This window comes from Benincasa hispida, chromosome 1, assembly GCF_009727055.1.
Source record: "Benincasa hispida cultivar B227 chromosome 1, ASM972705v1, whole genome shotgun sequence".
NCBI lineage: Eukaryota > Viridiplantae > Streptophyta > Magnoliopsida > Cucurbitales > Cucurbitaceae > Benincasa > Benincasa hispida.
In genome coordinates, this window is record NC_052349.1 from 66,687,321 (window position 1) to 66,759,409 (window position 72,089).

General features: G+C 32.9%; 3 protein-coding genes across 8 annotated transcripts; 1 reads left to right on the forward strand and 2 right to left on the reverse strand.

Moving 5' to 3' along the window:
* The first annotated feature begins 19,902 nt into the window (after window positions 1–19,902).
* LOC120087890 (protein farnesyltransferase/geranylgeranyltransferase type-1 subunit alpha) lies at window positions 19,903–28,050 on the forward strand. The gene is made up of 5 exons (XM_039044898.1): window positions 19,903–20,324; window positions 24,168–24,277; window positions 25,199–25,319; window positions 25,405–25,500; window positions 27,288–28,050. The coding sequence occupies exons 1-5, from the start codon at window positions 20,100–20,102 to the stop codon at window positions 27,711–27,713; spliced, it is 978 nt and encodes a 325-aa protein (XP_038900826.1). The 5' UTR covers window positions 19,903–20,099; the 3' UTR covers window positions 27,714–28,050.
* A 1,994-nt stretch (window positions 28,051–30,044) lies between these two features.
* Window positions 30,045–38,908, reverse strand: LOC120070330 (endonuclease III homolog 2, chloroplastic-like). 4 transcript variants are annotated; one of them, XM_039022259.1, is made up of 11 exons: window positions 38,625–38,908; window positions 38,303–38,514; window positions 37,941–38,004; window positions 36,340–36,423; window positions 36,020–36,138; window positions 35,398–35,464; window positions 33,942–34,033; window positions 33,604–33,741; window positions 33,407–33,511; window positions 31,568–31,651; window positions 30,045–30,463 (listed from the first exon to the last, which is right to left on the reverse strand). In XM_039022259.1, the coding sequence occupies exons 1-11, from the start codon at window positions 38,755–38,757 to the stop codon at window positions 30,320–30,322; spliced, it is 1,242 nt and encodes a 413-aa protein (XP_038878187.1). In that variant the 5' UTR covers window positions 38,758–38,908; the 3' UTR covers window positions 30,045–30,319. The 4 variants fall into 4 exon arrangements, with proteins under 4 accessions (XP_038878187.1, XP_038878189.1, XP_038878185.1 ...); XM_039022261.1 differs by having other exon boundaries at window positions 38,393–38,514; window positions 38,625–38,907; XM_039022257.1 differs by having other exon boundaries at window positions 38,303–38,523; window positions 38,625–38,907.
* Window positions 38,909–40,218: 1,310 nt separating this feature from the next.
* On the reverse strand, window positions 40,219–48,131 carry LOC120085336 (histidine protein methyltransferase 1 homolog). Of its 3 annotated transcripts, none has more exons than XM_039041274.1 (8): window positions 47,922–48,131; window positions 44,480–44,639; window positions 44,235–44,297; window positions 43,940–44,006; window positions 43,708–43,808; window positions 42,540–42,584; window positions 40,786–41,256; window positions 40,219–40,697 (listed from the first exon to the last, which is right to left on the reverse strand). In XM_039041274.1, the coding sequence occupies exons 2-8, from the start codon at window positions 44,612–44,614 to the stop codon at window positions 40,527–40,529; spliced, it is 1,053 nt and encodes a 350-aa protein (XP_038897202.1). In that variant the 5' UTR covers window positions 44,615–44,639; window positions 47,922–48,131; the 3' UTR covers window positions 40,219–40,526. The 3 variants fall into 3 exon arrangements, with proteins under 3 accessions (XP_038897202.1, XP_038897217.1, XP_038897211.1); XM_039041289.1 differs by lacking the exon at window positions 47,922–48,131 and adding an exon at window positions 47,706–47,829; XM_039041283.1 differs by lacking the exon at window positions 47,922–48,131 and adding an exon at window positions 47,674–47,708.
* Between the last annotated feature and the right edge of the window lie 23,958 nt (window positions 48,132–72,089).

Sequence of the window (72,089 nt, forward strand, 5' to 3'; positions counted from 1 at the left end):
TATGATAGACTTAGTAATTTCTTGCTTGAGAATGGATTTAAAATGGGTAAAATTGATACTACGCTTTTTATTAAGACTAAAGAAAATGATATGCTTTTAGTACAAATATATGTGGATGATATTGTTTTTTGTTCTACTAATCCATCTTTGTGTGAAGAATTTTCTAAGTGTATGCATAGTGAATTTGAGATGAGTATGATGGGAGAACTTAGCTCTTCCTTGGACTCCAAATCAAACAACTCAAGGATGGTATTTTCATAAGTCAAGAAAAATACACAAGGGATTTGCTCAAAAGGTTCAAATTCAATGAAGGTAAAATTGCAAAAACTCCTATGAGCACATCCACTAAGCTTGACAAGGATGAAAAAGGTAAGTGTGTGATATAAAAACTTATAAAGGATGATTGGATCTTTACTTTATTTAACCGCTAGTAGACCCGATATTATGTTTAGTGTATGTCTTTGTGCTAGCTTTCAATCTTGTCCTACGGAATCACATTTACATGCCGTTAAAAGAATTTTTAAATATTTGCTTGGTACTATTGATTTAGGCTTATGGTATCCTAGAAATGTTGAATTTAATTTGGTAGGATATTCCGATGTGGATTTTGCGGGTAGTTTACTTGACCGTAAGAGTACTAGTGGGACTTGTCAATTTTCTTGGTAGTTCCTTAGTTTCTTGGTTTAGTTAAAAGAAAAATTCGGTGTCTTATCACTACCGAAGCAGAATATATTTGTAGTTGCTAGTTGTTGTGCTCAAATTCTTTGGATGAAACAAATTCTTTGTGATTTTGGATTAAAGTTTGATAATGTGCCTATATTTTGTGATAATACTAGTGCTATTAATTTGACTAAAAATCCTATACATCATTCTAGGACGAAGCATATTAATATTAGGCATCACTTTATTAGAGAGCATGTGCAAAATGATAATATTACTCTTGAATTTGTAAGCTCTAATAATCAATTAGCAGATATTTTTACCAAGCCTTTGAATGAAGAAAACTTTTGCAAAAAATAGGTTTGAACTCGGTATTATTCGTTGTGATGCCTTTTGATTTTATAATTTTACTTGTTAAATATTTTAGAAGGCATTTTGATAGGGGAAGATATGGAAAGCATATGTTAATATTCTTAGGGGGAATTGTGCTAAATTTATGTTCATGTTTTTAAGGGAAACAATTATGTAGTTCTAAATTTTCCTTAATTATTCTTTTTGATGATTCCAAAGGAGGAGAAGTTTAAGAAAAATATGTTGTATATTTGTTATGATTTTGATTGTATTAATTCGGGGGAGAATTTATTTTTTTGAGTGAATTTCAAGAATGAACTTATGGTGATATGTTGAATTTATTATGTGCTACATATGGTTTACATGTATTTCAAGCTATTTTTCTTGAATGGTTTGTCATCATAAAAAAGGGAAGATTGTTGGCTTTTTGGCCCTTAATCTCAAATTAATTAATTTTAATTAATTAATTAATCAATATTTTGATGATAACAAGCTCAATTTTTAATTACTGAAAATCTTAGTGTTTTAATATGTCCTTAGCGTAGAGCTCGGAGCAACGATTCCATCACCTCTTGAATCACTCAAATCAAAGCTAAAACGAAGACGATATGACCGAAACAAGTCTATAGAGAAAATACCGTGGTGGATGACGTGACATAACCAAACCATTTGCATGTAAACATGTGGTAGCATATGGGTTGAATAGTGGATCATTAAGAGATTAACATATGATGGACTTTTGATTTTTGGATTGATTTAAAATTAAAAAAAAAAATTGAAATTTAAAAGAAATTTAAAAGGAAAATAAATTTAATATTATTTTATGTTTGTGTCTAACGGCTAGTTTTTTATACATAGTATGTTTTTTTTTTTTTGGATTGACTTTAAATAGAATGAATTTAAAAAGAAAATGAATTAAAAGGAAAATGAATTTAATATTAGTTTATGTTTGTATCTAACGGCTAATTTTTTACACATGGTATGTTTTTTTTATTTTTTGGATTAATTTTAAAAAGAAAATAAATTTCAAAAGAAAAGGAATTTAATAATATATTTTGTTTGTATCTAACGACTAGTTTAGTTTAAAATCTCCATCGTTGATTTTTCTTTTCCAAAATCCAATGGTCCAAACTGATTGTGTGGTTTCTAAAAAATTTCCATCTCCATATAAACCATCTTCCTCTCCAAATTTTAAACAAACAAATTTTACATTTAATAATCCTCAAAAACTCAAAAGTTTCATTGTTGCTCTCTCTAAGTTCCCAATTTTTTCTTTTCATCTTATTCTTGAGAGAGTGTTATTATATTGTGAGGATAAACTTGTTGAGTGCTTAAACTTGTAAATCCACTAGAGTCGTATTGTGTTCTTCAAAAACTTCAACATTTGTAACGGTTTGATCCTAAACCGTGGAAAGGATCGGGTTTGCTCTTGAACCCGTAAAAGGAGCGGTGGTGTAACGGTTAGGCTCTAATCCGTGGAAAGAGTCGGAAAGATTTTATTCAAATTCCCAATAGGCGCTTGGGGAGTGGAGTAGGTCAAGTTTGACCGAACCACTATAAAAATTACGGTGTCTTCTCTAACTCTTTCCTTTTTATTTTTGCAATTAATTTAAACAATTTATTATATGTTTTAGTTTGTTCTTATTTATTTGTTAAAATTTGATAGAATTAAATTATCACATTTTTTGTTATCTTATTTGTTGCATAATTTGAATTTTTCTTATTATTTATAAAAAGTGTATTAATTAGTTTAATTGAGTTAATTTAGAAAAAAAAAGTTTAATTAAACCCTATTCATCCCTCTAGGTTGCCATATCGATCCAACAGAACTACCCTCTCGTTTAAGGGGATGTTAAGGATGCCAACATAGACAGCCAAGTCACCAAAGGAAAGGCCACTCAGCAACCCAGCAAGGAAAGTTCTCATAATTACAGCCTTACCAATTAACAGAAAGAATATTTTTAGTTATAGAAGGACCAATCGGGTTACAATACATATATCATTATTATTCCATTCATTTATCACTAAATCCTAAAATTAGGGATTCCCCTATCGTATAAAGCATACAACCTAGGGAAATATATCAGAAAAGCTGAAACCTTTCATCTTCCGCTGACCCTTCGTCTTCCTCATTAACCAGCTGCTGTCTCTTCGATTTCTATTCCTAACTATGACCTGTATTTTTTTATGATTGGGTTGTCAAATAAGTTAGTCATACTAAAAAATTTAAAGTTTCAATTTTGAATTAGGTGGTAAAGTGATTTACTATAGGAGATCTCAAAAGTAATTTTGAATCCAAGATTTTGGTCGTTCTTTATTTTAACACGTTGGTTGTTGATATTTTACTTTTATGTTCATATTACTCAACCCATACTATATTCAATTTCATCCTTAAGCATATTTCATTCTTAAAATATTAACATGATATTTTTTAAAAGTTTCGAGATTAAAACGGACGTTTTTAAAAGTTTATGGATCAAAATAAAACAAAATTTAAAATCTAGGGACCAAAATAAAACAAAGTTAAAATCTAGGGATCAAAATAAGATTTAAACCTTTTATTAAATAATATCTTATTTTTAGAGTTTTGTGGAAAAAAATATTATAAAGTTTTAAGGCTAAAATTGATTTAGTAAATGGCTGTTTTCTATAATTTTAATTCGTGTAAATTAATGATTCTTCTTTAAAAAATAAATTGAAAATTTATTAAATATTTGGACAGATAACTAATTTTTTATTAGAAAATTTAAGTTTATAAATATTAGGAATTTGAATATAGATCAAATTAGTGTTTATTTAAGAAGGATGAAAACAAAGAAAAGCATGATTTTCTAAAATGAAAACTGTATTTGAAAATATATTTGGGTGATTTTTCTCAAAAATTAAAAACAAAAAACAACTAAACGAACTCAATTTAAAAAAATAAATAAATAAATAAATGGTATTTAAAAAAATGGTTGAGATAGTAGGTAATTAATAAAAACTCAGTGTATTATTTTTGAAATTTGGTTAAGAGACTCCCATTCTAATTTCTTAGAAAAAAAACATGGGCTTTCCAAAAAAAAAAAAAACACAAAGCTTTTGTTTGTGATAATATTTTTATTTTTATTTTCTACTTTTCAAAAGTTATGCATAAGTTTTCACAATTATTTTGGTAAGTTCTCAAAAACAAAATCGAGTATTTGAAAACATTTTTTTAGAAAGTAGGTAATACTTAGATCAACATGAAAAATACTTAGATGCAATCTACTCGATTGTCCAACCACACAATTTGCTACCGGTCAAACCTTTTTTTTTTTTTTTTTTGAATTGCAGTTTATTTTTGGTGGAGATGAATATATTTCACAAAGGTGATTGGAAAAGTATAGCAAATGAAGTGGCTAGTCATGCTCAAAAGTACTTTAATCGTCAACTGTTACCAAAAGAAATACGAAAGAGGCCGAATATTCATGATATCAATATTGTCGATCCCGTATTGTTGATACAGGTGTGTGCCCGTCTCGACAATTGCATTCCATAGACCATGAAATATCACGTTGATGTGAACTACCACTAAAAACTTTCAGTTTTTTATTGTCTAATCCTATTCTACAATTTTGTCACCTATTTCAAACATACTTTTATACTTAATTTACTATATTATTTCTGATTTTTTCATTTAAATGTTTCGAAAATACTTTTGAAAAAAAATGTTTAAAATTTTAGACAAACGTTGAGATACTAAATCTTTTGAAATTCTAATAAGCGTTCATATTTAAGGATAGTCTGGAAAGAATAAATTTGATTTGAAAAATACATTTAAAAATAAATTTATCCGTTTCATATATGTTTAATATAAAAAAGCAATATTAAAGAATAAATTTGTGTTCTGTGAAAAATAGTTCATATATATAGAGTGGAAAAAATTTATAGGTTCAAGGTTAAAAGTGTCTATAAATATTTTTTAAAAAAATAGAAAATTACGAAATTAGGTTCCTATAGATATGTTGAAATGTTCATTGTTTATATTATATTTACATTAATGACATTGTCGTTTTATTTTTTTCGTGTTTCATGATTTTTTTATGATATATAATAGAATTATCGATTTATTCTTTATGTCGATGTTGAATCCATAAAAATGTGAAAATCTTGATAGAAATGTTGAGATATCAATAGAAATTTAATACCATGGATGAAATTCAATCTCAGACATTTTCAGTTTGAAAGAATGCTTATATTTATTCACAGATGACTAAATCTAATTACTTCAAATGTAAAAATCAAAATTACAACATCTAATTTGTCACAAGCCTTGTCAGAGGAAAAATTAACCCACTATACTGAGGTAATTTTTATATATATTAAAGGAAGAGACACACAATATTAACCAAATTTTCAAAATAAAAACTTTTTATAAGAGCTGCTTTTTAGTTTTCAAAAATTAGGTTTATTTTCTCTCAATTTTTTAAAATGATTCATATTTTTCTTAAATACATAAGTTGAATTCTTAACCAAAGTAAAAATAATTTTTTAAAAACTATTTTTTAGTTCTTAAAATTAAGTTTATTTTTTCTCAATTTCCTACGATGATTTGCATTTTTCTTAAAAACAAAAATTGAATTCTAAACTAAAATAAATAAATAAATAAAACAATATTTTTTTGTTCCGTTTAGTAAAACATTTTTTTTTTAAATTAAATCTATTTCTTCTCTATTTCTTGAAATGATTTGTATAAAGTAGGTAATAAAATAAAAAAATTTGGAGGTATAAATAGTGTTTATAGACTTAATTTTCAAAAACCAAAAGTCAAATGATTAATAAAGGATGTCTTAATTTTTAAAATATTTATAAAAGTTAAATAATAAATTAAGAAATTTAGTGGCAATAGTGCTTGTAAGTTTAATTTTTAAAATAGTTACAGGTTTAGAGATTTGGTTAGAGATTTTTTTCAATATACATAATTCATAATTGTAAGATTTTGGTCATCTGATTTAGTCCAGAAATAATATGATTTTGATTAATATATCAGTTTGGCCCTTTACTTTGTGTTTCATTTTAGTCTCTCTATTTTCGACTTTTATTTTTCTTGTTTTGATCAATTTAATAATTGTAGGGTGGAGATCTTATAAATCTATAATTTATCTAAGATTTATATTAAATATATAAGAACTAAATTTAGACGGATGAACTTCTTTTAAAAAAAAAAATAAAAAAATAGATATCTAAAAATTCATAGACTAAAATGGGAATGAAAGTATCTCAGCCTACAAGTTTTTTATACGGTAATGCTACCAAACTTCATCTAATTAATTTAAATATATTTTTAAAAAATTGCCCACGTGAGAAATAATAACAAAAATATAATAATAAACTTTAAAAAAAAAACACAATTCACTCGGGATTTAACAAAAAAAAAAAAAATTTAAAAAGTAAAATTCTCTCATAACTCCTAAATTAATTTGAACAAAAAATAAGCTTCGCACAAAATTAAGTGTGATTATTATACACGAGGCAAAAAACTTAAAAGATTATACAAATCAGAGAGAAGCGCATAATCCACCCGTAGGAAATGGTCTTCAAATGACATAGTCAAATAACGAAATTTTGGAGTATAGTTAATTAAATTATGTGCAACGAAGTTACATCTACGATTAGAAGGTTTTATTTTGATTCATTGATGTCGTTGTTGAGACACATAGGACGTGCACGTGCTTCCACCTGCGACACAAATTGGGGTTCAACAGTAGTAATATCATGAATACTTGGTCTCTTCCACTTATGTTTTGGGAAAGTTTGACGATGAAAGAACTTTTGGGCATGACTAGCTACTTGCTTGTGTGTCTTTGTAAGCACGACTTCATTTGCAATTTTTTTCCATGCACCCTTGTCAAAAAGCTGCATCCCCGCTAGAAATAACCTGCAATAATATATATGTACTAACATTTAGCCACTAGCTAATAACTTCATACAACCATTCAAATGCAAGAAAAATTGCGTATTATTTGTGTTCTTATATGTGTACCTGTGCTCCTCTATGCTCCAAGCTTTGGAGTTATTCTTTTTGTTCTTCAATGAGTTGTGCGACGCTGGAGGTAGTGGCGGTAGCGATGGCAATGACGATGACGCTTTTATTTTTGTGGAGCCGAAATTGATGACATCAGAAAGCAAACCAGTATATTCAATAGAATCAACGGATAAGCCATTGTTAGTAGTTGTTGAAATAGTGGGAGGAGAACAAATCTGTGTTGTTTCAGGATCATACGAATTGGAATCAAGATTATCCCAGTTTTTAAATGACATGGAATTCAAGTTTTCCGATGTTGTTTTAGTAGAGTTGAAATTGACGACATCGGAGAGCAAACCGGTATATCCAATGGGACTATTAGATAAGTCATTATTAGGAGTCGTTGGAAGAGGGGAAGGAAAACAAAATTGTATCCCTTCAGAATCAGGAAAAAGAAAAGGATCATACATGTTGTAGTTGTTATTGGGAGTGAATTGAGTGGAAAAGGGATAACAATCCTGTGTTGTTTCAAAATTAGAAAAAGAATTGTATTGGTTTCCTAATAATGAATTATGATTCACATCGTTATCTCTAATCACCATTGCCAAACCACTGTCTATATTCGCCGGTGACTGCTCCAACGCCACATTATTTGTTCGATCATCTGAAAAAAATGAAGAAATCAACTGTGGCGTCTCATGGTCTATACTCGACACCAATGTCGGTGCTGGATTTTGATCGGAATATACAGTCATCGGAGTCAGAGTTGGAATAACAGAAGAAGAAAGAATAGGAAAAGACAAGTTGCTCTTATTTTCTTCCATTATGAAAACACCTTTAGAGTGAGTTTGAGATCATTTTTCACTTAAGTGCTATATAAAACGAACGTACCCTTAACTTCCTTTTATATAAGGAATTACAAAACCTAATTTGTTGAAGGATTTGGAAATCCCAGGAAAAGTAGGAAGCTAGGAGTGAAACCTTGTGGCGGCAGATTTATAATAACGTTTCCTTTTCAATTTCCTAACAATATATATACTTTCAAATAGTTATTATTTAAAATTTAATATTATATTACAAAAGTATACTATTTTTATTTATGTGAAAAAATAAAAGGAAATACTTCTCACGAAATTAGACACTGAACTTTATTTTAATTTCAAAATACTGCAATTTACTTGTATTATAGAATAAATTAAATTATTGTTCTTTATCATTGAAGTTTAGATTAAAATTGTATTTTGTCTCGAGGTTTAAATTAATAACCGTTAGAAACAACCATTTTACCAAATTAATAACGATCAAGTTATTAAAAAAAAAAAAAAAAAAAGCCTTACACATCATCAAATTAAATTTCCAAGACTTTTCCCTCGCAAGGAAAATAATTCTCCAAGTATTTTGCTAATCATTTAAAATTGTGATTCTTGTTTTAAAAAAATGTATATGTATAAATTTCTCGGGCTAGAAAATTAAAAAAAAATTAAAACTAGGGAAAAAAAACATTTTTTTGTAGCTAATTTGTTTTTTCCTTTTAAAATTGATCCCTAAGTTTTAAAAAATAACGTTTTTACCTTGAATTTTGAGTTTTGTTTCAATTTAATCTATAGGCCTTCAAGTTTATTCTTTTAATCTCGATATTCATTAGTACTCACTATCAATCATTGGTGTAAATTTTTATTAATTAATTTAAATGAATTAAATCGATTATAATCAAATCAGGTTTTCACTCATTTTCAATCACTATTAAAATTGATAATTATTTTTTTTTAATATCATAAATATAACTATTATATTTACTAAAGTAATGTCATGCCCAATGCATAGTTTATTTTTTATTAAACAATATAAAAATTACATTATTACTAACAAAAATAATTCACATGCTATCATACAATATAACAATTATATTCTAGTATGATGCATGACCATGCTTAATTAATCATGCAGCCATATAATATAACAATTATATTAAATATGATGCATGAGACATGTTTATCCTAAGGTGAGATTTTAATTTGTATGACATACAATATGCAACATGTATTATTTAACCATACATCACATGCATAAATTAAATAAACAACAAAAATGAACTAAATTTTGGTATTCTAAAAATTAATTAAATCAATATAATCATATTATATTAATTTAATTAATTAAAATAACAAAAAAACATATAATTCAAAAATAGAAAAAAAAATGTTGCAAAAACTACCCAAAGACTCGATCCACGACATCCAACCGCCTGAAATACGTGCGTCTAGGGCTCAGAGCGCTGCGACGCTAATGGAGAGTGTCATGGCGCTTGGGTCGTAGCGTAACAACGCTATCCTACTCCCACTGTCGCGACGTTGGGCTTCAGTGTTGTAGCATAAAACCTAGCACCGCAACGCTCCCGCTTTACGTTATTGCACTGAATGCAGTTATGTACTTCGTTCTTTGTCCATTTTTACTTTGTTTTCCATCGATCTTCTCAACAACTCTTGCTCTTTGATTGGCACAGACTTATTAGGCTTGATAGCATAAAATAAAATGCCCAAAACAACTTGCACTGACAACTTTAATCAAAATTAAAGCAGTAAATCTAAGTGCCAAGACCTGGAATTATCCATTTTTGCAAAGCAACTTTCAAAATGCAGAACACCCACCTTTTCTATGATTTTCTTTTCAAGGTTGAAAATCTAATGCACAATATGGCTCTGATATCAATTGAATGAATGGAATTCTTTGTAGAAGTGCGTGAACGTCGTGTAATCGAAATTTAATTTGAAACACACTAAATGTAGAGAAATAAACATGTAGAAAAACAAAGGATGAACATGGTTACTAAACGCGCGTTCTATAGAGGAAGGAAAGAGGAAATTGCTTACCCTTGAAGAAATTCCCTCTTCTTCAATTCCTCTCCAAGAGTCATAAACAACACGAACTATTTTGCACGAACCCCATAAAAACAACCCAATGAATAGGAAACCACCATTTGGAGCCTCTACTTCTCAGGCAAAGAATATGATGTGTGGTCTCTTTTATGGTTTTTGGGAGAAGGGAGAGGCAAGAGGATTGAGAAAGAGTGAAAGTTCTTGGGAGAGAACTCTTCTTTCAATTTTCAAGTCATGATCACCACTTCTTTTGATTTTTAATTCAAACAATATACCAAAAAGGGAAGAGTTGGAAGTTATTGTAACTCCCATCAACATGATGAAAGTAACTCCCCCTGAAGTTAGGAGTTTTTTTATTAATATTATATTCTTAATATAATATTAAATAATACAATATTAATCATAATATATGGTTGATTAATTAAGCATTAATCAATGAACCATATATTGTGCACCTTAACCATATCAAAATGCAACTCTCCCTTATAACCTATAGTTTTAATATCAATCTTATTCATATTAATTTTTACCTATACTATTTATATGAATCTTATTCATATAAATAATATTTGAATCTTATTCAAATATATCTTTCTTACATTTTATATAGTTTTAATTATAAATCATATTTATAATCAACTATATACTATAATGTATCAACATACATTATACTTTATATTAATTACATTAATATAATTAATATCTTTAATTTCCTTGAACAATTTGAATAATTCAAATCATTCCAAAAACAATTATCCCTTAGTTTATCCTTAATGAGCTAGTAAAAGGACCTTATGGATCTACAGATTAGAAGCTCCAATGGTACGAGATTAATTAATTAAACTCTTTAATTAAATTAATCAACGTTCATTAACTACTGATCACCCCACTAAAAATCAGCAACTGCACTATTTATACTATAGATATATTTATGTGTCAATGAACATAACCAATTTGATCATTCACAAATTGCTCGTAACTACTACTGGGTCAAATTACCATTTTACCCTTGTAGTTACATCTAGCTCCTTAAATATCACTGATCCATATAATGAAAAATTAGTTATTGTTAGATTGTATGTCCTAAAACTCGCAGTTTGTAAATCTTTTAAACATATTCTCTTTACAATCAAAATTGTTATTGAACATGTAAATTGCACCTGTAATAGTCTAAATCCAATAAACTAATGAACCCATGACTATAGTATGAATACTTGAACTTTATGTAGAGATATAAAAGTGGATCAAGTTTGGTATATAGTCAAAACGATCAATAAGGATAAAGATAGGGTTGGGTACCTTATCCTGGAGACACTATGGATGTGGCCTACTTTATATATGATACAAGCGACGTGATCTCAAAGTCCTTCATGTAGAGACATGCGAGTGGGGGCATCCTATGTAAAAGATGTTTAGGATCAGACCACGAAATAGTCAATTTTCTTTATAACACCGTTTACTATTAAAACTAATTATTTCAAATTCTATGACTTAAGGTTACTCAATCTTAATCCTGAGTTAACTATTAACTTTTGTTTATTTGGGATTGTCCTTTAATCTGCATAGGTGAGAGTGACTCAATAGCACTAACTTGATAAGTGATAGTTCTAAAAAAAGAGCTATAATTCCTAGCTTAATTTAGGATTGTTAATAGATTTTACATGTTAATTATCCTATTTTATAGGTATCGAACAACCAAGAGGTAGATTGACCATTTGACGAGAAACAAGGTTAACTTGAAGTAAATAGGAGGTATTTGAGTATTCGAACTTCAAGGGAGAGGAAATGACCAAAATGCCCCTGATCAGAACGTTGCAACCCTCGCTCAATTCTCTATCGTAATGCTGTAAGGTAGTAGGATCATATACAGGGCAATGTCGCAACGTTACCCTTAGGTTGCAACGTTGTAAAGAATAACAGAACACCCACGCATCCGCACGCGCGCTCGTCGCAAGCAAGCATCACAACAGCGTTGCAATGCCATTCCAACGCTCAAGGGTTGGATCGAAAATAACGTTGTGACACTCTTCCTAGCGTTGCAACGCTATAATTATTTTATAAATATTTTCTTTCTGAATTAGGTAAAAGGGGATAAAAGAGTTAGGTCGTCCTAAAGAGTATATTGCTCAGTTTTGGCTATTCTGGGCCAAAACTCATTAGATTTCCTTTCATTTGAGTTGTATTTGTAAATCTCGGCATCGTGAGTCAGATTCGACGAACAAATGAAGGCCACGACGTTGGTTTTTGAGGTTTGTATGGATTTTCTTGAACTATTTGAGATATCTTATGGATTTTTTATTCGATGTTTTTGTTTCTTTATGATTTCCACTCTTTGATTCAATTTCTAGTACAAGTATATAAGATTGATGAACCGACGACTCGATTTCTTGTATGTTTATCTTTACTGTGTGTGTGTGTATTTTATGTCCGTAATTGCATTGAAAGCATGCTTAATTCAATAGCAATATGTTTTATTTGATTTATGACATGATGTCTAAGCTATCTAGGATCACCTAATTGGTAACAAAACCTAAAAATTGGAAATGCATTAGGATAAAATTGGTCATTATTGCTTAATGTCTTAGTCAATCCAAGAACATAATGTAATTAACCAAGTAAATTTTCTTTGCAACGAGCTTAGATAATTTAGGGATTAACAACATGTTGATTCTCATTAGGGAGTTTGTATGGGTTGTCCCTACATTTGATTGGGCTCAATAATTAGTCAATTTAAGCATGTTTTCATAATTAGTCGATTAGTTGATTCATAGAAAACCCTACGATCTCTAAACCGACAAAGGTATCTTGTGTTTGATCTTTCTCTTTCTCAATCTATCTTACTTTTCCACATTTTTATTTCTGCATTTAGTTTTTTTGTAGACCAAACAAACCTAAAACCCCGTTTTTACTGTTTTCCACAGTCAAATTTAGCTTAAGGGAGATTTAATTCTTGGCCTTTATATAGTACATGTTGGGGATGATGCCCTAAACTCTCGTTGGGTCTGTAGTTTGTAAACACTGTATTGAACAAACGTTTGTGATGTGATAATATATGATATTTTCTTCACTATTGTCTATGAAACATGTGATGTTTTAATTGCTTTACCATAAACCAATAAACTAAGATCTCTGATTGTCATTATAACTTAAGCATATATGTGGAGACATATAGGTGGATCATGTCTTAAGTGATAACCAAAACGGTCTGTAGTACATGGATAAAGGAGGGAAACCTTATTCTGGTGACACTATGGATGTGGCCTGCTTTGTGGAGAGTTACAAATGTTGTGACTTACTACAGATGGTCTGGATCCTTATCATTCATGTGGAGACATGCGAGCGAGGGTGTCCTATACAAAGGAGTTTGTATAAGACGGGACCACAGAGTGTTATAGTCTCGTTATATAACGTCATTCATGACAAAGACTTCACTTCACTAGGATGATCATATGTAGCATGATCTTAATCCTGAGTGAGTTAGGAACTTCTGCCTTTGAGGGTGGTCCTTCGATTTGCATGGGTGCGAGTGGTCAGATTGTCGACTCAAACCTACCACTTTGGGGATTCGTCTAATTTGGGAGTTGGGAACTCAGTTACACAAGATGGAATTCACCCCTTCCCCGAAGCAAGGGTAAGTAGATAGATTGCTCCCTTAAGGGCTGATTCTGAGGCTTGAACGATGTGGTGCCACACATCTTCTCATGGCTCGAGAGGTGTCCACTCATAGTAGGACTACGAGATATTATTCATTAGAGGGATCAATGGTATTTAAGGAGTTAGATGTAACTATAGGGGCAAAACGGTAAATTGGTCAAACTATACTTACAAGAATCTGTGAAGGGTTATCGTACTGTTGATTGGTTATATCCGATAGACACATAAATATATCTGTGGTGAGAAGAGTACAACTGTCGGTCTTTAGTGGAATGTCTGGCAGTTAACGGATGGTGGATCTCGTGACTAAAGAGTTTAGTCAGCTATTCACATACCGTTGGAGCTTCAAGCCACAGGTCCATAAGGTCCCCTTGGTAGCTCAATGAAATCAAGTTGATAATCAGTTTTTGGATCAGTTTGAAGTGTTCAAATTGATAAGAGGGAGTTTGATTATATATGATATGATTAAACTGGTCAATTATATATGATATAGTTGACATGACGTATGAGATACATTAATCGGAGGAAAATGGATATAAATATAATTTATATCAAGTAAAAGAGAAAATGACTATGGTTTAAATATTGCATGTGATGTGATATGAAAACTATAGGTTATAAATATAATATGATAAGTTAGTTATTATATTTATTTATAATTAAACAATTATGAGATAATTGTTGGTGGTTTTCTTCATAACTGTACGTGAAAGTGGGAGGTTGCATTCAGTTTTCATAACTGAAGGATAAAATGAAAATAGTTTTCATTTTGCTAAGGGATCAGATAATCGCTTCTTGGTTGTACAATGTCTATCGTTTAGCTAACGAGAGCCTACATGACACTCAAGCTTTTCTAAACGATCATGTACATGCACATCTACCTAAACGAACGTGTAGCTTTTACTAAACGATCGCGTGCGAGAGTGAGATTCACTATACGATCATCTAAACGATCAAATCTGTTTCCTAAACAATCATGCACCTTTTTCTAAATGATCAAGTACCAGTCTATACAATAGACTCAAAACCTCTCCCACTTGCTTGGTCGTTGTATACGATCGTGTTTTCCTCCTTCCCTCTACCAAATCCAACAAAGCTCATACCTCTTGGTTTCTCACTCCAAGAATACCAAGGTCACTGAGTGGTGGTGTCCAAGTTATTGCTTGTTCATGTAGAAAACCGTTTGTTTGCTGAGTGACAATGAGATTTGGTAGACGATTGGCTTGGTGTTCATAGCGAAAGTGAGAGGTGTTGTTCCAAGTGAGAGTGAGAGATAAAGATAAGAAAAGTTTTGCAAATGTGAGTCTCTTTGTCCTTTGTATTAATTTGTTCTTAGCATGCCGTAATTTATTCTGAAATGTATAATTACTGTGTATGTTTGTGAATGCTTGTTTTTCTGTCACAATGAATTTGGAACAATCTTGCTTCCGCTCATAGGTACTCTTTGATAAGAGTTCCTCTAGTTCAACCCCGTACTTGCTGCTTATGTTACTTATTAGTATAAGAAGTAGGTTTCGGTGATATAAAAATATTTTTTGTTTCGGTTTGGAGTCGAAACAATGACATCGATTTTCAAATCGCAAACAATAAATCTCCCATTTTAGGGGTAAGAGTGGGTAGGTAGCTGGGGACACAGTCCTGCAAGATGGTTTACTCCTACCTGGTTTTAGAGATAGTAGATAGGTTGTTCTCTTAAGTACTGACCCATAGTCCTGAACAAAGGGGCCCCCGCCTTCTCTATGACTAAGAATGACTTGATTTATTGGTAGAACCATAAACTAATGGATTAGTTGAGACATAACGAGCAAGATGCATTACAGGGGTAAAACGGTAATTTTGATCTGACTGTAAATACAAACAACATGTGAAGGATTGACTTACTGATTATGGTTAAATCAAGTGGATAGAAATATATCTACAGTGAGGAGAGTGCAATTACTGGGCTTTAGTAGAGTGACCCAGTAATTAACGAATATTGATTAATTCGGTTAAAGGAGTTTAGACAATTAATCTTATATCGTTGGAGCTCATGATCTGTAGGTTCATTAGGTTCCTCTACTAGCATGTAGATGAATCAAACATTAGAATTGTGTGTTAAGAGAATTTTGAAATGTTCAAATTTTGGATTAGGTTTTAGATTGTTATATTTGATATAATTAATGTTTAATTATCGAATTAAACAAAATTGGAGAGTTCAAATATTTAAATTTTATTTAAATGTTATAAATATGAATATAGATTCATATTTGGACTAGACATTTTATTAATTTAATACTGATATTAAACTAAATTAAATTATTTATTTATTTTAAAATTAATTTTATAAAATTTTGAATTTTTTGAAATTCAAAATTTACATCTAAAATTAATTAAGTTAAATTGATTTAATCTTTTAAAATTGATTTAATATTTAAAATAGATAAAATTAGAATTGGTAGTGGATTTTAAAATCCACTACCAATTCCTCCTAAACCATTTTCATAATGTTCTTTTAGGTATCATGTTGTGGTTAATTTAATTTGCATGGATAAAATCTATAAAAGATAGTTTTTAATTGGATTAAATTCNTTCATGCAAATTAAAAAAAAAAAAAAAAAAAAACTATGAAGAAAAAGTGTTTTCCTCTCTATTTCTCTCCAAACTCAAAATCTTCTCAAAATTTCCCTCAAGTTGGATTCCACCACCCAATTCTAAGGTCAAGAGCATAGTTGATAAACTCTTGTGGTAGTCTTAACGAGCTTAAGAGTAGATTTCATCAAAAGATTGGAGCAATCAAGGAATTCTTCAAAGGTTGTGCCCTAAATCCTAATTAGGTTTAATTTGATCTCGCATGCTTATTCCATAAAATTAGTGAAATTAGAGTGTTTTTTATCCAATTAGCTTCCGCTATCATGTTCTATCTCTTACCGTTATAGTCTAACTATAAGCTAGACCCCTCCCTGAACTATTGGCTTTTTTACTCTTAATTTCAAAATATCTAATTTTAATTAATTAATTAATTAATATTTTTATGATAACAAACTTGCTTTTATTTATTAACAATTTGAGTGTTTTGAAGTGTCCATTGCGTAGAGCTCGCAATAACAGTTCCAACGCAATTTGAATCACCTAAATCATACCTCAAAAGAAGAAGATATGACCGAAACAATCTTTTAAAAAAATCTCGAGCTGATGACGTGACATAATTTTTCTCATCAAAGTGGACCAATTGAAATATGTCTCTTGAAGCAATAGAGGAGTGACACATGATGAACTTTTGATTTTTAGATTGGTTTTAAAACGAAAATAAATTTGATATCATTTTATGCTTGAGTCTAACGGCTAGTTTTGGATACATGGTGAATTTTTGTTTATTTGTTGAATTTAAAAAAAATAGTAATTTAAAAATAAAAAGCATTTAATATTATTTTTTGTTTGTATTTACTGACTAATTTAATTTAAAGTCTCCACCATTGGTTTTTCTTTTCCAAGATCCAATGATCTAAATTAAATATGGTTTTCAACAAATTTTCCTCTATTTAAACTCATATTCTTCTCCAAATCACAACAACAATTTTTATTATTTTCAATCATCCATAACTCATTAAGCCACCATTGTTGTTCTCTCCAAGCTTCAATTTTCTTCTTTTCATCTTCTTCTCGAGAGATATATTTTATATTGTGAGGATTGATTGGTTGAGTGCTAAAATTTGTAAATCCACTATTATAGAGAGTTCATCAAGTGTGCTGTTTATTTTTCCAAACTATTGTAAAGGTTGCTCTTGATCCTGAAAAATGAGTCGTTATAACGGTTTGATCCTCAACCGTGGAAATGATCGAGTTTATTTTTGCACCCAGAAAAAGAACGTTGTACGATTCGACTCTTCTAAGTTGTGGAAAGAGTTAAGTTCATAGTGAAGTATAAAAGAGGAGCTTGAGAAGTGGACGTAGGCCGGTTGTATCAAACCACTATAAAATTTTCAGTGTTAATTTCTCTATTCCTCTCCTTAACTTTGCAATTAATTTGTTGTTATATTTTATTGCATGAAATTAATTACAATATTTGTTCCTTAAATTAATTGCTTAATGTTTATTAGGGTGGGTTGAATTGATCTTTACATATCTCATACCAATCTTATTAAAATCAAATTGGGTGCTTAAAAGTGTTATTTTTAATTATTGGTCTATTTCGGGTTCAAATTATCTGCATGAATTTATTGTTTAAATTATTTGTTAGCAAAAAGTTTGTTAATTTGTTTAATTGGGCCCACATTAGTAGAAAGTTTTAAATTAGTTTGATTAAGTCCTATTCACCCCTCAAGGTGCCATACCGATCCTACATGGCCAGTGAGAGGATGGAGAACCTCATTGTTCAAGACCCGGTATCAACTCTCAAAGGAGTAATTCATCTACTTTCACTTAAGACGGAATGAGCAAATTTCATCTTATATAGCTGTGTTCCCAGCCCCCACTTAGACAAACCCTCAAAATGGTAGGCTTATTGAGTCGGCGAAACTGACCACTCTCACCTATACAGATCGATTTTAGACTTCACAACTCACTCAGACTTAAGGTCAAAATTACTTGTGGTCATCCTAGTGAAATGTAAGTCTCTTCAAATAACGGTGTTATAAAGAGAGATTAGTCATTTTGTGGTTTGGTATTATAAAAACTCTTTGTATAGAATACCTCCATTCACATGTCTCCACGTGAATGATTAGGATCGTATCATTTTTAACACTTTACAACTATCGTAACAATTAAAAATGAGTTATATTTGTAGTGTTACTAGGATAAGGTATCTAACCTTATCCATATACTACGGACCGTCAAGGTTATTACTTAAACATGATCAACTTACATGTCAACTACATACATATTTAAGTTACATAAAATAATCTTGGATCTTAGTTTATTAGATGAAGTCAATGCAAACTATATGTCGAAATAAAATAACTCTTTACTTTATTGAATAAATAATTTGTGAACAAATAATTTATGAATTATGAAATCCACGAGATTTAAGGCATCTACCCCAACAATTACACTATACTTCAATAATATCCTTACGATTATCCATTAGTTTATAACTAACTTAATATAATTTAAACTTATATAACATATTTGTTTCTAATAGTTTGAATTTGTTTTTAAATTAAAATATAATTTTAATATGTTATTTTTTTCAAGAAAATAATATATATAATTTAAAATTTTTTAAAAAATAAATATTCATTTAAATTTAAAATTGATTATCTTTCTAAAAAAATAAAAACAATTACTATAGCTAAAAAAGTGATATTGGTTGCAAGGATTTATTTTAAATTATAAAATGTACATAAAGAAGAGTGGTATAGTGTGCATAAAACGGGAAAAAAAGAAGGATAAAAAAGTACAGAGGGATGCCCTCATCAAGTCATCATGGGAATCTAGGAAATAGAACATCCAAAATTCTCGAGATATCTTCTGTAAGGACATCTATAGATACTCAAAAATATTCAAATATCAGGGCATCTTACATCACTGTAAAACAAATGCAGTAATCATACTTCATGTGAATCTTAGACTCTCATGTAACAAACGACCTCTCTCTAACATTTGAAAATTATCAGGCATCATTGGATGCCCTTAGAGACATTTGGAGAGTTTTAGATTGCCATACTAAAACATGAGTTTTGTGTATTCTCAAATTGAGGACATCCTCTTTTTACTTTTTACTCTTTTTGTTTTTTATCATTCTTCTTTATATACATTTTATTAGTAAAATGAATATTGTCATTTATATATATCATATTTTTTTTGTGTGTGTGTGTTATATCGTAGTTTTATTCTTCTAGAATAAAATTCAAATTCAAATTAATATTTATTTTATAAAAAATAAATTAATATATATTATTCTATTAAGAAAAATAACATATAAGAATGATATAAATTATATTAATTTATAAAAAGAAATTTAAATTAATAAAAAAAAAGTTATATATAAGTTCAAACTATATTAAATCCATATAAATTAATAAATGATGTAATTTTAAAACATTTCCAACTTCCAACTAGAAATCATACCAAACAAACACAATTATACAAATATTTTCAAACACTTGCAAAAATATTTTTACAAAGCAGTATCATTATTTAAAGATGTCAAACATAGTAATTTCAAATATATGTAATTTCAAACATCTAAAGATTTCGAAGTTTTCAAAAAAGTAACAATCCTTAAAATTATATTAATATATTTATGTTCGATAAAATTAATAGAGGTACACATAAGTTGTAGATTGACGGAGAACCCAGTTAAATAGTTGATTTATTTTTTATTTTTTTAAATAAAGTACAAAGTGTTGGGTGTTTTTTTTTTTAATTTAACCAAATGAAAATCATCGAGAATCTCTGGCCTTCGTTACTTTGTACTATACGCTATACTGTTCTATACGGCCTCGAAGTCTCGAACTAGGAACTACAGTGGGAAGTGGAAGCAGAATCCCACTCATGGAGCTGTTCAAGATCCCTAGTTACCCCTCACTCCCATTCTGACCTTTCATCCTTTCTCACTTTTCTGGTTCCGATTGCGTGTTTTGGGAGCAATAGCGATGGATTCCGACAACAGTCTCCCGCTGAGCGAGCGACCGGAGTGGTCGGACGTAACTCCGCTTCCGCAGGACGATGGTCCGAATCCGATTGTGGCGATCGCCTACAAAGAAGACTTTTCGGAGCTCATGAATTACTTCCGAGCTGTTTATCGATCAAACGAGCGTTCTCCTCGCGCTCTCCGCCTCACTGCCGAAGCCATTGCCATGAATCCTGGCAATTACACTGTAATTCCTTTCACTCTCTTTTTGTTTGTTTTCTATTTTTTTTTTTTACTTTTCGTATTTGATGGCTGTTTAGATTTATATTTTGACAAGGACTGGAGTTGATGAGTGACTGGTGATCGGCTTCGTTTGGGGCAATTTCTAAAATTGCAATTAGATTTGTTAGCCTAGGTAGAACCCCATGTTTGTGATGTTTCTTTGATTTGAACTAATCATGGCAATATTTACACGGAAAAGGGAATGTGTTTAATATTTATTTATTTTGATAAGAAATAATTTCATTGATTGAATGATATATTCAAGGATATACAAAAGGGTCCCCTTCAAAGGGAATGCAAAAAAAGTGCATAGTTATTCAATATTGATCATGTACACCGCAAAAAATGTGTGTTCTTCTCATGTTCTTAATCCTTGAAGCCTTGGTTGGAGTTTTTATATTTATTTTTTTTATTTTTTTACTTCTTTGCCTTCAGTGTCCAGAGAGAATTTCCTAGGAGAATCAAAGATTGTATATTTTGGGCTTTTATGTGTGGTTACTTGTTTATTCCAATGGATTTTGTACTATTGTTTGGCTAGTTTAGATTAAAAGGATATGCCAAACAATGATCTAGAAAGAAAGATTCAAACAGGCGAAGCATCCCAACTTTCTTGCCATTTCCCATAGCCATATGGTTTCCTTCAACTTCAAATAACTTCAACCCTGATGCCACTTCAAAAGTTTTAATTAGTTTTGTTTCTTGTTCTGAAAAAAGAGGGGACTCCTTGTCTTAAAGCTTTTTTGGCCACCCATTCTTTTTCTAGTCGTCTTGATCTTCCATTTAAGAGTATGAAAACATTGTCTTCCGCATATACACCCAATGATTCAATTAATGCATTGATTTTGAAACCCTTATCTCTCTAAATTTCCAATTGACTCTAACATGTGCTTTCTTTATATCTAGTTTAAAGATCTGGCTTTGCTTCCGCTCATGCGTACTCTTTGATTCTAGTCGTCTTGATTTTCCTTTTTCCGTGTATGGCATAAGAAATCTTCATGTATGCCTGAGTTTAGATGCCCATTTGAACGATATTCCTACAAAACATAAAGTCAATTCCTAAACTCTTAAATGAACTCATTTTTATACCCATCTACTGCCTATAATTTACCCTCAGATTTTTATGTTATGCAACAAATTCCTCCTGTTCCCCAAATTTTCTTTTTTAACGAAAGTCTGATCAACTATAGAGAGTGGTTTCCTATGAAATTCTCCTCTTGCCATTTTTGACATGACTGCTGTAGAAACTCCTTGTTTTGCAACTGCCCATTGTCATATGGAATGGAGGAAAAAAACAAGCGAGTCAGTGTTCATCCTTCTTCATGCCTTTAAAGTTTTGGATCCATAACATCATTTATTATTAGCAATAGAATTCCAATGGCAATGCAGATGGAACTTTTATTATTATTATTATTGTTGTTGAGGTTTTATTATTATTATTATTGTTGTTGTTGTTTTATAATTTTAATATGAAACTGATATTTAAATAAGGAGATAAAACATCCCAAAGCCGAAGGATGCTTACAGAAAATCTTCCAATTAGCCAAAAGACCATTTAAGCTAGAATTTGTTAAAGGAGAGAACAAACATTTGCACCAAGTTAAAGCTTGAACAAAAACCAACTCATAGATCCTCTCAAAAGAGGGGATTTGGAGAGGGATTTGTTGTTGGATATCTGCTTGTCCCCTTCCGTCCACAGGGAGTATAAAAGCTCTAACAAGCTGTAACTAGAGAAACTCCATCTCATCACGTTGAAATTGTAACGATCCGACTTTCTACCATGCTACCAGGATGCCACTACATGCATGCATAAGCTTGGCAATGTATATTTCAAAAAAGAAAATTTTAAATAAAGGAACGAGACTTTTATTTAAAATTTAATAATATCATTAAATTGTTCGAGGTACCCCTGATTTTGATATAGAACAAATTAAATAAATCAATAAATGAGGTAATGAATAAACAAAATACCAAAAGTTTTAAATGCCAGACACCTAACCATAATCATGCTAAAAATAAAATAAAATAAAATATAAGTGCGGAAGCATCGTCATGTTCCAATGATTGGGTCATAGATCCCTCTTGTCATTCATCGGTCTATCTTTACCTTTACTTGAAAAACATGAAGAGAAAAGAATGAGTATGCAAATATACCTAGTAAGTAACCCACTATAGGGTCCACTGAGTGAGCTATTAGCATTCCTATTGGGACAGTGCACGTTTCACATCGTAGGCATAGGCATAAGCATAAGCATAAGTGGCGAACCTAAAGGCACACTTTCATAAGTAGTGACCTTGGAAGGACACAATCATAGGCATAAGGCGTGAGCCCGAAGGCTAATCACATACGATGTGCATGACCCAATAGAAATACTAACCGTCACTATCAGTCCAGTATAGTCTTAAGCATACAATCATAGTCTTTAATCATGCCTGAAAGGGGTCAAACAATCTCAACATACGTCCATCATTCAGATACTACAACATTCACATACAACAAAATTTTCATTGCTGCATAAGCATAAGCCTTCGTAACCCCGTCCCCCTCCCCCAACCGTCAAACACAACTAGTCACATAGTGTAACTCATAAAAGTGCAAACCAACATACAAAATCATGCTTATAGTACAATCTCATACTTAACAACAACTTGGGTTTGATGGCGAACTGGTAGCGAAGCGCTTACCTCAGATTTAGGCCTAAGCAAAATAACAATCAAACAGAATCATGCTTACAGTACAATCTCATACTTAACAACAACTTGGGTTTGAGGGCGAACTGGTAGCGAAGCGCTTACCTCAGATTTAGGCCTAAGCAAAATAACAATCAATCAGCTGAACTTTCCTCTTAAATTAGCAAAGGCTTGAATCAAAGTCCCTAACACCAACCATAAATACACCGTTCAACTTGTGGGGCCAATTCCCAAAACCTACACAATTTAAACCAACAATCCCCACATAACTTACCTTAAAACTTGCCAAAATTAAACCAATGAAGAATCGGGCAGCCGCTAAAATGCCTTAGAATCTCAACTTCAACCTCCTAAATTCAAGATCGAACAAATCGTCGGACCAAAATCACACTAAATAGCCAAGATCTTTTAAGAAACCCAAGAAACTGACAAAAAACAACCAAATTCTTACCCAACAGTGTGCGAACAGAGGGCCACGCGAGAAGACCCGAAGCTGTTTGAATGAAATAAGGGACTTAGTTGATTGTTTATAGTCCCAGGAGTATTATAGTTATTTACTTTACCCTACTTTTCTTTCCTTGTTTGTATTTAGGCTTGTTGGAGTCTATAAATAAGAATCCTCTTGTATCTCTCACATTATGTAAAAATTAATAAAACGGAGACTCTCTATCGTGGTTTTTTCTCCATGTTCTAGGGTTTTTCACGTAAACCTCGTGTCTCATCTTTCTCACTTTTCTCTTTTAACAGTTACAAAAAAATATTTCTCCAGTTGGATATGAGAATATTAAGGCTATAGTTGCAAAAATGTGAAGAGATTTTACGCCAATAAAAATCCATAAAAATGGATATATCTAATAATTCCTCCAGGCTTCTTTCTTTGTCTTGGAAAATTCTTTGACGTGAAAGAATTATTACGTATTAGTAGTGCAGCACTTGTCAATTCAGCCTTACAAACTACATTAAACTCCAATTAATTTCATTGAAGGCTTGTAGATTTCTTAACTCAACCTAAATACAGATCATTCTAAAACCTACTCTTGTTGTAATGAGCATGTATATAAGGTTGGTTGTTTAATTTTACCTTTAGAAGTAGGTTAATGAAGTTTTTTCTTCTTTGTAGGTCTGGCATTTCAGGCGTTTGATTCTCGAGACTCTTAATGTTGATTTACATGATGAACTGAATTTCCTTGACGATATTGCTGAGTCTAACACCAAAAACTATCAGATATGGTCAGCCCAATGTTTGAATTAATGAGCTTGAAGTTTTTCTTTTCTTTTCAAAATTTTAATCTTTTGCTTGATATTAGAGCTGCGTTTAAGATAAAGACCATGCTACTTTTTTATTTATTCAAACTTAATTTATGAAAGCATTGTAGTCTTTTCTTTTTGTTATCAGTTTACCATCAAAATACATGTAATATTTCATCTTTCTTTCAAGAGCCGGAAGTGGCATTATCCTTCCTGGTAATTAGGCCGCCTCACAATCTGTGTTTTTGTTTTTCAGAGGTGGAGGTTATTGCAGTAAATAAAAATCTTTTTGTAGTTCAATTAGGTTGTTTTGAGAAATGGTTGTTTGTGGCAGACTGGGGGTTGTGCTATTATGTGGGGTTTGTGGGGGTGAGGTGAAAGAAAGAATAGAATCTTTAGGGGAGAGAGATTTCATCCCGTGAGGTTTGTTTCCTTATTAGATTCTTTATTTTCCTTTGGGCATCAGTGTTTAGACCTTTTTGTAGTTATACACTAGGTGTCAACGTCTTTTTATTTGACTGAAGCCCCAACTTATGGGCTTCTCATTTTTTGTATGGCTGTATTCTTTTTTTTTTTTTTTTTTTTTTTTTTTCTCATTGAAAATTCGGTTTTCTCATTTAAAAAAACACGTTTCTTCTTTTAAAAGAAAAACTGAGTGTCAGGAAAATTGGCAATGAACAGTAACGAGGGGGAGGGACTATTTAAAAAAACACGTTTCTTCTTTATGGAAAGCCAGAAGTTAAGTTAGACTGCTAAGAAAATGCTCAGAAAGGTTTTACCTTCATGTAGAGTGGTTGAGATTGTCGAATGCTGTCCAACAGTACATTTTTTACCTACTTGTTCTTTTCATCCTATCTTCCTCCAGAATAGGCCTGCATAAATCTAAGTGAAATATCTTTGCAGGCATCATAGGAGATGGGTCGCTCAGAAACTGGGAACTGATGCTTCAAGCAAAGAGCTTGAATTCACCAAAAAAATTCTCTCCCTTGATTCCAAAAATTATCATGCCTGGTCTCATAGACAGGTTTGATCCCAATCTACTACAGTGTACTATTTTATTTTAATCTATGCAATGCAATTTTGACATAGTTTATTTAATTTTAATGCAGTGGGTTCTTCAGGCACTGGGTGGATGGGAAGATGAACTTAACTATTGTCACGAGCTCCTAGAGGAAGATGTTTTTAATAATTCTGCATGGAATCAGGTTAGCAACATGCTTTATATCTGCTTCTTGATTCTTGAATTTAATCCAAATCACTGGAAAAGGAAGCATTTGTAGATGTAGAGGCATTCATTAGGAATATGTGTAGTGTTGGGTAGTTAAAAATATCGTGTTTTCGGCATAAGAAATTAAGCTTTCATTGGGCAAAATAAAAGAATATACGTGGACATAAAAAAAAAAAATAATAATAATAAAAAATAAAAAGCACAGCAAAAGGGAGACCCAAAACACATCCTACAAGAAGGGACTCTAGTCCAATAAAATCAAATCGAGATCGTAATTACAGAAAGGCCTAGTGAACGATGCTCACAAGGAGGCATTAAACCTCAGAACCTCCCAAACCTCCTTGTGACACGAACTCTCCATCCTTCTAAAGATTCTACTGTTTCTCTTTTGTCAAACACCTCACAAAATAGTGAAAAAATTAAGATGCCAAAAAGCTTCGTCTTTCTCCTGAAAAAACAAAGTCAGGAGCACCTCTTGAATCATAGCATATTGGTCCCGATTCCACACAAAACATAAATCAAACAAGTTTGCCACCGAGACCAGAGAGTTTGAACAAATTGGAAAGTGATGCAAATCCTTTGATTGGCGCCTACAAAGGATACACCATGGCAGGAGCAACACAAAGGAAGAATGCCTCTAAACTCAGTCCATGTGTTGACTCTCCCATGTAAAATCTGCCACACTAAGAATTTTACTTTCCTAGAGAATTTTGCCTTGGAGTGAGGAGAAAGCAAAGGTGGTCTGGGGCAAGGGACAGACAATAAAAGAAAGAAAGAACTGCAAGGGAAGCCCCAAGAAGAATCTGAGGTTTAAAACCTAATTTCCCTTCTTCCTTGCAACATGCACTACTGATCATGGAGGACCGCAGCTAATGTCTCTATCAGAAAAACGCATTTGAAACTCAAGGACAATGAAGAGGAGGAATCCGAGGATGATAAAATCTATGTATGCAAAAGGTCCTATCATGAGTAATTACAAAAATCTAGGCCAATGTTTAATGAGAATATATAAAAGGCATTTGCTTTCGCCAAGATGATGCCAAAATAGATTCAATAAAAAGATGTCAATTCATGCTTCACATTATTGAAGACTGAAGAGGCGACCGTTTTTTTCAATCCTCTTAAAAAAGCGACGAAAGCATCTTTCAAGAATTTTTCCGGAGCAACAGAGGAACCCTGGTGTTAATGGACTCACTGCCTTGTTTCTACTAGAATTTTTATATGAGCAAGACATTTCATGGAACTGTCGGGGATATAATTAAAAATTTGGGGCAATTACAACTTTAATAAAAAAATAAATTGAAAATTCGGTACGTGTTCCTAAGTTTTACTTTTTTGCAAACATGGAAAATGACTTCCCCGTGAAAATTTGATTACTATCTGATTTCTATGTGATTGTTATATGATTTCTATTTGATTTCTATGTGATTGTTATATGATTGTTATGTGATTGTCACACCTGCAATTACAAAAAAGTTGAAGTCACAACTTTGATTTCTTAAAATGTATTTGCCATACAATACAATTTCCTTGAAAATTTTGTTGAGCATGAAATTACTTTATTCTTTTCATCCTCTAGTTTTGGTAAGCATCTGGAATTTTTCCCATCACGAATGCCATCTATTTTAAGGTTTTCGTTATAGATTTCTGCTTTAGACGCATAATTTTCTTTCATAAGAAATATTAGATAACAATATACTTTAAGTTAATCATTCTCAGGGTATTAGTTTAATCCTTCTTGCACTTTTATGTTGTTTGTGGTAGAGATACTTTGTCATAACCAGATCTCCCTTACTGGGTGGCCTAAAAGCCATGAGAGAGTCTGAAGTGAGTTATACTGTCGACACCATTCTTGCTCATCCTGAAAATGAGAGTTCTTGGAGATATCTGCGCGGACTTCATGCGGGTGACACACAGTCATGGATTATTGCTCCTCAAGTTTCTTCTGTCTGCTTGAAAGTTCTGAGCAGTAAAAGTAACTTTGTATTTGCTTTGAGCACCCTGTTGGATCTTCTCTGCCATGGTTTCCAATCAAGCCAAGAGTTCAGAGATGCCGTTGATGCTTTGAGGATACCAGACGACAATCAAACAGATTCCAACCTAGCCAAAACTGTGTGCTTAATCTTGGAACGTGTTGATCCGATCAGAGTTAACTACTGGCTTTGGCAGAAGAGCAAGCTTCCTCAGTAACGAGGTCAATTCATTAGCTTCTTTCAGCCATCACTGAGGTTCATTTTAATGTCCACTGTTGAGAGTTGGATTGAATATCCACAGTTCTTGGTGACCAAATCTTGAGAATTATACTCTGCCACTGAAGATAACTCTCTAATTCAACGTGATTTCCGTAAGAAAAAAAAAGAAAAAGAAAAAGAAACTTTCTTTTTGCTGGTGGGCTACTTTCTGTTTTGCTTGTATCTGAAAATATGAAATATCAAACCAAGTTTTGTACATTCAATATCATTATAATTCTTTCGCAATTTATACTAATGTACATTATGCAGCAATATGATATTGTGAAATTTGAAAATTATCTACTTCCACTCTAAATTTCTTTCTTTATTATTTACTTTTTATCAATAATTTAAAAAATTAAATCAAATTTTGAAAACTAAAAAAATAGATTTTAAAAACTTATTTTTGTTTTTGAAATTTGGTTCTATTTAACCATTGTACTTAAAGAGAGTTACAAATCATGATAAGAAATTGGGAGGAATTAGGTTTAATTTTTAAAGTAAACAATAAGAAACGAAATGGTTATCAAATGATACTTTAACTACTTTAGAAGATTGCTGAGGTATATGTTGGGTGAAATTCATGTTAGTGCAAATACTTAATAAATGAAAGCTGTTTAGCTTAGATTTTTCATTATATCCATCTGCCCATCGACGTAGTTCATGGTCGAATTAATAACTTAAACGGTGGAGGATTAGACAAGTTTTATTTTTAGGATACCGAGACTATAGAACGTTGGATTTCTCTATTTTGAGTTATTGAAGACAAATACATCAAAAGTCTAATCCTTTTTCTTATTAGTTAGGATAAAGTATTGCAACTAAGCATAGTTTAAGCAGGAATCTGAGGCTGTATAAGCCTTGTAATCTTAGCCTGCATGAAACTTTGTTGGCAACCACTATGTTTGCATACACCAAAGAGTCTTTTGAAGAAAGTTTAGTTCTTACCCTCCCTTAACCTTCATGTACCTTGACACAAACCAGACTACCAGCGCATCTAATCAACAAAATGACCTGCCACTGACCCGTGGCCATAGAAGACCAGGGATGAGCATCGATCGGTCAGAGTCGATTTTTCGATCAAACTACCACCAAACTGACTAATCGGTTTTATAAATATTCAAACCGATCTCGACTGTTGAGGAGTAAAAGTTGGTTGGTCGGTTTTATTCTTTAAAATTTTTTTCCGAAAATTTCCAGTTTGACACTTTCCCAAAACGACACCAACCGAGTCCTCTCCTTCTCTAATTGACCAATTTCAGTTCGATCGGTCGATTCGATTTTTCAGTCTATCATGCTCATCTTTAATAGAGGTTCAAAGTTATAAACTCAAAGATGTTGCAAGTGCTGTAGTAGCAATCCCAACCGTAGTTCCAACTCTTCCATTACTATTATTGTTGAGGAAGGCTGCCCACGTGGACAGCCTGCCATGTAGACTCTCCTGGAGCCATGCAAGCACCACGTGGCCAAACATTCGAGAAGCTGACTTGTTGGGCTGACATCCTGAGGATCGAAAGCCAAGGAGCAGCTTCAGCCTACTGAACTCGGTCCTAACTGAACATGTATGTTTTGCCTCCATCAAAGGAAATTTTTCTACAATTTTATATTAGGTACAGATATGCCAATAGACAATGGGTTTCTAAACTCATTTTATTAACAAGGTACAAAATATTACCCTAAGTCAGCTCGAAGACACCACTTTGGTCTAAGACACTGACTTGGGCACATCATATTAATGTGAGTATTTCTTTCATAAGTTAACCAACGTTTAGTTTTGACATTTCAAATCGCTTTGAAAATCTACAAAAGCATATTTGAAATTACTAATAAGATATGATTGTAACATATTATGCTATAGCAATTCTAACAATCTATTTAAATATGTATTAGTGAATTAAACCAAAGATCAAGAATGAATTTTGAGCAGAAAAACATATGTCAATAACAAGTAACCTATGTGAGCTGTGCTAGCAAATAAGCTTTTTCCTTTTTATTTTTTTTAGTGTTCAAACCAACTTGCAAGCATCTTAACTTATCTTGCAAGATAACTTGCCTAATCATTCAGATTCTACCCTTCTCTCACAAAACAACCTGCCTAATCACTCACATCCTACCCTTCTTTATCGAAGTCTTCCATGAACAATAGTTTCTCCAAAGGAACCTCATATCAATACCAAATTCAAATATTCATTCTAATCCAAATTTGCTAACAAATTTTTTTTTTTTTCTTTCTTTAAACAAATTTAAAATTTAGGAGTAGCAGTACATCATCTAATAGTGTAGTGAAAGATTTGACAAAAAATATTAATAATGATGATGAAATTATAGATGTAAAACATGTACTAGGACATTGATATACATCAATAACAAGGTTCGTTCTGCACAACAATGGCCGATTGAGATCTTTCAATATCCACCTATCTATCCATTAACACTTTGTGCTAGAAACCATAATGGAAGCTCTAAAATCTGTAAACCATTATGGAGCCCAAAAAAAGATACAAAAGCAAGACTTTGGGGGGAAATGTTTGACTGGCACATATATTAATTCATTCAAGAAGATGATCATAGCTTTTTGGTAGAACTTGAACCCTTTAATTTGGGAGATGGGCTTGAAGACTCCTTGAATGCAGATGGACACAGGTCACTAACACTGCAATTTCCACATTTAGGTCTAAGAGGAGTGCAAATAGTCTGTCCAAATCCAACCTGTTTCACATGCCAACAATGATTATAAAGAAATAAAAAAATAAAGAAATCAATAAATGGAGATCTAATAAAAAATTACAGGGGAGGATGTTTCTTAACCTAGATTCCAGACAACCCAACAAAGTTCAGATCATAGGAAGCAAAAAAGCACAAGTCACCAACACACTAATTGCTTGAAAAAAAGTAGAGGTGAAAGTCAAAAATGAAAATCACTAACAAAAACCAATTGAACTGAGTCAATTTGAAGTATACTTGTCAGTCATTTCAGTGTTTTATAGTATAAAACTGAGAATATTTCTGTGTGCCTACTACATTCCTAGTGCTATAATCGAGAAGTTCCTCTTCAATCCACATCGTGGGGAGAAAGGTCGCTTTTAATTTTTTTGTTGGGAGTGTGTGCGATCTTGTGGACTTTTTGGGGTAAGCGGAATAGTAGGTTTTCGAGATGGGTGGTTAAGACTTCAAGTGAGGTTTGGTCCCTTGTTCGCTTTCATGTTTCTTTGTGGGTTTTGTTTCAAAAACCTTTTGTAACTATTCTATAGGCTTTATTTTGTATAGTTGGAGTCCCTTCCTGTAGAGGGAGGTGCCTTTTTCCGTGAGTTTGGTTTTTTGTATACATGTGTATTCTTTCATTTTTCTCAATCAAAATCATTTCTATATATAAAAAAAAAAGCATGGGGAAGAGAATATTTCTCCCAGGCCACTAGTTTATATGCCGGATGATCAGAGCAAGTACAAACCCTTACTTTACCAACGTTAGTATACCTCATAAAATTAATAATATATCTGCAATTTTCACTTGGAAACCATTTTCTTAAGGGTATTTGGACTAAAGGCAGCATAAATTATTGCAAATAGCAATAAGAAGTTACCTAGATACTCAATTTGTAGATGCAGTAGAGTGTTTTCCCAAGGGGTAAAGAACACCGTGTGTGAATATACGAATATGCAAATGCTTAATTATGAGCCTAAGAATATTGCCGTTTATGGGTAAAATATATGGTACCGTGCTTTACCAAGTACATTTGCAAGGAAACAATGCTATCAAATTCATCATATCATGGTACACAGGGCAGCAACTATTTGTAAAAGAACATTACATACCAGAAGAGGATTAATTGGAACCCATTCTTCTTTTGGCAGCCACAGTTCTAATGCCACTCGAGTTTCTTCAGGAGTGGATGTTTTCTAGGAAAGGAAAAAAGCAAGCAAATTATAGCAATGACATGTCTTCGAAACAATCTACAAAAGAAAGAACGTAGTGCAGGTAAGGATCAAGATATTCATGTCGATGTAGTTTTCTGATATTGCTTTTATTCATCCTTTCTATAAATAAGGATTGAAAGGAGCCATAGGTCCTTCGGTACAAAGGAAAAGGACTATACGGTTTCTTTAATAGCATTGTCTTCCTTACTCTTGGTGTAAATTGAATTCTCTAAATTTTAGTTTGTTGTTCCTTTTGTCTAATTGGAATAGTCTATTGTAATTCATTTAGATTGAGGATTTCCCTTCCCCTTTTTTCGTAATTTTTTTGAAGAAACAAAATTTTTAGAGCATTTCTCAAAGGATACAAAACTCCATGAGGAAGTGATAGTTACATAGGAAATAAAAAAGAATCTGATAATATGTATTCGGAAGATGAAAAATCAACAAAAGATTTAAGAAAAGAGCACCAAAATGAAGCAAGAAAGTGTAAGGAATCGAACTGAACACTCCAATGAAAATACTTCTCTAATTCTTCAGATCCTTTCCAACCACAAATCTTATAAGAAAAGCGACACATGAATCCATAGTAAATGAGGATTTGTTCATACACAAACCGACAAAGTAAATAAAGATTTGGACCATTTGGTAATTTAGTTGTTTCTTATCCAAAAATAATAAATAAGGACTTAAGTGCAAAATAAGTTTAAACAAAGTAAACTGATCTCATCAACCCTTAAACTTTAGAAATAAAGATAGGTATGTTATTTTTAGTAAGAAACCGAGCTTACATTGAGCAAAATGAAAGAAACAAAAAAGGAGATTAAAAAAAATTAGCCCAAAAAAGGGGAGACCCAAAACACAAAGATATGTAATAATAATAAAAGAATATAAAAAATCTAACTTTCCTTTGACAGTCATCCTCAACACTCCCACACTCAAGGTGGGTTGTACATACCCAAATCGTTATTTAAATCAAGTTCGGTTTTGGTAATGACTTGGTGAGAATATTTACTATATGTTGCTTAGTAGGGACATAGTGGTGCTAAATCACTTCATAATTGATCCTTTCTATGATGACTTGTCAATAAGCAATAGTCACTTAAGTGTGGTATCCTTTTCCAAAAGAAAGAAGTTGACGTGTCAATAGATTCCAACATATTTCGTCCAATTAGTATTATTGGAATCAAAGTTGATATTCATGCATGACATTTCAAACCATGTCATAAATTTTTAAGATTGAATGAGTTGGGAGCAATACTATCATTATCAAATCTATAATTAATGTTGGTTTAATACTTGCACACATGATATTCCAACCAGTTCATTACCTACACTTTGTCAAAAACTTCCACAGCACTGCTAAAGGAAAATTTTATTTTATGATACTATTGTCTTCACTAAAAGGACGTCAAAACACGATTCAGAAAATTCGAGGACAACCATATGATGAGGACAACTACCACAAAGCATTGAATCTATTGAAAGGAAAAAGTTAATAGAATAATTTTGATTCACTTGAGGGGGGCAAGTCCGTTCGACTTGGCAAGAGAAGCATTAAAAATATCTAGTTTACATGTAACACTGCCTCAAAGGTGTTTTATGCATACTCTATACCAGTAACAGTTTTAGCAACATGAGCAAAATTTTAAAGTTTGGAAAAGGACGAAATTCAAATCTGAAGTCAGAATCCACTCATGTCAGTGAACAAGTGGAGTCAAGTAAACTTTCCACAGTTACCTGTTTTGAGCCTTTCCCAGACACCCATCCAAGCCGATTGCAAATGCGATGCACATGAGTATCCACACATATCCCCTGAACATCGTTCCAAGCCATAATCATGATCTAAATGCCACATATGAAATATGATGAGTCATGGAAGCATACCCATTACCCGAAAAATTTCTTCTTTTCTTATAAAACACTATCTTTCATACCAAATGTGCAATCTTAGGGCCTATCCCAGGTAGTATTAGTAGCTCCTCCAATGATCTAGGTATGTCCCCACCATACTTCATAAGACATATTTTTGCAATCTTCTTCAAATTCTTAGCCTTTGTAGAATAAAATCCAACCTGCAAGATGGATACCAAAAAAAACACTAAATTATTGCAGAAATGGGACTTTCTTTGAAAAAAAGAAGTGAAAGGAGTGCCCCAACATGAACAGAACAGCCATACGAATATAAATGCTTTTCAGATATTTCTGTTCACGTGATTCAAATGCAATGGGAAAATTTATGTGCCATGGCTCAATAATTTCCAAGAAAATATACCGGGTAAATCAAGCTTTTAATGGTTGCTTCATCAGCTTTGTCCATCGCATCAGCAGTAAGAAGACCACTTTCTTGGAGACGCAATGCTGCTCCTGCACTCCTGAAAGTTCTTTTGTCAATTAAAGAAAATATTAGAAGAGAAAAGAGAGAGCTTAATATATTTGGGAAATAACAAATAATGTACTGCCCTGAGAACTAAAAGTTTACCATCAAAATATAAAATTTTGACATTTTTATTTTATTATCACATTCATGAAGGTAAAACTTATATATCTGAGCCTGTTGTTTCTCCTTGATAGACTTTCCTGCACCCAAACAGACTTACACATGCCAGGAGTAGACAGCTTTAGGGTTCGATTTGTACTGTCAGTGATGGTGGTGCAAGGTAGTTTGTCAATTACCGGGCTGTAACAACTGGCTGTTGATTGCTGGTAGTTAGTTGGGAAATCAGTTATAGGAGAGGGTAGGAATTAGAGACAGGCGAAGTAGTCTGAATTGTGCAGAAGAAGATCCCAGACCTCTTGAAGGCAGCAGTCTCACGAGATACTAGTTGTTTCAGCTCCCATCACTTATCAAAAGGCATTTATCTTACATTGGGGTGGCATAACAGTTTGAAGCCAGAACTCTAATGTTATCCCACCCCAATATATTATAAGTACGCCAAGAAAACTGGAATTCAAAATTGTAGTTCTGGAATAAAAGCTAAGACAAGAATTTGTTCAACTCATGTTTGTAGCAGACTTTCTTTTTTGTCTGCCATCTCATGATACATGATTTGATGTTAGGGTGGCATTTTTAGGCACTGAGAAAGCACCATTATACGGCAAAAAACATCTAATCCCTAACAGAAGATTGAAGTGGCAAACAGGTTTCTGAGTAAAACATCCAACTTTCTTACAAGCTGTCAAGGATAGTAACAGCTACTGTGAAAACAGGAAAGACAGTCTTTGTCTTTGATTCTTTGGTATTTGTGGAAGGGCAAATTACAAATTGGTAGGTTTACAGCCAATGAGCTATGATCTCATGAACAACACCCAAAGAAAGGTTGATTGCTGGACGAACAATTGAGAAGGAAGCATAAAAACAGTGGGGCACAATGGAAGAAAGTTCCAGCAAGAATCATGAAAGCAAACGCAGAAAGTAGAAAAAGATAAGAGCGTTTAATAACTGACACAAGGGGAAATCTACAGAAATGGAGGATAAGCTCATGTTGAAGTTATAGGAGTGACGTTGGTGTTGGCCAAGGAGTGAACCTCTCGAAATGGTGAAATGGTCAAAAACCATCAGATATTCAGCAAAGGAAGGAGAATTCCTCCCCTTTAAATTTTGTTTACTCATTGCTTGAAAGACCAAGTAATCAATAATCATATGAATTTTCAGAAAAACTACAGGAAAATATGTTAAATTAAAGTTCTCTATCAAGTTCAACCAATAATTTCAGAGTACAAGAACTTGCCATGAGTCACGTGGTCTTTGGTTTGGCTTGAGAGAAGAGAAGATGCCAAAACAGCAAATCTTCTTTCCTAATAAAAATAAAGTAAATGAGTAGTTATTGGTTTATATAATGCTGCAGATATCAAATATAATTATATAAAGAACAATAGGTCTTTTGTTATCAGTATATAGTGCCTGCAAGGCCATAGAGGAAAAGAAAATAGAACGTGCAGTGTGTTACTAAAGCACCTAGCTGGCTCCTTGGTGACCCTGTTAAATCTGGGATGATTTTTTTTTTTTTTTTGTCACCAGATCCACTATCATCTCTATCATTCATAAGGTGTTACTTCTAAAGACCAACAGGCAACTGATTGGTAATAAGAACGTTATCATGTCATCTTCACATCTGATTATTGATTATTTATAGATTTCATGGTGCATCAACGAAATGAATGTTCATGCCAGAGATAGCATTTAGGATAACCTGAAAGATTTAATTTGGCACCATGGGAAGAAAGATAGAAGACAAAAGGTTAAAAACTAACCATCCATCATGCCTCTAAAAATTTCAGTTCAAACTTGAGATGACAATAGATCTTGAAAAGAATTATACAACTATGCTAACTAAAACTGAGGGAATTTACCTTGGGAGGAAGAGTACTACCAGCTTGCCCACATCCCATGGTATCTACTGGAGCTTCTTCAGAGGATCTCATTTTCCGAATTCCTTCAAGGACTTTTTCCCAATTAACAGGTGGTTTACCTATACCGTAATTCCGATTTTTTTAGGAAACAAAAATATCTAATAATTATTTAAATACTTATCTACTGTTACCTAATAAAAATTATGGGGGGAATGTACTCTCTTAATCAGAGTGATTTGCCACATCGAATCTCTACTAAATACATACACCCCATAAATTTCCCCGGAGAAAAAAATAAAAAATAAAAAATAATCACTCACCTCCTTCTGCAATGCCTTTCTGTCTAGTTGGATTAGAAACTTCAATTCCGTTGAGAAGGGGATCTAGAGGAAGCTTTGACTTCCCTGCAGTGCCAATGCATAAGAAACGATGACAGATGGGAGGGCAGGGAGTCAGGGAGACAACAGTTTCATATTATATGTGTAAAAGCATATCTCCACAGTTCTTATCTTTTCATGTTTGAGTGTATGTATAGGAGGCATGAAGACATTATTGCACGAGTGAGAACAAGTTGAAAAGTGCGAAATTCAATTAACATCTCCAAACACGCTAAAAAACATGTAGTAAAACTATTGTTAGTTCTGTGAGCAAGCCTACAGGAAACATAGACATTTCACCAATATGAAACTGCTTTTATAGTCACTCAACTGTGATATTTACTAATTGAACTTTAAAACCTCTCTTATTTGAAGATTGGTTTGACACATTTGTTCTCCTTCTCCACTGTACATCTGCTGGTTCAATACTCTCACTTGTTACTATTATATACACGAAACCTGGGGAAACTTCCGCAGAAGCAAGATCAGTTTTATATTCATATCTGAAAGTGCATGAAACCAAACTTCAATCGTCACATACTTCCATGCATGAATATAAAATTGCTTCCACAGGCAGTCGGCAGTCCAAAATGACCTGCTAACTTCTCCACCTGTTGGCTGCCAATCTATGCCCAGCCAGCAGTAGAACACCTTCGAGGTTGGCTTCATCCAGGTCTTTTCTTTACAGGTCAGGCAAGCATTGGCAAGTGGGCCTAAGCCATTTTGGCGAATAAAAAATTATCCAAATTCAACATGGATAAGTGTTTTTGAGGTGACACCTCGAGTCTGCCAATGGCAATAGGCGATGAGAGTTGAGCACCCACACCTGCCAAGCAGATGCAGGCTCATAGCACGCCTTAAAACATGCATTAGCCTTGGTTACCTATTGACTACTTTTTTGCCACTTTCTGGTCTTGCTGAAGCGAAGCAATCTTATGGTTTAATTTTTGAACATTTGACTAGATGTACGTCTTTTCAGTTTTATCATGTATGATTTCTTGAAAATGAAAAAGAAGTGCATGAAAATTTAATTTCTAAACTAAAATTTCATTTATGCCCATTGTATATTTTGTTAGAAAACATTAAAATGTGTCCTTCTCTACTGCTATGTTAGCACAAAAAGAAAGATATAACTATATTCAATCACGTTTCCTTGTTACCTTGTTATTTAATGATACATTTAATCTTGTATTTGTGATGTCTAATTACAGTTCCCTACTTTTTTGAAAATGCACATTCAGGCAAGAGGCAACATCTTTCATGTGCTTCTCACATCAACCGAACCAAAAGTTAATCACCACGGATTGCACTTGAGAAACTAAAATGAAAATCAAGGGGAAATCTGTGCAATATCTCCAATATCCACATTACATAGACCATCAAAACAAATTCTATGAAACAATTATTTTCTGGAATTTTTTTCTCATTTTATTTTAGAAGATTAACAATTTACATAGGAATGTTCTCATAATTTTGATGTATTGCTCATCCAGTAGAAAAGCTAAATTCATACAAGCAGAAGTGCTACTAAGGTAAGAAATTACTTGATCCAGGGGAATCCTTTGTTCTTTTGAATGCAAAATCTTCAATATTAGGAGGGCAGCAGCGCTGTACGGGGAAAAGATTAGAAGTTTAACTTATTAACTTTCACCATGTAAGACCTTTATCTATAAAGGATTTATAATCTAATCAAATACCAAGTTTCTAGAATACCATGCTAACGAAGCTATGAATGTTTATGAGCTTATATAGCATTAACTGAATATCAATTAAACTATGAGTGAAACAGAGAGTCACATACATAGAGAGTAAAAAACCCAAAACCCAAAACCCAAAACCCAACATCAGATGTATGGACAGAAAAAGAAAAGCAATATGCCTGTATAGTCTTATCAAAGGTAATCACCAGAAAACGACCATCTAAAGCTAAAATGACACATTTTCCAGGATGAAAGATATGTTTGGAAGATGAAAAGGAAAATGATGAAGCTCTAACTTTAGCGTCGACTTTAGGTTCGACTTCAAGCCCGCTAACTTGACCTTCAGCATTCTTTTTCACTCTTCTCCTCACAAATACACGAGTTTCAGACTCAGAAACGCCATTGGAGGACTTAACACCTGAAATTCCTAAAATCAGTGAAAACCCAGTTAAGGAATATCCTAATATTAACGTTGAAGGAAGCATTAAACGGAAAACAAAACATGATTGAGTAGAAGATTTTAGAGACCTGGGTTTGGAGGGACTTCGTTTGAGCTTGTTGGCAAGGAAGATAAACTTCCTTTCGACATGCCGCTGCATGTAATTCTTCGCGCAAATGTAATGGAAAACGCCGGAGTTCGAATAGGACAAGCAAAAATCATGGTAATGGGTAGAAGTAGAACAATCCAATCTAATAAGGGTCCATCCTTCCACGCTCAAGTTCCAAAATTTTGCTTTTTGGAAGCCGCAAATTGGCTGATCAAGATGGTTAATTGGGCTCTCCTATGCCTTCTTTGATATCATCTCTCTCATAGATTGGCATAATGAGTTTTCTCCAACCAAGTATCCAATCACACGTGGATAATTTTTTTAAAAATACATGATTAGCTTTAAATAAAAAACGAGTCAATTTATTTATAAATATAACAACATTTCACTATTTATCAGATCATGATAGACATCTATTGATGTCAGTGATAGAAATCTATTGTGATCTATCACTAATACATTATAATTAATCTTTTGTTATACTTGAAAACATGTTAAGCAAACTTATCATTTAAAATATTTTCAGTAGTTTTTGTAAATTTTTTCATTTTTTTCATTTTATATTTTTTTCTTTTGTGATTGAAAAAAAAATAGAGAGACAAGTACAACTTACAATGCACCTACATATCTTATCTACTATAAAGTAAGCTAGAATGGGTTAGAAATTATTAATGTGCAATTAATAATGTAGGTTTGTAGTTCGCCTCATTGTATTGACCAAAATACTTTTTATTTTTTTTTCTTTCTTTTTTCTATATCTGTGAGTGTTCGAGCCAGCTTATGCGCACGTCGACTAATCTTACAAAGTAATCTTACAGGATAACCTATTGACCCTACCATATTTAGATGTCAAGGAAACTCGTAAGAAATTAATACCTAAGTAGGTAGCCACCATAGATTGAATCCTACAATATTTGTTTTTCCTTTTTGGTTTTTTTTTAAACTATGACGTTATAATTTTTACAATTTTATTCTCCAGAAAAGATTGGTGGATATGGTATTTTCTAACATTTAACATTAAAAAATGTAATTGTATAGAGATTATATTAGTTAAATATGTAATTCTAATGAAATTTTATTAATTTAATAAGAGGTGGGAAGATTGGACTAAGAGTTATAAATAACCCCATAACTAATTGAGTTCTTGTGCGATATTTTGTTATTTAACTTGCCTTTTTTCTGCTCTAAACTGTCTTTTTTTTTTTAAAGAAAAAAATTGTTCAATCCTGTTTTTAATTATGATTGTTTTTATTAAATTTAGATTAACAACTGTTCATCGTTATTTTCTATGCGAATTCCTTTGAATTTCTTTATACAAATTCTAGTAGAAAAAGATATTATTTTGAAAATAGTTTCCAAGTAACACCAAAACAATGTTTTGACTTTCAAGTATTGAAACGATAATAAATAAATATTTATTTATTTATTTTAAAACGAGAAGACGAGATCCCAAAAAAATATAGATGATTTACATGCTTTTTCCAAACAAAAAAAAGTGACAAAAATGGGGCTATAATTCTAACAAAATCAAAGCTAAATCATGCCCATTAACATAATAATAATAATAATAATAATAATAATAATAATAATAATGACATTGAACTTTTGATTTACTGAAGGTTTAATTTACAGCAACAGCAAGGAGAATCCTCACAAAATTGACAAGAAACTAAAGAAAAAAAAAATACAGATTATACAATCAAAGTATAATAAATGCTTCACTGACTAAACAATTCCCCTTCTAATTTAGGCAACTCCATTAATTGCATATGCTTTGTGATAAATATTATTACATAAAACTTGATTGCTGTGACAAAAGGCACCTGCACATGGACTTCACTGCATCATTTCTTCAAGAGTTTGTCCTGTTTTTTCCATTCTTTCACTTGAGAAAGAACTTCCAAACGTCTCGGTCGGTCATCTCCTTCACCAAGTGAGCTCCAAAAACGCCTTCCTCATCGACTAAACTCCTCAAATGCCTCGCTCCGCTATTGAAACCGACGTAATTCTTCTTTGTGGCCAAGTATAACACTCCATAGGGAGGTCTCACACACTAATTTTCAACAAAAGAGACCATTTTTTCAAAGGTTTTAGATGTTTGTATTCCATAAAGCACTGAAGTTAGTTATTAAAGACTTTACCTTTTTTATCAGTGCATATAGCTTCTTCAAAGAGTTGAGTGAATATGGGATTTCCGCCATTAAAATGACATCGTATCCACCTTCTCCCTGATCGATCTCACTAGCCCTTTCCCATGCTCGACTTCCTGACAGTTTCCTTGATCTCCTTGAGGAAGACTCATGGCCGATGATGCTACCATCTTGACTGCTGCAACCATCCATAAAATCTTCTTCAGAGAAGCTTAAGCTCATTCCGGTGGGTGCTTCGAATCCATCACCCCTAACAACAGATAAGACTGTTGGGAGCTCATCCCAGTCACCAGCATAAAAATGTACCGATGGGGCCAAAGTATGTCTAGACGGAGTTAAGGGACTCTCTGGCTGTCTGCTCTGCCTGTCCCGAGCTTGTTCGAGATTGGCAAGGACGTTCGGTATGGTTGTGCATCTAACAGTTTCTGCACTCAGGTCTTGAAAGTGCACTATGCTTGCTCCCTGTAACAAGAATGAAAACTGAGGTATAAGCACAGTTGCTTGAAGAAAGAAATGTCATGACACATCTTCTATATAATCTCAAAACAAACAGGCTTCAACTTTTACTTCCTTCTAAACCAACAAAACTCCATTCCTTATTTCAACATTTTTCAGTTGATGTATTTTATGGCTTCAGCAATCAACGCCTAAAAGCCACTAGCTAAGCTCCCCTATGGACAAACCCCAATACTACAATGTTACAACCTCCAGATTATTAAGCCTTCACAAATGACATTACTTGAACAGGTTTTATTGTATAGGTTATACAACTGAGTTCTTGAGTTCTAAAGTAAACCTCCACGAGTTATGTATTTCAAGAAGATCATGTAAACAGATGCATGCTTCAGATGAGTTTTTAAGGTTGGGTTAGATTTTAGGGTGGATCATAATAAGATAAAAGTAATAGGTTGGCCAATGGTGTAGTAATGAGATGGGTTAAATATTTTTCCTTCTTATTCTCAATCAATTTTTTAAGGTCAACTTGTCCCATGTGTGTCCTTGCATGTTCGAAATTGAGAAAAATAGAAATAAAATAGGATACTTTCTTTTTCACACACATGTTCAAAGCATGTTGAAATGTACCAGTATCCAACACATATTTAACGCGAACACTTTGTCAAGAGTCTCCGTGCTTCCTCAGTTAGAGTCTATTAATTGACTTCTCAACAGAGAAAAAATATTTTGATTAACAAATAGTTCTGGTTACAAACTCCATAAAGTACACGATAAAGACTAGTTGAACATCTAAATACTAGTAAACGAAATGAATAGTTGAAAACCAATAACAAATCATGTCAATATATCTTTATCATAATTTTATAGTACGGATCGATAAAATCTAAGAAAGTATTCAAATGATGCTTCAGTCAATTAAACTTGCCCTCGTGTCCTATCCTCGTCTACCTTATACCCTTTTGTAACAAATAAAATAGTGGTGAATAAATAACAATGATGATTTAATTTACTGTCGACCAATTCAAACTCTACATTTAAAAAACATGAACTCTACCTTGATCTAATTAGAATAATTTGTGAGAAGAAACTACACACCTCAGCACATTATAATGAAATTTTTTCACACAACTTTACTTGATTGAACTTGCAGTTAGAAAGCATCATAATAGTAAGAAAAAGAGCGCAACAGAAAAGGTACCAAAGTAAGAAGTAAGAACGTATTTTAACTAGTAACAGACACAGTGCATGAATGTACGAATAGAGACGGATTAAAAATGGTTTAAAGGTACCTTGAGGCAAGCAAACACCCCGGGAAGTCCATAGCTACAACCTAGCTGTAAAACATGAACTAAAGAGGTTAGCTTAAAAATCATAATATGTAAACTACTATTTGCATCTAGGAAACAGAATCATATTAACATGTGGAATAAATCATGGGGAAGTCCAGAAATTTAATGCCCTCTTTAATAACCATCTGGTTTTTAGTTTTTAGTTTTTTAAAATTAAGCCTACAAACACCCACCATCACTAAATTTCTTGCTTTGTTATCTACTCTTTACCCATATTTTCAAAAACCAAGCCAATTTTTGGGGAAAAAAAAAAAAGTCTTTAAAAACTTATTTTTGTTTTTGAAATTTAGCTAAGAATTCAACTCTTGTACTTAAGAAATATGCAAACCATGGTAAGAAAATGAGAGAAAATGTGCTTAATTTTCAAAAGCCAAAAGCAAAAGACGAAATGATTACCAAACAAGACCGAAGTTAATAAACTAACAAGATTCGTTTACAATTTCCTTGTAAAACCAAGGTTTTATTATGTGTTTTCAGTTGGTTAGAACACTCCGAGGCTCCACATATTGACATAGCATAACAGAAAGGGCAACCGTGCTCATTCTAACATAAACTAATGATTCGAGCAAATACTTTGGCTAACAGTGTTTAGGAAAACAAACACACACAGAGAAAGGAAAGCATCCTACATTCAACAGAGGATTGCCTTGGTTGTCCTTCCTTCAATGAGACGATGTAAAGATACAAAACATATTTACTAGTTCAGACACAGCTAGAACTAATAAGAAATGTACTATATGGTGACTGCCTTGCCCCTTCGGGCCCTCACTTTGATATGCTCGAAAATAATCTCTATCTCATAAAATTCAGGCAAGGAAATGAGGAACCCACAATTAAAAAAACACACACACAATCATCTACACGAGATAAAAAAATGTTTCACAATCAAAATAATCATGCACAACAATTAATAAATATACGCTGGAATGAAAGAGAATGTCAGTACACCAACCATATAAAGAAAATGCATTGTATGAATGTCATGCTCAAAGGTGTAAAATTATTACACCCGATGTAAAAATTTTACTTAGAACTCAAGGACACTACAGCCTATGGAATAGTTCAAGTAAGGTCGTCTGATTTTATAATTACTATAATGGATTATTACCTCTAGTACTCTTTTGCCCCTAAAGCTCAGTTGTCCGTCACGGATCTCGTGCTTAAGGACATTTACAAGATCAATGGAACTGTCCCAGGATTTCAGATGACCTACATAATAAAGACATACTTCAGCCTTAAAGGACACACGTATAAGCTATGGTAACCCTTACTTCTAAAACAGATTTTGAAAAGAAAAATTAAATTTCAAGTAGTTATGAGTATATAAAGCATAAAAGTACCTTCAGGTTTTGAAGATGCAGACTCTGAGCCGTTAAAGCCAATTATATCGGCAACACTAACTCTACCCTGGAGAGAAGGATGCCAATTAGCATGAATGAAAAACTCTATTATAATTTGTTCTAGTTATCTAATCCAGGAAAAGCAAGAATCTTAGTGGAAAATTGGTTGTGTTAACCAATTTTCACAGTGACAAATAGAAGGCCACTAACCGACAAACAAAAAATATAGTATAATTTACATAACCTCTAGTGTATAAGGATCCCCTCACCCCAGGGAAAAAAATGAAATAGGTACCTTAAAAACATTGAGACCTTGCAAATCTACGTTCTCCCCTGCATATTTGTATGGATGAGCTGTCTGATAAAAAGATAAGGAAATGTTAATGGTATTCCAAACGTAGGTGTTAAAATGGAAAAACAAATAGATGGGTTAACTGAAACAACCTAGATAATGTTGGTTTGATAACTAAAAATAGTTTTTCACAATTATGAGGGGTGCTTTGCAATAACAAGAAGTTTAGTATAGATGAATTGAATTGCCTTTGAAGGGAGAATCTCAACAGCTGGTGACGGGAGATGGACATCTCTCTCTGAAATGGAGGGAGAGCTGTGGCTTCCTTTATCTTGAGGCACCAAGCCAGGCAAGCACTGGGAAAGTAGTGATGGTGCCCTCATTATAACTTATGGAATTAAAAGATACCTGCACATTGGAAGGACAATTTGTAAACAAAAAGTGGTTTAAATACTCATCAAGCATACTATTCTCCCCTAGAACCGAGACCTCATCATAATGTAGACCCCTTTTCTATTTAGAAAAAGAGAACTTTATTTACGATAGGGTAGATGAGGAATGCCTCCAACAAATGAAGGGGGTTTACAAAAGAGAGAGAGAGAGAGAGATGGATGCCAATTGGCAAAAAACATCAACATATAATAGTTACAAAAATCTCTAGATAATTGGGGAAAAAACTTGTTGATCCCAATCATTTGACCAAATGAAACTGCAATTTGAAGAGGGGAGGTTAATCAAGGAAAAGTCGTTTACCAGCTTATTGAATTTAAGCATATGGTGGGTAATTAAACGACCAAAAGATCAAAATCACCACGAGTTTCAAGCTCATCCATAAAAAGGTTCCTTCCATGGTAGGAAAGAGGACCATAGACACCCGAGATCCAATTAGAGAAGTTTCAGCAAGCTTGAAGCTGATACGAGACAATTACTTTTATTAAATGGGCAAAGCAGGATCTTGCCAAGGAGCACTTTCAACAAAGGAGAGAGTCCCCTCATTATAACTATGAAAGAGGCTATTTGACACCTCAGGTTATGTAAGGTCACTTGTATTGATCGGAGGGTGGTCAACATCGTTAGGCTCCAACATGCCAACATCAACAGTACTCAAATAGTTAAGGAAACTTCGAAAAAAAAAGAAATCTTCATTATTCGAAAGAGAGATTTCTCCCGACTGAGGTTGAAACTTGAAAGGACCTTGCCTAATTTTAACTGAGGTGGCAAACTTTTCAGGAAGGTTTTCTGGGAATAAAAAAAAGTTGGGTGGAGGGATAAAGACTAGATTTACTACAATCAAGGGGAAGTTTAAGGATTTAAACATGCACCCAGAGGCCGGAGCTTGACTTTTAATAGCAAGGCTAAAAGGTTATCTCATCATGGTGAGCCATAGACTCAATTAGCAACTTTTGTTTAATGTAACTCTCCTAAAATATCTTGAAACATTGAGCCAGAGGTAAGCAACTAACATCCAGTCATAAAATATTTAACCACCATGGTAAGACTTCATCACCTGAGAGAAGAAACTTCAATGAAATGGAAACCGATTAACCTTTTAGCAAAGATGTTGAGATTGAAAGGCCTGAGATAAAAACCAAAACTGAATTCCCTCCTGGGAATTTAAGGCCAATTGAAGCCTAAAAAATGGAAGCTTCCAAACATTCCCATAAATAATGTCTTAATAGTAGCATTGAATAAAATGTTTACACAACTCACTAGTAGCACAAGTTGTCCTCATTCCATATGTTAACCGGTAGGATGAAAAATTAAATCCAACCAACATAAGAAGAATTGAGGAATGGAAAAGGTGAGGCGATAAATGAATTTCACTTTTCGAAGTTAACTGCCCTGTCTAAACTAGCCTTTACTTGAGCATGAGGAGGTTTATTTCTTCTCGATTGTTGCCAGTAAATGAAGTTCCCACTTCTAGGCTGAAACGGTTTAACACACACCATGGATCTACCAAGACTTGGAGTTTTAAGTAATCTTGAACCAATCATCATGAAAAACAGCCTGGTGATCACAAAAGTAAAATCCCCAAGGACTTTGAAGAACTCAGCACACCATGAGAGTGAGTAAGTGGGCTCGGAGACCAAGAGTTTAATAACAGGGAGAGGAAAAAGGGTGCTCTAGCCTCTAGGCTCAGACAACTACTGTTTATCTTGAACAACTGCCTGTACATAGAAATTTTTTCTTTCACATAGGGGCAGGGAGAAGAGACAAATGGCTACGAGGAGCAGAGGGCTTTATGCCAGGTTTTCTAACTCTCTCCAATCATTCTACAGTCTCCACCCACAGGGAACACTCCCCACTTGACATTTCCTAAATCATTCTGGCACTTAGAGCAGAGTCAGAAAAGGTATTGGCCAGCCATTCTAAATTAGATTGTCAACCAGAATCAAAATAATATTAAAAACTGCCTCTCCTATAATCTGAATCTTCTATTTATACTTTTCCTATTCAAGCCAAGGATGAAAACTTTGTGATTAACTGCACAACAATCATCCAAGTCAAAGAAACCATTTGCTAGAAAGAAGAAAGATCGATGGAGACACAAAGGAGGCACCATATTGAAGTTCGTAACAGTAGACTTCTGCACAATATGATGAGCAAAATTGATCTCCACACAAAGAAAAACTGGCAAAGAATCATCTAAATGGACATGAAGTAATATCTTCTGAGAAATCTAGCAATTTAATCTTGCAGCTATATATATATATACAAGAAATGCATTCCTTTATAGATGAGATCTCCATATGTAGCATCCCACTTGACAAGACCAATGATCCCAATATAGAAAGTAGAGAGGCAGATAAACATAAATAAATAAATAAATAAATTGAAGGACCAAAACCAATTAAAAAAGAAATCTAAATCAAGTAAACTTCTATTAGTGATCCATATTATTTTTATGCATTAATCTAACTCCTACGAGCTCATTCGGGTACTCAAATGTATTGAAAAAAAGTTATAATACACACAACGCACATCGCACAATTCACCAAACAAACATTGTTATCCTAGTCTTTGTACACTAAGATATTGTACTATCATTTGACATTGTACAGCACATACCGCCTCAAATATTCAATTGTAAGAATTCGAATTAAAATGATAATATGAAAATAAAGCAGTTTTAAAACTAAAATGGAAATAATTGAAAAAGAACTTCCTCAAAAAGGTAGATACCAAATCACCAACTAGGCCACCAAATATTTACTTTTAGAAAAAACCAAGGAGGAGAAGGAAACAAGTAGTGATCCATTAAAATTGAAATCCAAAGTAACCTCCAATTTCATGAAAACATAGAGGTTTGAAGATCTGAAAAAGGGCAGAACAAAATCACACACGCAACACTTCATATACAATGAAAACAGATATAGCAATCAGTGGAGTTGTCAAAACTAATCAAACTAGAAATTCAATCTCTGTATCAAGAAAATTCAACCTGAAACCTTAGCTGTTGAAGAGCAATCAAACCTGTCAACAATCAAGAGCCAAGAAAGTTGATCTAAACAGTTCGATTACTCAATCAAAATTCCAAGAAACCAAGACCCAGAAAACAAAATTACACCTCTCCAACATAAGAAGAACAAAAAAGCAATCAAACCCAAATCTCCAAATACGTAAAGAAAGCAATCCAGCACATCAGATAGAGAAACAAAAACCCCATAAAAGCAAAGAAAAGCAACTCACGCAGGAAGCTAATTGGAATGTCGAAGGGAAAATCCAAGGAAATTTTGTGATGATCGAAGACCCAGAAAGGTATTATAGTCAGAGATTTGAATAGGCATGAGGAAACTCTGCAATTTCAAAGGATAAAAGATATGGGTTTGGTTTCCAATCAAAGTCAAAAGAGAATACAACGTCAAGAAAGAAACTTTCCCAGCTGAACAGAGAAGCTTCGATTCAGACCTGCACTCCAAAATACCAAAGTTTTTCCACATTGCCCCTTCAACTTCTCGCTATTTTCGAATTTACCCAGATGGTGCCGCTGCCGTAATTAAAGGGAAAAGGTAAGAGTATTTTCGGTATAAGAGTGTGATTGGGGTTAGAAAGTCCACGTGTGAAGGTTGAAAGGTGAGGAAGGAAGAAAGCGGCGATTTGGTCGGTCGTTTCATCGGCATCTTCACCAGCAGTTGTACGGAGATTCTCTGACCTTTGCTCTCTGGTTGCCACGTGTGCAATTATTAGTCATCTTAAAAATTCTGTAACGGAGTTAAATTTCATGTTTGATGTGTTTGATTGCAGATTAAGAAACAATATTCCAATTTTAACCATGATTGGCACTGTATATATATAAAAAAATTATAAAACTAATTATAGTTATCCGATAAATGTTTTAATTGAAAACAAAATTATAATTGTTTTATTTATCAACAAGTTTTATATTAACCATTTTTGTATAATTATTATTTCGTAACATTATACAATATATAATATATTACATAATATATATTTTAATTTTAAAAAATTGTAAGATTATAACATAATATTGAATTTCTAATTTTTTTTTTATCTTTATTTAATATAGTTTTACATTTTGATATTCAAAATTTAAAATTTTGATACAATAATAACACAAAAACGTTGTTCAGAATTTGCACTATTTGTTTGTGTTTGTCTATCAAATACATATTTGCTTGCTAAATTCAATAAATTTGAAAACATAACATAAAATTTGGATTGTCAACCAAACAAGGCTTAGCAATTTTATAGTTTTCGTTATATAGATAGATAGGTAGATAGTAGACTAAATTATAAAAAATGTCCTTCAACATTTTAGTTTGTATAAAAAAAAATATCTTTGAATTTTTAAAATTATTTTAGGGGTAAAGAATAGCAAAAATAAATAAATAAAATAAAAATAATCCTTAAATTTACAAATTTAGAAATGATTTTTAAAATTTGCAAATATAGCAAATAAACATAAAAAGCATTTTCCTGTTTTTGTTATTCTAAATTTACTCTTATTGGTGTATCAACATGCATGTCAATAGTATATCTGATATACTTTATATCTGGTATACCATATTTATCATTCATAAATCTTATCTATTAGTTAATAAGTGCTTGTTCATTTTATGTTATTCGTTTGACTTAATTTCAAACCTTATCTGTTTGTTATAGAATATTATTTTTTTAGTACACTATAATAATTTATAATATTGGATAAACTATTGGTACATCAATGTTAAACTTGAAATTCAATCTTGAACATGTGTTGATATACAACTAATATATTTGAACAAATGTATCTTTAGAAAGTAATGATAAACTAATGATATACCAATGTTTTATACTTGGATTGAATTACGAGTTAATGTTGATATGATAATAATATATCAATGTTATATTTAAAATTTTATTTAGAAGTAATATTGATATACTACTGATACACTAATGATATATTTGAAATTAGATTTTTTTCATTAGCATTGATACAACATTGATAAATTAGTTTATACTTTAGATGAATTTTGAATAATTCATACCTAATGATAATTACTAACGCATTAATAATATATATACTTGAAATTGAATTTTGAATAAATATTGATATATTACTGATACACCAATATAATACTTAAGAAGGATTTAGATCATGAGTGATATACTATTAATACACTAAAAATGTACATGAAATGAATTTCCAATTACTACTAATATACTATTGATACATCTATATCACAATTTAAATAAAATTTGAATGAGTGTTGAAAAATTATCGATACACCAAATACCTAATATTGAGCTCATAACATTGATACACTAATGATCTACTCGCAATTTATTTCGAATTAGTACTAATATACACGATTGAAATGCCAATGTTAAAACTTTAATAAGTATTATTCTAAATGATATACTTCATATTTGGTATATCAACAATACCACCGATTTTTTTTCTTAATAAATTAAGTATATCAATCAATTAATAAACGAAATATGTTTTTTTTTTTATATAATCGATATACCAAATTAAATATAACTTGTATGTCACAAAATCATATCAATAATTTAGAGAAAAAACAGATTAACTAATATAATTTGTATTTGATATATCACTTGACAAAATTAATGCATTTAACATATATCATCAATATCAAAATTGAATTAATATAATAAAAATAACTCTATAGCAATATGAAAAAGATAAAAATAATAGTTACCATAATCAAATAAATAACGTTGACCATAACTTAACTAAAATCATGATATATCACTTGTATAAATGCAGGATATGGTTGACAAGGGACTTTTTTTTTTGGTATTAACCCCTATGAGAATATTCTTGAGAAGATTTTTCTTCCTTTCTCCAAAATTTCCCCACCTTCCTTGTATAGCTTCTTACTATTAACTTTTTTCCACATGTATATATTCTTTTTCCTTTAAATCCTAGGGTTGTATACACTAGTTGAATATAAGAAATAAGATTTGTATAGATCTTGTAAAACTATATGGTATCAGAGCTACAATCCTAAAGCTCCTCTCACTGTAATTATTCTAAACCTCGCGTCAGAGGAGAAAAAAAAAATTCTTCCAAATCCCCTCGTCAAAGGACCTTAAAGTTCTTCATCTCGTCAGGAGATCTTCATCAAAAGGAAGAAGAAGAACCCAACTCACCAAGCACTTCTGGTATTCACGACAAACAGAGAAACCAAAAGTTGCCATCGTTGGGTATTTACCACTCAAAGTTCCTCAAACTTGAGGCTGGAATACATATATATATATATATGTTTTTCTTTGTTGCTGATATTCTGTCACTGGAATAGTGTCCCCTTGATGTTTTTTCTAAAGTTTATGGTTGGAATCTTGCGCTGTTCATTGGGTATTGACGTTGGAATTTTTTGTCCTTTTCATTGCTAATATCTGCCATTGAAATTGTTTTCTCCCTTCCTGTTTTTCCTAAAGTTCATTGTTGGAATTTTGTGCTGTTCATTGGAGTTCCCTTTTAAAGCTATTATCAGACACATGTAGCACAAGTGTCATTTACTTGTCTTTCCAGATGTTTTTTTTGTTGGGCAAGGATAAACCAAGCCAATGGCTTCATCATCTATAAATAATGCACCTATGATGGAAAGATTTGTTCTTCAAATCACAAACTATAAGCTCAAGGGAAGAAATTATATATCATGATCACAATTTGTCATGATGAATATGTTGGGATTGATATTTTAAATTTCGTGGGTCATGTAGTTTGTAATTGTAACGTACAAATAATTTATTTTTTTAAATAAAATATGAGATATTTTATTTATCATTTAGTAGCATTAACACACAAAACCAATAAACAAACCTCCAAGGTTAATCTGTAGCTAATATCACCATATAATTCTATGAATTAACTTTTTAAGTGTTTAAAAGAGTGTTTTAAGTGCTTAACAAGATTTTAAGTGCTAAAATTTATTTTTATGTATTGTAAAATGTCATTCTAATAAACTATTAAATAAAGACATTAAAAGTCAAGGATGACCATAGGTGACATGACCTGAATCCTGAGTAAATTGTGAACTCTTGCCTCTGAAGACGGTCCTTTGATTTGTATTGGTGAGATTGACCAGATCACCGACTCAATAAGCCTACCATTTAAGGGATTCGTCTGATTGGGGAGTTGGGAATACAGCTACACAAGACGGAATTCACTTAGAGTAAGTAGATAAAATGTTCCCTTAAGTGTTGATTCCGAGACTTGAACAATGTCGTGCCATACTCTCTCTTGGCTCGAGAGGGGTTTGGTCATAGTTGGACTATGACTTATTGTTCATTAAAGGGATCAATGGTACTTAAGAAGTTAGATGTAACTATAGGGGCAAAATGGTAATTTTGGTCTAGTTGTACTTACAAGCAATCTGTAAAGGGTTATCACACTATTGACTAGTTATATCCAATAGACACAGAAATATATCTGTAGTGCGAAAAGTACAGTTGTTGATCTTTAATGGAGTAACCGACAGTTAATGGATGTTGAATAATTTAATTAAAGAAGTTTAATTAATTATTCAAGTACCATTAGAGCTTCAATTGATAGGTCCATAAGGTCTCTTCTGTAATTTAACAGAGATTATTGAGAATTAATTTTGGATTAATTTGAATTCTTCAAATTAATCTACGAAATAAATTATATATGTTATAATTAATTTAACTTAATTATATATGATATGATTACTATAATGTATTTGATACATTATAATATAAAGTTTATTGGAGAGGAACGAAATATTTGAATATGATTAAAATATAAATTATATGAATTGGATTCATATAATTAAATTTAATATAAATGAGATTTATATTAAATACCATGCATTAATGAGATAATTAAAACTATAGGTTATATTGTATTTGATACCATATAAAACTATAGACTATGTGTTATATATGATATAACATATAGTTATATGTATATATAGTAAGTTGTTATTATATATATATATATAATATTTCCTTAAGTTAAAATTAATTTTTTAATTTAATTTTAATTTAAGAATAAAGAGAAGGAAATAACTTCATTCCCCTTAATTCTCTCTTGGCCTACGTGGTAAGTGGGAAAAACTGAATCCTACAATTTATTTTTCCCAAAGGAGTTACAATGGAGTTTCAACCATTCTCTCTAATATATATATATCTTACAGATACTCTCCCTCTAAAAAATCTATCACTCTCTTCTAAAATCTCAGAGCCCACACCTTTTGAGAAATTCTCATCCCCAAGGGAATACAGATGTAACTATTTGTGGTGGTGTCCTCACTGGTGTTGCTCTATTCGTGATTGATCGTGATCGTCGGTGAAAGGAGGATATACAAGAAGAAATAGTTCTTTGAGGGTAAGTAAACTCTAACCCTATGCTTTCCCTTCTCAATCATGTTGTAATATTAATTTGTTAATTGCATAATTCTGTTATGTAATTTTCATTCTATTTAAAAACTAAAAATTGGGTCGATCTCGCTTCTATAATGGAACTTCACCATTTTTTCAATTGGTATTAGAGTGGAGGTTCAATCCCATTTTTTCTTATTTTCCAGAATTGAATTACAGTGAATTGGTGGGATTTGCATTATGTTTTTAATTCATGTTGATGAATGTATGATGGTTTGTAATTTTTGGATGTTTGCGGGATTGGACCCTAGATTTATTGCTTTTCTTTACAAATTGGTTTGTAAGGGTCCAGTGTTTTAGCATTTAATTGCAATAGAGTCAGTAATTTGTATATTTTGAGTAATTTGTGATCGAACTGGTGCTTTTCTGGAGAAAATGAGGCCCAATTCAGAGAAGATTCGATGGATTTTGCAACTGTACAGTGGGTTGCAACATTGTACCCTAGCATTGCAACGCTTCGAGACGAAATTTTTTTTTTCAGTTCGCACGTGGCTCGTTGTTTTTCTGGCTCAAGGTTCATTCAGTTTGCTTGGTTTGGCTGGCTCATGGGTGGTTCAGGTTCTAGGCGGTCCGATTCGTGCGGTTCAAGACCCAGTTCACTTGTTTATAACCGTTTTGGCTTTTAATTTTGTAATAGTTAGTTGTTTTTAACTAGTTAAATTAATATAAGCATTATATTAATTTAATTAATTGTTTAGAAGTCCAATCCCGATCCAATAATTTTTGTTTAAATTATGCATATGATGCATGGTTTAATTTATATAATTATATGTCATAATGTATGCCATTTAGTAAAATCCCACCATAGGTTATGCATTATTCATGCATCATTTATATTATAAATGTTATAATATATAGTTGCATGATTTAATCTTATAGCATGTTCATGCATCATATAATATAAATGTTATAATATATGTTTGCATGCATTAATAACATAGCCATACATAATTTATATTGTAAGTATTATAATATATAGTTTGAATGTATGGATAAATGTATGTTATTAATTATTTCATTACTTTATTATATAAGTGTTATATATGTTAAATAATGAAATGGAATTGCATGAAGCATGTCACTTCTTTAGGTTATTTTATAATTATTATAATTTACCTAAATATGCGTTCACATGCAATGATTAGTTTTAATTTATTTCATTTCTTTTATAAAAGTTATATTAAATGAAATTAGAAATTAAAAATCAATATTTCAGAATTGCATGCAAAACCTTAGGCTAAAATCATTTTTTAAAATAGTTTTAAAACATGATTTATGTAGACCTAAGATCAGATTTCTAATGAGATTAGAAATAAGTTTAATCTTTTAATCAGTTTAATAGGATTAAATTGGTTTTAATTAAAAGATTAAATTTGTAGCAAATGTATCTATAAGGGACCTTTTGTCTAAAGCTAGTTTTATTTAGGCTGGGGTATTTAAGTTGACAGAAATGAAACACCCCTATTTGGAAACTGACCTGGAAAGGTGAATTCGATAGATTTGCCACAAATATGCAATTGTTGATTAAAGTTTATTAAAGTGTTTAATGAACATTAATCAAAGGTGTTTAACTATCTAAAGTAAGTATTACTTTTGGAGAAATTTAAATAATCACTTAGTAAAATAATTAGCCGTATTTTTCTAAGTTAAATAACCCTAGGTAAAACACTCAGTGTGAGGAAAATGAGATATATGATACTTCATTTTTCTTTTTCACCTTTCTCCATACAAATTCACACCGTGAGATCTATACTCGGACTTGAGTCACCTTTGCTTGTGTCCCATATGGGTGGTGTTTGTATAGGTCAATACCAAGGTGAATGAAGAGAGTGTTTATAGTAAGTGGGAGCGGGGTATGTGTCAACACATCCCAGGGGCTCTCTCATTAGTTTATAGTAAATTTTCATGCTTGATCTCGAGGCACATATACTTGTGTCCCCCTATGGATGACATTTGCATGACTTTTTACTCAAACTCCATAAATGGATAGGATTGCTTTAGTTTTTACCCCAATTGGTTTTTTTCCTACCGTTGGGTCATTGGGGCAGAACTTTAGAATCTAAAATGAGGGGTTACACTTACAAAAAAAAAAATGTTAAGTAAGTTAACAATTTCTGAACCGAACAATGGTGACTGATATTTACAGTAACAAGGAGTTGTTCTGTATATTGGTTGAGATTGCTTCATTTCAGTGAAGGAGTACCTAATCACCCTATAGTGACTTTTACCTTGCCTTACTGAAACATCATTGCAAAATAGATCTCATATATGGTGCATTAAATTATTTTGCTAAATTTGATTGGTTTTTCCAAATGGGTAATGCTTGAGTACTAATTTAAATAAATTGTATGTTTCAACAATTTTTCATTATGACTTCCGCAACGCTAAATTTACTCGTAATCGAAAAACTTACCAGCGAAAATTACGCAACATGAAAAAACACAATCAACACAATATTAATCATCGATGACCTGAGATTTGTCCTTATGGAGGATTTTCCTCCTGTTCCTACTCAAAATGCTCCTCGAAAAATTCGGGAGGCATATGAGCATTGGATACAGGCAAATGAAAAGGCCCAATAGTATATCTTGACAAGCCTTTCTGAAGTCTTGGCCAAGAAGCACGAGTCCATGCTTACTGCCCATAAGATCATGAAGTCTTTATGGGGAATGTTCGGACAACCGTCCGCACAACTTAGGCATGACGCTCTTAAATTCATCTTTAATGCCGGTATGCAAGAATGGGCATCTATTAGAGAACATGTTCTCAACATGATGGCCCACTTCAACGTGGCGGAGATGAATGAGTTTGTTATCAATGAGGCCAATCAGGTTAGCTTCATCCTGGAAACTTTACCTGAAAGTTTTCTGCTGTTTCATAGCAATGCTGTTATGAATAGGATTGACTACAACTTGACCACTTTGCTCAATGAGCTACAAACTTTCCAATCCTTGATGAAAATCAAGGAACAAAAGGGTGAGGCAATTGTTGCTTCATCCTTTAATGGAGGTTCGATCTTTAGAACTAAGTCTATGCCTTCTTCTTCCGGCATCAAAAAGTGAAAGAAGAAGAAAGGTGAAAAGGAGAAAGCTAGCCCACAAGTTGTTGCCTAGAGGGGCAAAAGGGCCAAGGCTACAAAGGGAATCTATTTCCATTGCAACTAGTAGGGATACTGGAAGAGGAATTGTCCCAAATACTGGCAGAAAAGAAGAAGGCCAAACATGGTAAATATGATTTGCTTGTTTTGGAGACTTGTTTAGTGGAGAATAATGATTCAGCCTGGATAATAGATTCAATCACCACTAACCATGTTTGCTCTTCATTTCAGAAAATTAGTTTCTGGCGGAAATTGGAGGCTGAGGAGATGACGATGCGTGTCGGAACTGAGCACATTGTCTCAGCTGTGATAGTGGGAGGACTTCAGCTTACTTTACAGAATAGATATATTTTATTAGAAAATTTATTTGTTGTTCCTGACTTAAAGAGGAACTTAATTTCTGTAAAGTGTTTAATAGAACAAAATTATTTTGTTTCATTTAATGTGAATAAAGTATTTATTTATAAAATTGGTATCAATATTTGTTTTGCTAAGATAGAAGATAATCTTTATGTGCTAAGACCATTAACAACTAAAGCAGTCTTAAACACTGAAATGTTAAAAACTGTGAGAACTCAAAATAAAAGACTTAATATTTCTTCTAAGGAAAATGCCCATCTTTGGCACCTCAGATTAGGACACATAAATCTCAATAGGATTGAGAGATTGGTCAAGAATGGACTTCTAAGCGAGTTAGAAGAAAATTCTTTACCTGTGTATGATTCATGCCTTGAAGGCAAAATGACTATAAGATCTTTTACTAGAAGAGGTCACAAGGCCAAAGAACTTTTAGAATTTGTACATTTAGACCTCTATGGTCCGATGAATATTAAGGTAAGAAGAGGGTTTGAATATTTTATCATTTTTACTGATGATTATTCTAGATATGAGTATGTTTATTTAATGCAACATAAGTCTAAAGCTTTTGAAAAGTTCAAGGAGTACAAGGCTTAAGTTGAGAACGCATTAAATAAAACCATTAAAACATTTCGATCTGATTGAGTGGAGAGTATTTGGATCTAAAATTCCAAGACTTTTTTATAGAACATGGAATTGTATCGCAACTCTCGGCACCTGGTACGCCTCAGTAGAATGGTGTATCAGAAAGGAGAAATCGAACCCTGTTGAACATGGTTCAGTCTATGATGAATTATGCTTCCCTACCTTACTCGTTTAGGGTTATGCATTACAGATTACAACTTACATTTTGAACTGTGTTTCGTCTAAAAGTGTTACTGGAAACCTTTGGAATTATGGAATGATCGTCAAGGTAGTTTACGCCATATCAGGATCTTGGGTTGTCCAACATATGTACTTGAGGCAAATCTTAAGAAATTGGAATGTCATTCAAAATTATGCATATTTGTAGGTTACCTAAAAGGAACAAGATATGGTTATTTCTACGATCCTAAGGATAATAAGGTGTTTGTGTCGACAAACGCTACCTTTTTAAAAGAGGACCACATAAGAGAGCATAAACCCTGCAATAAGATTGTGTTGAGTGAACTTTCCAACGAAACTACTGAACCTTCAACAAGAGGTGTTAAAGAAACTAATACCTCAACAAGAGTTGTTGAAGTTGGATCATCTAGTAGGTCAAATTCACCTCAAGTGTTGAGGGAGCCTCGATGTAATGGGAGGGTTGAGAACCCGCCTATTCGTTATATGGGTTTAACAGAAACCTTGGCTATCGTAGCTGACAAAAATGTTGAGGATCCATTGTCTTACAAGAAGGTAATTGAGGATGTTGACAAAGATGAATGAATCTAAGCTATGGATCTCGAAATGGAGTCTATGTACTTTAATTATATTTGGGATCTTGTAGATCAACCTGATGGGGTTAACCTATAGGTTACAAATGGATCTATAAGAGAAAATGGGGTGCTAAAGGGAAGGTGCAAACCTTCAAGGCTATATTTGTGGCAAATGGTTATACCCAAGTTGGGGGAGTCGACTATGAGGAGACTTTCTCACCTGTTGTCATGTTAAAGCCTATTTGGATCCTCCTATCTATTGCTTTATATTATGACTATGAGATTTGGCAAATGGACTCCAAGATTGCCTTTCTGAATAGTAATCTTGAGATGACTATTTATATGGAGCAGCTTGAGGGATTCATAATTTAAGGTCAAGAGCAAAAGGTTTGCAAGCTAAATCGATCCATTTATGGATTGAAATAAGCTTTTTGATCTTGGAATATAAGATTTGATACTGCGATCAAATCTTATGTCTTTGATTAGAATGTTGATGAGCCTTGTGTTTATAGAAGAATCATCAGCAGTTCAGTAACTTTTCTAGTGCTATATGTAGACGATATCCTACTCATTGGGAATGATGTAGGCATGCTGATTGAAATTAGAAATTTGCTACCGACCCACTTCTAAATGAAAGATTTGGGAGAGACGTAGTTTGCTCTGGGCATTCAGATCTTTAGAGATCAAAAGAACAAATCGTTGCCCCTGTCTCAAACATCGTATATTGACAAGATGCTTGTTAAGTTTTCGGTGCAGAACTCCAATAGAGGTTTACTCCCTTTCAGGAAAAGTTATTTTGTCTAAGGAACAATGTCCTAAGACACTTCAAGAAGTTGAGAAAATGAGACGGATCCTTTATGTGTCGGTTGTTGGTAGCCTGATGTATCCGATGTTATGTACTAGATTTGACATTTGCTATACAGTGGGGATAGTCAGTAGATATCAGTCTAATCCAGGATTTGATCACTGGGTTGCCATTAAGAACATCTTGAAGTATCTACGGAGAACGAGAGACTACATGCTTGTATATGGTTCTAAGGATCTAATCCTTACAAGATACACAGACTCTGATTTTCAAACTGATAAGAATTCTAGAAAATTCACATCAAGATCAATGTTCACTCTTAATAGAGGAGCAGTAGTTTGGAGGAGCACCAAGCAGGGGTGCATTGCTGACTTCACTATAGAGACTGAGTACTTAACAGTTTGTGAAACTACTAAGGAAGTTGTGTGGCTCAGGAAATTTCTGACTGATCTAGAAGTGGTTCCAGGCATGTCAAAACCTATCACCCTTTATTGTAACAGTAGTGGTGTTGTGCAAATTCTCGAGAGCCTAGGAGTCACAAGCACGGGAAGCACATAAAGCGGATGTATCATCTCATTCGAGATTATGCATCAAGGGGACGTGATCGTTACGCAGATAGCTTCGAAGCACAACATTGTCGATCCATTTACAAAGGCCCTCATGGCTAAGGTGTTTGAGGGCCACCTACATAATATGGGTCTATAGGATAGACCACATCTAGTCTAGGGGAAGTGGAAGATTTTGTATTGGGGGCATTTTATGCCCTAGTTTAATGTTTTGTGTACTTGTATTTTAGTATGACTTTTATGATGTATACCTCACTAGCTTTAAGATAAGTGAGAGATTTTCGGGGTTGATGCCCTAAATCTTGTGGGTTTTGTAGTTTGTAACTGTAATATACAAATAATTTATTTATTTAATAAAATATGAGATATTTTATTTATCATTTAGTAGCATTAACTCACAAAAACCAATAAACTAACATCCAAGGTTATCATCTATAGCTTAAACATATATGTAGAGACATATAAGTGAATTATGTTTAAGTGATAACCTAAATGGTCTATAGTAGATGGATAAAGCTGGATACCTTATCCTGGTGACATTACGAATACAACCCGCTTTGTAGATGTTACAATTGTTAAAGTGCTACAAATGATCTGATCCTGATCATTCATGTAGAGATATGTGAGCGGGGGAGTTCTATACAAAGGAGTTTGTATAAGACCGGACCAAAAAATGACTAGTCTTATTATATAACATCCTTCCCTGATGTCAGGGTAAGTAGATAAAATGCTCCCTTAAGGGCTGATTCCGGGGCTTGAACAATATGGCACCACACTCTCTTGGCTCGATATGTGTTTGGTCATAGTTGGACTATGACTTATTGTTCATTGGAGGGATCAGTGGTACTTAAGAAGTTAGATGTAACTACAAGAGCAAAACGGTAATTTTGACTCAATTGTACTTACGAGTAATTTATGAAGGGTCATCGCTCTGTTAACTGCTTATATCCAATAGACACAAAAATATATCTGTAGCGCGAAGAGTGCAGCTGTCAGTCTTTAATGGAGTGACCGACAGTTAATGAATGTTGAATAATTTAATTAAAGAAGTTTAATTAATTATTCAAGTAATCTAAGGTCCATAAGGTCCTCTCTGTAGCTCAACAGAGATTATTGGGAATTAATTTTGGATTAATTTGAATTGTTCAAATTAATTGACGGAATTAGTTATGTGATATAATTAATTTCACTTAATTATATATGATATAATTATTATAATGTATTTGATACATTATAATATAAAGTTTATTTGAGAGAAAATAAATATTTGAATATGATTAAAATATTAATTATATGAATTGGATTCATGTAATTAATTTTAATATAAATGAGACTTATATTAAATATCATGTATAAATGAGAGAATAAAGACTATAAGTATTATTGTATTTGATACAATATAAAACTATAGGTTATATGTTAATTTTTATATATATATATATATATATAAAATAAAATTAATTTTTTAATTTAATTTTNAAATAAAATTAATTTTTTAATTTAATTTTAATTTTAAAATTAAAGGGAGGGAAATAACTTTCCTCCCCTTAATTCTCTCTTGACCTACGTAGTGAGTGGGAAAAATTGAATCCTACAATCTTCTTCTTCACAGAGGAGTTAAGTGGGGTTTTAGTAATTCTCTCTATAAAAAAATTCCTACAGACACTCTCCTTCTAAAAAATCTCTCTCTCTTCCAAAATTTTAAAGCCCACACCTCTTGAGAAATTCTCATCCCAAGAAAATACAGAGGTAACTATTTGTGGTGGTGTCCTTACTAGTGTTGCTCTGTTTGTTATTGATCGTGATCGTTGGTGAAAGGAGAATATACAAGAAGAAATTATTCTTCAAGGGTAAGTAAATTTAACCCTATTTTTTCCATTCTCAAGCATGCTATAAAAATTAATTTGTTAATTGCATAATTTTGTTCTGTAATTTTCATTCTGTGTATGAATTGAAAATTGGGCTGATCTCGCTTTCACAATGGAACTTCACCGTTCCTTCAGTATATTTGTGGCAAAGGAAAAAGAAGATATTTTTCGGATAACAGTTCAACTCCAAAGAGCACAGACCAAAATTTTAAGGTATGAAAAGCTGAAAATAACATGGTCATGTCGTGGTTGATTAACTCTATGACTACAGAGATTGGAGAAAACTTCCTCCTCTACACCACAACACGGGAGATTTGGGAGGCCATACGTGAAATGTATTTTGATCATGAAATTACATCTGAATCTTTTGAAATAAAAGGGAAACTAGATGAACTATGACAAGGTGATATGAATGTTACTCAACATTTCTCTCAACTCACACGACTCTAGCAACAACTTGATATATTCGAAAGTTATAGTTGGAATTGCAACGTGGACGCAACCAAATACAACAAAATTGTTGAAAAGAAAAGGGTATTCAAATTCTTACTTGGTCTCAACAAGGTGTTAAATGAGGTACGTGATAGAATTTTAGCTACTAATCCTTTACTTAACATTAGAGAAGTTTTTACTGTTTTAAGAAGAAAAGAAAGTTGGAAAAAATTAATGTTGAATGATGGCAACTCTGAATTAGAAAGGTCTGCTTTAATTGCTAAAAATCCCCATACTCCTGGTAATGAGATATGCACATTAAATTCTAGCTTTCATGAAAATCGCTTTAATAGAAACTATACAATGAGTGACAGTCGAGCACAAAAGACAAGACCATGGTGTGAGTATTGCAAAAAACTAGGACATACTAAGGAAACATGATGAACATTCATGGAAAACCTCCTGACTGGAAGCCCAATAGAGCAGCAAGTGATAGACAGGACAAGACTCTCCAAGCAAGTACACTATCTGAAGGTAATGTCACCCTGAAAGCAATCCATTCATTAAAGAACAATTAGACCTTCTCTAGAAACTAGTTAGACAAACAAAGATGACTCAAAAGACTTCTGTCACAAACATGGCATCTTGATTTGAAACAGGTAATCTTAGTAAAAGTAATCTCTTTCATGCTCTTAAGGTAACAAAACAAAATTTTAGTACATGGATAGTGACTCTGGAGCATTAGACCATATGACATGCAATATCTCACTTTTAACTAACTATTCAAAGTGTAACGATCAATCTGAGGTAAAAATTGCTAATTGTACTATCTTTAAACTAATAGGAACTGACACTGTTGTTATCTCTAAAAATCTAGTCTTAGAAAATGTCTTTCATGTTCCAAATTTTAAATACAACCTCATCTTAGAAGTGCATGACAAAATTTTACTCACAACATTGTCTTTTTCAGGATTTGAATTCAGGGAAGATGATTGGCAATACTAAAGCAGTTTCAGGTCTTTACATCCTGGATATTCCCAAGTCTCAAATCCAAGAACTAGATGTTAGCAAATCTATTCTTGTTGCTTCTAAGGATACTTATGATAGTAGAATTATGTTATTGCATCAACGTTTAGGTCACCCCAATTTCCTGTATTTGAAGAGACTTTTTCCAAATATTTTTAATAAAAGTTCTCAGGTTTTTCAATGTGAATCTTGTGAATTGGCTAAGCTTGCTCGATCCTTATATTCGATATGTACTTACAAATCTTCTCATCCTTTTTCCATGATGCATAGTGATGTTTGGGGACCTAGTAGAATAAAAAGTTTAATAGGAGCTAGATGTTTAGTTTCATTTATAGACGACCATACTAGACTTACGTGAGTTTTTCTAATGAAAGAAAAATTTGAAGTTACTCCTATTCTTCAAAATTTGTATACCATGATCCTAACCCTCTTTGATTCAAAAATTAAAATCCTTCATTCTAACAATGCCAAAGATTGTTTCAATATCTCTTTGAGTAATTTTCTAAAAGAAAAGGGAATTGTTCACTTAAGCACTTGTCCAGGCACTCATCAGTAAAATGGAATTGTTGAGAGGAAAACTAGACACTTACTAGAGATTTCTAGAGCCCTAATGATATTCTCTAAAATTCCCAGCTACTTTTGGGGAAATGCCATTCTAACTGCCGCCTATTTAATAAATAAGATGCCTTCACTCACTCTAAATTTTCAAACTCCCTTACAAAAACTTCTTGAACACTTCTCAAATACTAGGATATTTTCTCAAATTACCCGACGAATATTTGGAAGTACTGTCTTTGTCCAAAACCATCAACCCAACAAAAATAAATTAGATCCTAAAGCTATCAAATGTATCTTCCTTGGATATGTATCCAATTAGAAAGGGTACAAGTGTTATCATCTAGCCTAAAAGAAAAATTCTATGTATTTATGTGTTAGAGTATATTAACGTGCAACGGAGGAAAAATAGAATTAATAAGCACTCTAATCATACTTAATTTGAGTTTAAAATGTGCTTCAAATGAACTTTTACAGAAGAGGGTTTGCTGAACACAATATCTTTGAAGTATCCTTTTCAAGTCCAGCTGAGTTCCATGTGAAAGAACTTCAATCTTCAAGTAGACAACCACCAAGATCTCTACTATTCTTTTGCAAGGATTGTGTGGTGAAAACACTAAATTGAGTTGGATGTTTATGAGATTTGAAGAGGGTTTGGTGATTTCTACAGAGTTCCTTTTGAAGTTCTTGTAAGCACGAATCATTATTCATTTAAGCACTTCAATTTATAGAGCATTCAACATGCAAATTCATGGCCTGCATGAAGGGCAACTCTTACTTCATGGAGAAAATAGAGTTGTGAATAAGGAAGTTCAATACATAGTGGAGATTTCCAAAACCACTGTGAAAAATGATTTTCAAAAGATCTTTTTTTTTCCAAAAAATGATTTCTAAAACCATTTTTATATTAAACTTATTTAATTTCATTTATTAGTTTTATAAAAATTAATTCAATTAATTAATTTCTAAATAAAACTAATTAATCAAACCTTTTAATTAATTTTATTAATTTAACATCTAATATTAAATTAATAATGAAATTAATATTACACAATTAATATTTAAATCATATTTTAAACATTAATCATTTCTTCAATTTCGTTTAATTTCGATAAAATTAAACATTTTAATTGTATCGAATACAATAAATAGAAACCTTAGTTGAATTTGAACATTTCAAATTCTAAACCCTAATTTCAAATCTTATCAAGATTACTCAATTTACTAATCCAAATTACAAGCTAGTAGAGGGACCTTATGAACCTACAGATCTTGAGCTCCAACGACTTGTAATTAATTGGTTAAACTTTTTAAACCGAATTAATAACTATTCATTAACTACCAAGAGATTCTATTATAGCTTGATAGTTGCACTCTCCTCAGTGTAGATATATTTCTGTCCATTTTAACCATATTCGGTAAGTCAATCCTTCACAGGTTGTTTGTATTTACAGCTGGGTCAAAGATTACTGTTTTATCCCTGTAAACACATCTTGCTCTTTAAGCTCCCACTGATCCTCCATTGAACAATTGATTTATAGTCCAACTTATAAATCATAACACTCTCTTCCATGAGAGGGCGAGGCCCTGTTGTTCAAGACAAGGCATCAACGCTTAAAAGAACAACCCATCTGCTAACCCTAAATTGGGTAGGAGTGAATTCCATATTAAATCTATATCCCTAGCTATCCATTCGGTCTTATCCCCCAAATGGGAGACTTATTGAGTAATGTTGTTGGATTACTCTCACCTATGCAGATCAAAGGATAATCCCGAATAAACAGGAGTTCATAGTTAGCTCAGGATTAAGATCGAGTTACTCTAAGTCGTTGAGTTTGAGATAGTCAATTTTAACAGTAAACGGTTGTTATAAAGAAAAAGTGACTATTTCGAGGTCCGGTTTTATTCAAACTCATTGCATAGGATGCCTCCACTCACACGTCTCTACGAGAATGAATTTTGGATAACATCATTTGTATCAATATACAAAATGGGCCGCTCCAATAGTGTCACCAGGATGAGGTACCCGATCTCATCTGTATACTTATAGACCATTTTGGCTACATACTAAAACTTGATCCATTTTTATGCCATCACATAAAGTTAAAGTATTCATGTTATAGCTATGGATTCATTTATTGGATTTTCATAGAAGGATGCAATATCAATTGTAATTTATTAAATAAAAAAACTCAACAACATTTTTATTGATAAATAGAATATGTTAACAACATTTATGAATTGCGAGTTTAGGCCATTCCCAACATTCTCCTACTTGGACTACACTTTAGTGAGATAAACATATAAATATATAATGTTTACAATGTTGAGAAATAAAGAAAGAGAAATACAATAAATTAGGGCATCCAAAACACCCTTTGACATTCTCTCACTTTCCCTAGATTATGCTCATAGTCCTAGTCCAACCAGGTGGCCTTCAAATACTTTAGTCGAGAAGACCTTCGTAAATGGATCAACAAGGCTGTCTTCTGAGGCTATCTACATAACTATCACGTCTCCTCGGTGTACAATCTCTTTGATGAGATGATACTTTTTTTGATATGTTTTCCACGTTTGTGACTTTTAGGTTCCTTGGAATTAGCAACCGCACCACTATTGTCACAATACAAAGTAATGGGCAGGTGCATATTTGGAACGATTTCGAAATCTATCAGGAACTTGTGGAGCCACACTGCTTCTTTAACTGCTTCCCATGCAGCTACATATTCCGCTTCCATCGTGGAGTTAGCTATACAACTTTGTTTAATGCTTCTCCACACCATAGCTTCTCCGTTAAGAGTGAAAACTGATCCTGAGGTAGTTTTCTTGGAATCAACGTCAGTCTGAAAATCAGAATCAATGTATCCTATAAGGATTAAATCCTTAGGTCCATACATATGCGTATAGTTCCTCGTTCTCTTGAGATCTCCCACTTGGACTAACACTCTAGTGAGATAAATATATAAATATATATGTTTACAATGTTGAGAAATAAAGAAAGAGAAATACAATAAATTAAGGCATCTAAAATACCCTTTGACATTCTCCCACTTGCCCTTGATTATGCTCGTAGTCCTAGTCCAACCAGGTGGCCTTCAAACACTTTAGCCGAGAAAGCCTTCATAAACGGATAAGCAAGGTTGTCTTCTGAGGCTATCTGCGTGACTATCACGTCTCCTCGTTGTACAATCTCTTTGATGAGATGATACTTTCTTTCGATATGTTTTCCACGTTTGTGACTTCTAGGTTCCTTGGAATTAGCAACTGGACCACTATTGTCACAATACAAAGTAATGGGCAGGTGCATATTTGGTACAATTTTGAAATCTATCAAGAACTTGCGGAGTCGCACTGCTTCTTTAGCTGCTTCCCATGCAACTACATATTCCGCTTCCATCATAGAGTTAGCTATAAAACTTTGTTTAATGCTTTTCCACACTATAGCTTCTCCGTTAAGAGTGAAAACTGATCCTGAGGTAGATTTCCTGGAATTTACGTCAGTCTAAAAATCAGAATTAGCGTATCCTACAAGGATTAAATTCTTAGGTCCATACACAAGCGTATAGTTCCTCGTTCTCCTGAGATACTTAAGGATGTTTTTGATAGCTGTCCAATGACTGTGGCCTGGGTTAGATTGGAACCTGCTGACGGTTCCAACTGCAAAGCATATGTCAGGACATGTACACAATATAGCGTACAGCAGACTCCCAACTGCTGATGCATATGGAATTCTTTTTATTTCCTCAACTTCTTGAGGTATCTTAGGAGATTGTTCCTTTGATAGATGAATTCCATGTCTAAAAGGTAACATACATTTTTTGGAATTTTTTATGTTATATCTCAACAACATTTTGTCAATATAAGATGCCTGAGATATTAAGGTTATGTTCTTCGATTTTGAAAAATCTGAAACCCAAGAACATATTGAACATCTTCCAAATCTTTCATAGGGAATTGTGATGCTAACCATCTTTTTACGTCAGCAAGGTAACTTGTCTCATTCCTAATGAGCAAGATATCATCAACATAAAGGACCAAGAATGCTACAGTTTTGTTGACTATCTTCTTGTATACATATGGTTCGTCAACATTCTATTCAAAGCCATAAGATTTGATCGCAATGTCAAATCTTATATTCTAGGATCTAAGCTTGTTTCAACCCATAAATGGACCTCTTAAGCTTACAAACCTTTTTTTCTTGACCCTGTTTAATGAACCCCTATGGTTGAGACATAAAAATACTTTCATCAAGATGACCATTCAAAAAGGCTATCTTAACATCCATTTGTCATATCTCATAGTCATAATATGCAGTAATGGATAAGAGTATTCTTATTGATTTTATCATGGCAACAGGAGAGAAGGTGTTTTTTATTTATTTATTTATTTTTTATTTTTATAGTGAATCTCCTTTCTTTGGGTAAAACCTTTTGCCCCGAGTCTTGCTTTATAGGTTTACACCTAGCCAGTTTGGTCTATTTTTCTCTTGTAGATCCATTTACAACCTATAGGTTTAACCTTATGTGGTTGATCTACAAGATCCCAGATAGAATTGAAGTACATAGATTCCATTTCTACGTCTATGGCTTTTATCCATTGTTGCCTATCAACATCTTCCATTGCTTGTTTAAAGGTCAATAGATCCTCTAGATCATCATCAAGTATGATGTCTTGGGTTTCTATTAAACCCATGTAGAGTTCAGATTGATGAACAATCCTCCCACTACGTCGAGGCATTCTCAACTCTTGAGAAGAATGTGATGGAGCAACAACCGTTGTTGATGGACCAGCTTCATCAACAACTTTTGTTGACTTATCTATAGTATCTTTGGTCATTTCTTTCAATGTTAGTTTACTGCGAGGTTGATGACTTCTAATATGATCTTCTTCCAAGAATGTAGCATTTGTCGAAACAAATACTTTATCTTCTTGGGGATCATAGAACAATCCTCCTTTTGTTTCTTTTGGGTATCCAACAAAGAGGCATAACTTCGAACATCGTTCCAATTTCTTAGGGTTTTGTACCAACATGTGTGTCAGACATCCCCAAACCCGAAAGTAATGTAAAGTACCTCTACGACTTTTCCATAACTCATACGGTGTTTCAGAAACACTTTTTGAGGGAACCATGTTCAGAATATATACTGTAGTCTGTATTGCATACTCCCAAGGTAACTTTGAACCATGTTTAACAAGGTTTGATTTCTCCTTTCTGTAACACCGTTCTATTGTGATGTTCTAGGTGATGTGAATTAGGATTGAATTCCATGATCTACCAAATAGTTCTGGAATTATAAATCCATATACTCACCACCTCGATATGATCGAAGTGTTTTAATTGTTTACCTAATAAGTTTTCTATTTCAGTCTTGAACTCCTTGAACTTTTCAAGAGTTTCAGACTTGTGACTTATTAAGTAAATACTTCAGGTAGTTCTGTTTCTAGTGCCTATCTTCTCCACAATAGAAACATTTTCCTTTGGAAGCCTTGTTTTTATTTGCAGTGGGTTGTTTATTCCCTTTTTCCTTTTTCTTCATTTGTACCTTTTTTGTCTTTAGATGAAGAAGGGATAAACTTCTTTTTGTCAGTGGGTTTCCTTCTTGACAAAGAACCCTTTAGAAATTTCTTTTGATGTGAAACAACATTTGCTTTACTCTTTTTTAATTTCATCATTGACTAATAAGTCTGCAGTTCTTTCAATAAAGTAGTCAAGTTGTAACTTATCTTATTCATTACAGCATTAGTACGAAAAGTTGGGTAGCTCTTCGGAAGAGACTTTAATATCATACTGACTGAACTAGTTTCATCTATAATAGCCTCGTGAGCTTCAGCAACATTAAAATGAACCATCATGTCTAGGACAGGTTCTCGGACATTGGTTCCATCTTTCATTCTTGAGGTATAAACATATTTTATTGCCTCGTGTCGAACAAAAGATGACGGTTGCTCGAACATATCCTGTAATGATGCCATAATTCACGGGCTGTGGGCATGGGATCATGTTTTTTGTTGAGCACATCAGATATGCTCACTAAGATATAGCCCCTAGCCTTTTCATGCGTCCTCACCCACCTATCATATGCATCCCAAACACTTCGTTTTGCTATCGAACTTGGAATAGGAGGACATTCCTCCGTTAACATAAACCTTAAATCATCAACTATTAATAACATGTTTAAATTTGACTTCCAGTTGGAATAACCCTCTCTGTTAAATTTGTCAGAAGCTAGAAGTTGTATGATTGAGTTTGACATGCTGAAAAATAAACAAATTCTATTATTAAAGTGCATCTAAATCCAATTTTTTAGTAAAAACGAATAAAGCACTCATAGATCTTTATTTATTTGCAACGATACTATAGTGATTTAGAATAAGTGCTACCTTAGGCAGTCAAATGTCCCTTCACTAAAGCAAGACATTCTATACTAAATACTGTCTCAGAATAATTCATATTCAGACAATCATTTAGTTACCGTTTTCCGATCAAGAACTTACTAACACTTAGTAATTCTATAAGTGTGACTCGCCATTTTCAGATCTTATAGAACAGTATGAACATGCCCCTGAATTGGAAGACAATGTGCAAGACGGAACTGTAAGACCCTATTCATTTTTGAAGCTTGGGTTGTTTAATTAGCTGGAACAAGCCTAAGGAAACGTATAACCTGTTTTAACGTTAGAACACTTCAGTGGGAGTTTAATAACATATATGATATGCTATTAGAACACTTTAGTGAAAATAAATAATGTATATGATATGTTAGAATGCTTTAGTGGGAGATTAAAAAACATATATGATGTGACTATTTTTAGCTCTCACGTCCCTAATAGTTCACGATTGAAATTCATGTTTCACTTCGTGTCACCCTGGGAGTGACCTTCATTCGAAAAGCGTTTACATGAATCGTAATTGTGGTGAATGAGAGGAAGATATTCAATGGAAAATCAAATATACAATGAATTGATTTCAATTCTCACGTCCCTAGAAAATTCCCACCATGAGATCCGTGCAGCACTTCGTGTCACCCTGGGAGTGACCTCCATTCGAAATGTGTTCGTCATGAGATCAAGACCAAAGTGAATGAGGGAAGTTATTCATAGTAAGTGGGTGAAGGATATGTGTCAACATATCCTATGGTCTCTTCTGTTGGTTTGGACCATGAGATTCCTATGTTGCGCCTGCTTGTCGTCTTTAAGTCGGTCTCGCTAGTCATTTAACGACGGTTATTCCCCGGAGGATTTTAACATAGGATTCAGAACAACTTAAACTGTAGAAATGGATAGGATTTCTAAAGTCGTTTTCAACTTTGACTTTCCAAATTAGGGAGCATTGTTGGGGTCGATTTCTGAGGTCTGAAAATAGAGGGTTACACTTACATAGAAGAGTTAGCAATTTCTTACCAAAAAATGGTAGCTAAATGATTATCAGAATATGAGTTATTTTGAAGATAGTATTTAGTTCAGAATGTCTTGTTGTAGTATCATTGCAAAAATAATCTTGGATATGTTACTACTTTGCTAAAACTTGATTGGGTTTAAAAAGCAATTCACTAATAAATATATTTTTCAGAATGACGAGTTCATTAGTACAATTGTTGGCATCTGATAAATTATTGGGGATAATTATGTCACCTGGAAAACAAACCTGAGTACTATATTGGTGATAGATGATCTATGGTTCATTTTAACAGAGATGTGTCCTCCCATTCCTGGCTCAAATACAAACCAAACTGTTCGAGATGCATACGATAGATGGATCAGGGCTAATGACAAAGCCCATGCCTATATCCTTGCCAGCATATCTGATGTCTTGGCAAAGAAACACGAGAGTATAAGTATTGCCAAAGAGATTATGGAATATCTCCATGAGATGTTTGGACTGTAGGATTGTATCAGCAACAGCGGAAGCACAAGGATCATCTAAGCATTCAAATTCACTAATTTTGGAAAAATATTAAGCATGCACTTGCAGAAAAACAAGTGAGTTTCAAGACATACCTCTAGTAGAACTTCTTCAAAGCTCCTTCTATAGCTGCTATCTTCCCAAATCGTGTTGTGGACCACCTCATGATCTTCCCCACTATTCTCTTGGTGCTTTGGATTGAGTTGTGGGATTCAAAACAAGTTTGAATCAAGGGATGAAGGAGAAATGCTCACTGCAGTAATCTTGTTGAAGAACTCTTTCTTCAACCCGAAATTTCTCTAAAATTCTCTATAGATTGCATCATCGATTTTCACTCCAATTTCTTCATTATATTGCAGATCAACATGCAAAGGAGAGACTTGCATGAGTTACACCTCATGCTTGGAGAAGACAAGGCAAAGAAAATGCTTCATGTGTGAGCAAGTTGAAAGATGGATAATGGAAAAACCAATTTTTCCATTTGTGTGTTTTGTTTTCTCTTTTTCAATTTTATCTCAAAAATAAAAATCCATAGTTGCACTCCCCTCACTGTAGATATATTATGTCCACATGATTTAACCATAATCAACAAGTTGACCCTTTACAGGTTGTTCGCAATAACGACTAGATCAAATATCTGTTTTACCCCTGAGATTACACCTTATTCCTCAAGTCCCTACTGATCCTCTAATGAACAACTGGTTTTTTTATCCAATCACTAAACCAAACTCTCTTAGTCCAGTGAGAGGGTGAGGCCTCTTGTTCAAGACCTAGATTTAGTACTTGAGAGACCAATCTTTCTCCTATACCTAAATCGAGTAGGCGTGAACTTCTTCTTGCACCCTATGTCCCCAGTTATCTATCCGATCTTACCCCTGAAATGAGAGTCTTATTGAGCTGGCGCTGTTGAGCCAACCCTCAACTATGCAAATCTAAGGGCATTGCCGAATAAATAGGAGTTCATAGTTAGCTCAGGAT

Coding starts and splice junctions, on each gene's coding strand:
- LOC120087890 (XM_039044898.1), top strand. CDS start 20,100: ATGGATTCCGACAACAGTCTCCCGCTGAGCGAGCGACCGGAGTGGTCG. Junction 25,320..25,404: donor ATGCCTGGTCTCATAGACAG/GTTTGATCCCAA, acceptor ATTTTAATGCAG/TGGGTTCTTCAGGCACTGGG. Junction 25,501..27,287: donor ATAATTCTGCATGGAATCAG/GTTAGCAACATG, acceptor TGTTTGTGGTAG/AGATACTTTGTCATAACCAG.
- LOC120070330 (XM_039022257.1), bottom strand. CDS start 38,757: ATGATTTTTGCTTGTCCTATTCGAACTCCGGCGTTTTCCATTACATTT. Junction 33,512..33,603: donor GCCCTAAGATTGCACATTTG/GTATGAAAGATA, acceptor TGTGGCATTTAG/ATCATGATTATGGCTTGGAA. Junction 30,464..31,567: donor TTCCAATTAATCCTCTTCTG/GTATGTAATGTT, acceptor CATGTGAAACAG/GTTGGATTTGGACAGACTAT.
- LOC120085336 (XM_039041274.1), bottom strand. CDS start 44,614: ATGAGGGCACCATCACTACTTTCCCAGTGCTTGCCTGGCTTGGTGCCT. Junction 43,809..43,939: donor TGCATCTTCAAAACCTGAAG/GTACTTTTATGC, acceptor TTTATTATGTAG/GTCATCTGAAATCCTGGGAC. Junction 40,698..40,785: donor TATATGCACTGATAAAAAAG/GTAAAGTCTTTA, acceptor GTTGAAAATTAG/TGTGTGAGACCTCCCTATGG.